At 42.4% G+C, this 72,089-nt stretch overlaps 3 protein-coding genes and 1 long non-coding RNA gene across 5 annotated transcripts in view; all 4 read left to right on the top strand.

Annotated features, from left to right (window-relative positions):
• LOC306925519 (uncharacterized protein) overlaps window positions 1-6,335 on the top strand; it is a 14,479-nt gene extending 8,144 nt beyond the window's left edge. Inside the window, exons 2-3 of the mRNA XM_079504389.1 lie at window positions 3,426-3,608; window positions 4,178-6,335. Coding sequence (XP_079360515.1) covers window positions 3,426-3,608; window positions 4,178-5,262 — 1,268 coding nt within the window. The 3' untranslated portion in view covers window positions 5,263-6,335. The remainder of the gene's footprint in view (window positions 1-3,425; window positions 3,609-4,177) is intronic.
• Window positions 6,336-7,190: 855 nt separating this feature from the next.
• Window positions 7,191-20,073, top strand: LOC306924288 (uncharacterized protein). Its single transcript, XM_079502744.1, has 4 exons — window positions 7,191-7,483; window positions 13,422-13,520; window positions 14,730-14,909; window positions 18,518-20,073. The coding sequence occupies exons 1-4, from the start codon at window positions 7,246-7,248 to the stop codon at window positions 18,994-18,996; spliced, it is 996 nt and encodes a 331-aa protein (XP_079358870.1). The 5' UTR covers window positions 7,191-7,245; the 3' UTR covers window positions 18,997-20,073.
• An 18,319-nt stretch (window positions 20,074-38,392) lies between these two features.
• LOC306924585 lies at window positions 38,393-48,479 on the top strand. 2 transcript variants are annotated; one of them, XR_013790184.1, is made up of 4 exons: window positions 38,393-38,981; window positions 41,727-41,825; window positions 44,190-44,363; window positions 47,285-48,479. It is a non-coding gene; the product is annotated as an uncharacterized lncRNA (long non-coding RNA). The 2 variants fall into 2 exon arrangements; XR_013790185.1 differs by lacking the exon at window positions 47,285-48,479 and having other exon boundaries at window positions 44,190-45,748.
• A 5,329-nt stretch (window positions 48,480-53,808) lies between these two features.
• On the top strand, window positions 53,809-66,609 carry LOC306924632 (uncharacterized protein). The gene is made up of 3 exons (XM_079503213.1): window positions 53,809-54,109; window positions 61,573-61,671; window positions 64,948-66,609. The coding sequence occupies exons 1-3, from the start codon at window positions 53,872-53,874 to the stop codon at window positions 66,324-66,326; spliced, it is 1,716 nt and encodes a 571-aa protein (XP_079359339.1). The 5' UTR covers window positions 53,809-53,871; the 3' UTR covers window positions 66,327-66,609.
• Window positions 66,610-72,089: the final 5,480 nt, after the last annotated feature.

Genomic DNA, 72,089 nt, shown 5'->3' with positions numbered 1-72,089 from the left:
CTGTTGCAGAGGTCATCGACTCATTTGCCTTGTTTAAAGACCTTGATGCAGCAGATGATCTTAGGGAGCCACCAGAGAAAACAAAGTTTCCCTGTAGAGCAGCCGATTGTTTAAAGGATTATGTGTTTGCCAAGACACGGTCAAGGCATGAGATAGAGAAGCATGGCCTAAGATATGATGATAGCACCATGATAGAGCGATTCAGAGTCGGACCATGTGAAGGAACACTCCGAAGCCAGGCTCAGGTTTGGGTTATTCTTGGCTGACATGCAGGATGCTGTAAAAGAGGGAGATGGAGAAGGCTCATGCACCTGTACAGGATGGCTTTGTTGTACTACAAGTTCTATGGACACAAACAGTACGCTTACAGCACACTGCTTCTCACTGTACAGCTCAAAGCCACTTTGTCTCCAAGGACGGCACATTCTGTGACATGGAACAGATTCTTCAATGGGAGGGGAGGAACATTCCTTTAGATCTTCACCTAGAGCAGGCCAATTATCTGAGGCCAATCATTTTTTGAAATCATTCTTAAAAGGTGTAGGTCCGAACTTGACTGACAGCTCTGCCTTAATGATCAGTAAGTCCCTTGCCGTTCTTAGAGATCTAATGGATAATGTTGACCAGGAGATGGGGTTCACGAGTCCATCTGGATATCACAAGAATAGCAGAGAAGATGAGGACATTTTAGCTCGTGTTGAACTATCCATGGAGATGAGGCTTTTCAAGAATTGTCCAGGTAGAGAGCAGGTTTTAACAAATATCTCTTCTCCAAGCTCAATTACACTGATTTGTGGCAATGGATGAAGAGCAAGCTGATTGAATTTAGTATGGTACACATCTGATCTAATGTTTCATCATTTTAGTTTTGTGTCTCAGAAATGCAACATTTTTGTTTTGTTTTTCTTCAAAAATGCAATACTTTGTAACACAGCATCATGCAAAGAGTCCCCTACAAGCTCACCGTGCTGCATAGTGATGTTACTTTTTTTTTTAGCATTTCCAAAATGGGGCCATCGGGTTGAACATGTTTAGGACTGTGACACAATAATTCATGTCAATGTCAAGGACCCCCATAATTATCTATTTGGCTGCAGACCCCATCTCAAAATGTGTTTTTCCAGGGTCCTCTCAGAAGAAAATATTTGAGTTAAAAACGTTCACACAATGCTCACACAATTTTTCAACAATAACGGATCTACAAGCTCGTATTGTGGCACTGTGCCACGCTATGAGCTTGTAGATCTGATCTTTTTCAACAGCTAAAGTTTAAAATAATGGTTAAAGTGGTTAAGTCCTCAGGTCTAAATGGGTTAATCAGGAATGTCCATAATGTAACGTATCAAATGTAACGTATCAAATATGCACTAACATTTTTCTACAAATCAAGTTCTCTGATTTGTCAAAATGAACATACTGTTCAGTGTGATAAAAAATGCTGCATTGTGCATTCAACAGATCATGGATAGAGCCTGCAGAATTTACAATTTAGGCATTTCGCAGACGCTCTTAATCCAGTGCGATTTACAGTAAGCAAGAACAAAAAAACAGTAATTCATCAAAACATAAACACTATAGGTACAAAATACTTCATTTTCTGACATTTCGATCTACCAGTAGTTGATTTTCATTAGGTGAACCTGATGAAGATCAACTAGATCGAAACGTCAGGAAATGAAGTATTTTGTACCAAATGGTGTGTGGGCTCCATCCATGAACTACTGAAGTCTCTTTACCCCAACGCCCATCCTGTTGTCGATGTGCGTATTCTACGTCCTCTCCTGTATGTGCATTCAAACCATTTCTGCCTGCCCTGCCTATTTGTCGTCCCCAAATAATGAACGGCTGTGTACAAAAAGAAACAAAGGTGTGTTGTGTTCCACAAAGCCTAGGTATGTTTGTTAGTCCAAAAACAACGTACAGTACAATGTGATGATGATGCTTTACATGTAATGACTTGAGCTTGGATGAATTATTTCAAAAATAAACGGCCATATCAACAGTACATTTCTTCAGTACCCATTTCTTCAATTCCATGTGTACATTCAGGTCTTAATTTTAAGCATTGGTGGAAAATATGGAATTTTAAATAACCAAACCTGCATACAGTTGATGTCACTGATAGGCAGTAGCCTATATCTATTCAAGTACTTGTTGAACTTTTACTCCAATATAAATTAGAACTTGAATTGCTACGGTAGTTACTCTGTATATCTTTGTATAAAAAGTACATTAACCACTTATAAGCCCTTTTTAAACTATTTGAAAAAATAGATCTATAAACTCAAGACATAGCAATGTGACGAATTGAGCTTGTAGATGGGCCTTTTTCAATATATGTGGGAAAATCTGTATTCATTACCAACACTTTACTTTAACTCAAGTACATTTTTAATACCAGAATTATACATTTGTGGCATTTCTAGTAGTTATACCAGAGTGAGTACTTCAAATACAGGAGCACGAGACGAAGCCAAGGTAAAAGGTTGAACAAAAAGGTGTATTTATTAAATTAGGCCTTAAGACCATGAACTAAAGAATAAAATGGCGGACAACATAACTGAAAGGATCCTATAGGGTGTGGAGTCAGTAATCAGTGGTGTAAGTGTGGATGTGTGAAACATAGTGTGGTGTGTGTGTGGATGGAAAGAATAAATCAAACAAACAAATCAAGCATCAGTCAGAGTCAGTTGTCACAAAACACCTCAGAAAAATCATCAGCAACATCAAAGTAACCCATGAAATCTAGATCAGGCTCCAAATATCTCTCTTCCTGGAAGCTGAACTGATCTATGACAATATCATCAAAGACATCAGCAATGATTTCAAGTATTGCTTTGGCATGTAGTTTGAAAACAGGAATGTTATCCATAATGTAACAGATATCAAATATGTACTGACAGTTTACTACAACAGCCTCAATCAATTCAGTACTGAAACCTGAGCATGCTGACCTGTCGGTGTACAAACGTGTTTTTTGCCAGTGTTGACCTGAAATCCTCCAACAAGTCCCTGATCAAGTTTCTCTGAGATAGCTCTACCTCTCTAACCTGACTCCGCCAGATGGGGCAGCAGAGAGTACACTAGGTTCCCCCCCTTCTGCTCCCATCTGGGAACTCTCAGGCAGACTCGACTGATTTGTCAACATGGACATACTGTTTAGTAGTGTGATATATGACTGCATGTGAATTCAAACCATTCTTGCCTGCTCTGCCTATTTGTTGGACAAGGTCTTCTGCATCCTCTTGGGCGCCAAACATCACAACATTTTTAATGTTTGGAAAGTTCAAACCCATCCCCAAAGACATTGTGGCACTCCTTCTTTAAAAAAAACCCCACTTCTTTACACCCACCCCTTTGTTTGACTCAACCTTCATCACCAACCCATGTTACATCAATGTACTTATCCTATTCCTTCATTCCAGACCAGTGTGTGGAGTCCAGCCTGCAGGTGAAGATGAGTTCTCCAGAAACATCCAGGACCGTCTCTGTTAAACCCGAAGACCTTCCGGACACCAGGACTGATCCTGTTAAAGAGGAACTTGAAGACTTCCTGGACACCAGGACCTCTCCTGTTAAACAGGAACTTGAAGACCTCCCGGACACAAGTATGTTTATGTGCTCTCTGTGTTTCAGTTACTGTTATACAAAACCCTGTTCCCACTCACTTAAACTGCCTTCACCCGTATATTTAATTTCGGCATCCTGTGGGAAAGTATAAGGTATATTTGTTACCTTCAATATCACATAGGCCTACATGTATTTATTTGAAAATTATCTCCATTAGTTGATGACATGGAAATCAAATCACACCCAGTGCAATGTGAGCGCTGCCTTTGATGGAACAATGTTAAATCCCTGCTCAACAGCACCGCCCGGTGGCAGCAGCTGTTGTTGCTGTGCTACATCATTTTGGACAAACAAACATTACATGATAGTAAACTAGAGATGTCAACACACATGGTCAAGGATTGAAGCATCATGCACCGCTAAAAATAACAACATACAACGATGAACCTTCCTGTAATGTTCCGTTCAACTCCTGACCTATTTACAACTTTCCTAGTTAAATAAATAGATAAATAGTTTGTTTTGTCATCTGATTTCCTCAAGACTTTATGATTTCCTCTGTAATAGGCATCTAGAGATAACCATTTTCACTCATTTCTCCTCTCAGCATATACAGTGAACCCTGGTATTGCCGGCGCCTCCACGATGCCTGCCGTTCAGGCAAACCCAGCCTCCGATCCCTCCACGCAACTCATAATGTCTGCCTCTTCCGCTGCCGATCCCTCCAGGCAACTCATAATGTCTGCCTCTTCCGCTGCCGATCCCTCCACGCAACTCAGAATGTCTGCCTATAACTCTACTGACCCCTTCACGCAACTCAGAATGTCTGCCTATAACTCTACTGACCCCTTCACGCAACTCAGAATGTCTGCCTCTGCCGCGGCTGACCCCTACAGACTGCTCATAATGCCTCCCACTGCTGATCCGGCCACACTCTCCTGGTCTCAACCACCACCACCACCGCGCTGCGTGCTACTGCCACAGCCTATAAGAAATACCCCTGCCACCATCATCACCACCAGACCTGTGCCCATCCTCCCGGCAGCTTCAGTGAAGCCCGCTATTGACGGCCCCTCCTCGCGGCTCATAATGCCCTCCCCCGCTACTGCTGGACCCTCCACACGGCTCATAATGGCTGCCCCTGTCACTGTCGGCCCCTCCACACGCTCGTGGCCTCAACCACCACTACTGCCTGGTGCGCTACTGCCACTGCCTGTCGTTGGGCCCTCCACACGGCCCATAATCCCTGCCAGTCGGGCAACTCCAGGCATTGTCCACCCTTCCTCAACACAACCCATAATGCCTGTCAGTCAGGCAACCCCTGGCACTTCTGACCTTTCCTCCACACAACCCATAATGCCTGCCAGTCGGGCAACCCCAGGCATTGCTGGCCCACCTACATCAGCCCCTCCACCTGTGCCCACAACACCCGGTGCTCAAACTGGTGTGGGCAGTCATCTGTCCTGGGGGAAGTCAACTTACCGAAAGCGTAAGAAGATGGAACTGACAGAATTGTCACGGTGTTACTCGAGACTGCCCCTCTGTAAACTCTGTGGCCGACCGGCTCAGAGACATAGAAAATACAAGAAGAAAACATATTGCCCTGTAACAATGAAGTCAAGCTCAGCACGTCTGAACAACCGAGTGTTCGGTAGCTATGAAAACTTCACCTCTGCTGTTGACAACATGTAGATATTTGTGAAATGCATACAGATGTACATAGTATATTGCACATATTGCCATTTTACCCTGTACATGTTTCTTGTGTGAACAATTGCTTCTTATTTGGCAAATTGTAAATAGTGAAGAATCATGAACAAACACTCATGAAGAAAAATCCTAATCTCTGCTCTTGCTGAGCAGCATCAGTTTGAAATTTGAATCAATTTGACATTATGTCAATTCGAATAAAACTGGTGCTGCTGAGCATGAGTAGAGTCCAGGATGTTTGTTCCTGAATGTTTGTTCATGATTGCTTCATTTGTTGTCAACAAAGTTGATGTGCGAATATTTTCTTAGCAAAAATGTATGTCCATGTTTTGATGTGTTCATTATTTCGGTGTTACTGTATTATGTATTACTGTATTATTCCTTCTTAGGCATGTCCAATGCAGTGGCGTATCTACAATAAGGCGAGGCGTCCGCCTGTCCAAATCATTTCCATTTCTGCCTGGCCAAAATCCATACAATGAGAAAAAAGAGAGGACAAAAACAAGACCTGAGAACTATTAGTGGACAGCTGATTGGCTGTAGCGGTAGAGCAACGGCCAATCACCCATTGGAATGTAAATGCATGCCTTTCAGCCTTTATATCCAACAGGTCTTTGAAAACCTTTAGTGCTACGATTGTGTGCGGGGGACGACAATTAACACATCTTGCCTGCCCAAAATGTAACTCCTGGAAACTGGAAACGCCACTTTTCCAATGACAATTTGTTTTATAAGTTGTAGTGCTGTGTTTCTTTTTCTGTAAGTTTAGTGTCATTGCATTCAGTAAAGTGGTCTGTGCTACAGTAACAGGGGTTGTGGATGGTCAATGAACACTTGGGGTTTAATCATGTTATCTTTACTGTCCTCTAAATATGTTTTGCAGGGGAGGACAACATCAACAACATCAACACACAAAAATAAATGTTTTTCTATCCTTTTTTTTCTCCTGTCTTTTAAATGTGTTTCTGAAAATCAGGACACACATTATATACATTATATTACTTGCATGTAAAGTGGTTTACAGAGTCTCTTATAAATTATTATAATCTACGCAGAAAGCGCCGAGCGACGGAGGGGGAGAGACTTTTCTCGCGTTCAGTCCGTGCCTTATGACGTTCCATTCGTTTGGGAACTATCCTTATCTATAAGTGTTTCTTCCTATAAAGCTAAGATAATTGACAAATATATAGAATCGCTTTAATATATATTCATACGCAGTATGTTTTCCCATTGTTTTGTTTGTTATAATTGATATTTAAGAAGCACAGCATTGTAGACAACCAGTTTTCCTTTTGCTTCTGTTCATTCTTCATTTCTGTTCTTTTTGTTTCCCGTATCTTTACGGGATAATTATTTGTAACCCTCATTCTGTATGTTCAACTGCATTGTTTGAACATGACTGAGATAAATAAACTAACTAACTATCCTGACGGACATCGGCAGCGGTCCCTGGTGCAGACGGACACAGACAGAGTACTAGGCCTACTAGTACTAGTTCTAGTATTGAAGTAGCATTTTATATATATTTTTTTGTTCAACTTTTTTTTCTTCTAGTAGGCCTATTGAAGTAGCGTAGGCCTATAGATTAACTTGAGCTGTTCATTTTTATACTCAAATAAATGGTTACATTCCTGTTGTTGTTACGTCCCCCACAAATGGGGCTAATGACCCCCCTTGGGCCCCCTCCACTATAAACACTCTACCTCCCCCTCTCTCTCTAGCCCCCAAAAGTACAGGTAAAAATATCGAACATACAACGGTTTTACCGGGCGACTTGTCCGGACTTTTTGGGGCGACTTCGCCGGAGATTTTAGGGCGACTTCTCCGGGCTTCAATATTACTTTCTTCCACCAGGTGGCGATCGGTAATAAGGAACTATGTTGACCCGGAAGTTAAAGCGTCTCTTGTTTATCAGTTGCGATTTGGTACCACGGGTGAGCAGAGCAACAAAGAGCGTGCGGAAAAATGTCTCAAAAACGAGTGAAGGTGTTTCAAATAGAGTCTCTACGGTTGTCGATAAATGAACACATGGCGTCGGTGAGAGAGGACATATCGTGTGTTGTCAACGAGCGCCTCAGTTTGGTGGAACAGTTCATGTGCAGCCTCTTTCAGAGAGAGATAGAGACACTAGCAACTCTACTGGAGAGACAAGACAAACTGCTGGACGTGATTTTACAGCCACATGTCAAACTACACGGAGCAGGTTTGTTATTTAAGTTGCATTTCAAACACGTTGCCTCGTGCCACACATTGTGGCAGCGGTGGCCGAACGGTTTGCGGAGCGGTCTTGATACCGGAAGGTTGCCAGTTCGTATCCCCGGACCGGCACGTTAAAATTACCACCGCTGAAGTGCCCTTGAGCAAGGCATTGAACCACTACCATGAAATGTTCTATGAGCAGGGCCTGGCTGTAAACAAGTATCTGATGCTTAGTCCAGTTACCCTGGGTAAATATAGTAACTTTACTTTACTTTACGTACGTTTGAGGCAGCTGCGACTTTAGCTAAGCTACACGACAAGCTTAAATGGTCAATATTTTACAGTCGACCTTTAGCTCCAACCTAGCTGCAATTTGCAACTCTAGATTTATTTTAATAATGGGATGAATCTAGCCCCTCTCGGGACCCTACGTTAAAGTTTTCTGACATTTGGATGACTTTACGTAGGGTCCCTCTCCAGTCCGTAAGCCCACAATAGGACGCAGCTGTACATAACCTCCGTTGTGGCCGTGCTGCACTTTTTTGATTGGGGTTTGTTTCAAAAGAAGCATATAGGAGCTATAGGAGACAACGAAAACCTCAGAGAATTTTCCTTTGGTGCAGAAGCCGTTAAGTATTTGTAATCTTTGTTTGACCGTTTTGGCAGCTCTGAAATTCTCTCTTCCTTCCTTCCTTGACTTCCTTATTGACATCCCATTGTACCGCCTCCCGCACCGACAGTGGCTAGCTGCCGTCTCTACGTTCCTGCCTCTGATCTGCTCTGTCGCAGCTAGCCACTGTCCGTGCGGGAGGCGGTACAATGGGATGTCAATAAGGAAGTCAAGGAAGGAAGGAAGAGAGAATTTCAGAGCTGCCAAAACGGTCAAACAAAAGATTCATATCATAATACTCAATCATATTGTGGGCTTACGAACTGGACAGGGACCCTACGTGTAAAGTCATCCAAATGTCAGAAAACTTTAACGTAGGGTTCCGAGAGGGGCTAGGATGAATCTAGAGTTGCAATACCCTCCATCGACTCATCCAAATTGCGTTTGCGATCTGCATTGCAGCTCTAGGCCAAGCTTGAATTATCCTCTTTCAATCTGCCGACCTTTTTGTTTCATACAAATCCACCGTAGACATGTTATGAGCTACTTTCTGTCAAAAAAATCTTTGCAGGTGATTCTAAGTGCTGGAGTTTGGAAGCACTCGTCGTAAGTCACTGACCGGCCCTCCGTACCACCTGTTTCGAATTTGCACATAATGCAGGAGGCAGCAGCGCAGTGCTTCCAAACGGCAACACTGCACAGAATCACATACACAGAATTTCTTGACAGAAAATAGTACAGTACATAAGTAACAAACAAAAGCTCGGCAGATTGAAAGAGGATAATTCAAGCTTGGCCTAGAGCTGCAATGTTGGTGAGGTCGTTTAATACAAGCAGATCGCAAACCCAATTTGGATGAGTCGGGAGTCAATGGAGGGTATTGCAACTCTAGATTCATCCCATTATAAAAAAATCTAGTTGCAAATTGCGGCTAGCTCCAACCTTAGGTCTATTTTTGAGGGGCACTAGCCCCTCCCGTGCCCCACCCTGGGCAAGACCTACCCTGAAAAGACTATCAGCGGAAGTGGCGGAAGTGTTGCGTGTAAGATAACTACGTCACGCGGTGCGGCTGTGTTTACTAGTCCCCACCCAATGATCATTTCAGCGGGAATACATTTTCGGGAACACAACGCTGCGATTGGTCAAAAAACGTAAACTTCCGGGGGGGGGGGGGGGGGGGGGGGGGTTACACGGCGGAAGTCCCGCATTTCGATAGCTTTTCTGCCTTAGGTTGTGACCAGGCTCTTCTTTTTCGCAGTTAAGTGAGCCTGGGACCGAGGCTACCCGTGCCCAGCTTTGTGCGTCTGTGTACCCTATACAGCGATGATTTGATTGGCTGAGGGCTTAAAAAGTGAGGACGACAAAAGTGATTGGCCGGAATGTCATGATGTAGGATGATAACAGCGCCCCTCACTTCACACAAGTGTGATTTTTACATCTACGAGTGTCTTAATTAGGTGCCTAGGCTAGTAGGCCTATGCAATTTGCAACACTAGATTTTTTTTTTAAATAATGGGATGAATCTAGAGTTGCAATACCATCCGTTGACATTGATCCAAATTGCATTTCCGATCTGCTTGCATTAAACAATGTTAAACTCACCAACATTGCAGCTGTAGGGAAAGCTTGAATTGTCCATTTTCAAACTGCAGAGCGTTTATTTAATACAAATCCACCGTAGACATGATATGAGCTACTTTCTGTCAAGAAATTCCGTGCTGTGATATTTTTGTTGGAGTTTGGAAGCACTCATTTTCATATTTAGCCCTCGGTAACCGAAAAGCTAACCGAGGCTCGGTTAGATTTTCTGAAGTTTGGACGTCGCTGCCCTAGGGTCCCTGATCCTGACCCTGGTTATTAAGCCCTCCATGGGATGCAGATGTGCATACCCTCCGTCCACGGAGGTGTTGGTGAGATGTTTCAAAGATGCATAACACGGCTATAGGAGACAACGGAAACGTGTATCAAATCGCATTAACCGCCGATGCCGTTAAGTCTTTTTAATCTTTTTTTAAAGTTTTGGCTTCTCTGAAATTCTCTCTTCCTCACTTCCCATGTCCCGCCTCCCACGACACAACAACATTATTCATCCTGCATGCACGCGGTCGGCCAATCAGAGACAGTAACTAGGATGTGCAGCTAGCCAGTTGCCGCTCGGGAGGCGGTACAATGGGAAGTCAATAAGGAAGTCATGGAAATGAGGAAGAGAGAATTTCAGAGAAGCCAAAACTTAAAAAAAAGTTACTTAGCGGCATCGGCGGTTAATGCGATTTGGTACACGTTTCCGTTGTCTCCTATCTTTGAAACATCTCACCAACACTCAAGCGGCGTGCCGCTCTCCGTGGACGGAGGGTATGTACATCTGCATCCCATGGAGGGCTTAATAACCGATCAGGGACCCTAGGGCAGCGAAGTACAAACTTCAGAAAAGCTAACCGAGGGTCCCGAAAGGGCTAGACCGTTCAGTGACTTCGACAAGCGCTTCCAATCTCCAGCTACAATTCCCATAATGCTTTGGTGCACTGCTCCTCCTTGTGGATAGGGGGAGGGCTGTCTTACTGAGACAACATGTAGTCCAGGAATTAAGTGAGCCCAGTGTCGGGCTCACTGCTAAAATCAAAAATATCTAAAACAGCATATCAGGTTATAATGTGGTTATATTCATGTAGAAAACGGAGAATAAATTATTATTGATTGATTGATTGAAATATTTATTAACAGTTTGCAGAATTACAGTACATTTCAAGCACAACTCAATACAAAGACTGTTAACTGTGGACGACCCAATTAACACTTTGATTGCTACAGAATCTCCCCAGGCCTATTTTGATGTTGCTACCGTTTAACATTGCACGAAGGCCTTGTTCGGGGGCCCACAGCAAAATGTTCTCTTATAGCGAGAATCACACGCAATACATCAAAAGAAAGCTGAACTTGTCCACTTCAATTTAAAAAATACATTTTGATTTTACCGTTTACTTACAGTTTACAGACCAAACTGTAAATAAAAGGTTTACATGACTTTCTGCCTCAGTCCGTATATAGCGAGCTGTAGTGAATAAGTAGAGAACAGAGTTGCACCGCTCACTTCACAGGGGTGTGATTTTTATTATTACAGTAGAAGTTTACAGACCAAACTGTAAATAAAAGGTTTACATGACTTTCTGTCTCAGTCCGTATATAGCGAGCTGTAGTGAATAAGTAGAGAAGTAGAGTTGCACCGCTCACTTCACAGGGTTGTAATTTTGATTTTGATTTATTGTGTTTATTTTTATATCTGCCTGTCAATGTCTGACTATAAACCTTCATAACTCTGCTTTCTTAGATGATGATCGCCTCGCCTCGCCTAATCTATCTCACAGTCACAGATCTGCTTTCATTGTCTTGATCGCAGTAACATGGGGGGGGGTCCATGGGCACATTGGGCAGCAAAAGTCTTGATCCGTACGGCTATAAAAAGTCCCATTCCACCGTTCGGTTCAGAACTATAGTATAACGGTGAGACGCATTGTCATTAGCTGATTTTGTTTTGCAAGCTAGTATAGGGGGACATGCCTGGGCATGCAGCTTTTGGAGCGATGGAAAAAGCTTCACCTCGTCCAGAGAGGTGCTAAGCCCGGCTGTGATGTCGACGACAAGGAAAAAATGACTTCCACAGATCACAACACCACGATTTAGGACGCGGAAAAGTTCGTTATACATTACACCCGGGTCGATTACGTCCCCGACGCGTTCATTGCGGTCTTATCACTACAATTATAATGAATAAAAAAGCGTTACAATCACACGTCCGAGCGATCTCCGATTATGACGGCTCTGCATGGCGATACGTGATCCACCAACGGAAGACTGTCTGTTGTCATGGCGGCCCCTCGAGTCGATACTGTGGTTCGTTTGTTAGTTCGTAGTATGAAGAAGGAAACATGCATCTGTCCATGTGTGTTGCAGACGTTATGCAATGCCGATCCGGTGCAGATCATGTGTTTAGGCAGCGTTCCGTTCATCATGTTCTTTTCCGAGAGACAGAGCCCCCATCTCGCAAGGCCCTCCTCCTCAGGAGAAACAGGAGGGGAGGGGGGAATCGAGTATTATAGTGTTGGGTGAAATGTCCGAGGTGGAGGAAAGCCTGGTGAGGCGAGGTTAGGTGAAATTTGATTCTTCTATTCACACACCGACTAGATCATGGCATGGGCGCGTCCATTTTACCCTGGCTTCTACACGTAAAGCGGCCCGCCCTCCTGTTTTCAGGAGGGGAGTTTTTTTTCTTCTTTTTCTGATCACGTGAGCGGGACTAAGCAGCAATGACAGGGGGATGGTTCTTCATTGTCCGGGTGGGTAAAAAGATGAATGAAACTATGCAATAAAAAAGTGATTAAAACGTATGGATACGTGATTCGCACCCGACGTTTGATTAATTAATAACGTACGGATACGTGGTTAGCGTTCGCTGTGTTAAGCATTACACTTGTTTACAAGAGGGTCCACCTTGTTCAAATCATCAAAACATTTAGAGACGTACAAATAGACACTTCTATAAAGCCTACTTCTAGGTAGGCTGTGCACACTGCACACATCATCATTAGAAGATGACTTGGGTTTAGGTTTAGAAAATACTAATGGGGTTGCTAATATTTTCTGTTGTCCTGAAGTTGGCTTTGGCACTTTTTGGGGGTGCATTTTAATGTCTGTGGTGGCACCGGTCCAACATACAACGGTGTCGGCGTTTGTTACACAATGTGTTTCCCATTCAATCGGGTCTACTCTGCTTGTCTTGCTCAAAAATGTTCCCCGTCTTTCTGTCGGAGGCAGCGCCGTTTAGATGAGAGTTGCGACAACTCCATTTACTGTTTATTCGTGGAGCTGCATGAGTCACTGAACAGTATGTTGTCGTCTCTCTCTCTCTAAACGGTTCTGGTCTCCAGGCTGCGCTCCGCTCACCGCTCGTCTCTGAGCAAGATGGCGGCGCCCGCCAGTGTATTATTTACAAACTAGTGGTTTTACAACGATTGCTACATGGATTTTATTGTTTATAATGTAGGATGAGGTCGGATGTGGCCATGAGAAATGATCGTGTCCATGGATTATTGTTTTACCGCATTTCTTTTTCGCGATATATTTTTTCACGTGGATTATTTTTAGGCTACTGTACATGCTGAGTACAGTAGTGCATCCCGTGGACGCAGAGGTTGATGGTGTATTGCAGCCCATAACTATAAACTGCGTTTTGCGATGCAAAACGCAATAAATTTTAATCTGTGTATGTATACATACATACATACATACATACAAGGACGCCATACATCAACGTCCTTATTCTATTCCTTCATTCCAGACCAGTGTGTGGAGACCAGCCTGCATGTGAAGATGAGTTCTCCTCAACCATCCCGGACTGTTTCTGTTAAACTGGAACCTGAAGACCACCTGGACACCAGTAAGTTTCATGCTCTCGTCAGTCTTTTTTTTAATAATTTTTATCCAACGATTTTGTAACCCATTTTTCACCCCTGTGTCAATTATCTAATGTGATCCTGGGCTCTACACACCCTCCGCCAACCTAGTCCCCATAATGGGGGACATGGGGAGAGCAACGGACTTGAACTCATGCTTCCTTCATGCCTGAGTGTCCAAGTTGCTCCTTTACACCTGCCAGGGGGGAGTTTCCCTGGTTGGACGTAGCGTTTGGAAGGAACACGTTATTCCAACCAGTTCCTTTCCCCTCCATCAGGCGCCCCGGTTGGCCAGGGGGAGGCAGTTTAGAGACCAGGATTACTGCATGTTTTTGTGAGGGTACCTACCCTAGGGGACACGGGGAGAACATGCAAACTCCACACAGAAAGGCCCTTTCGCCAACCCCGCCTCGGGTATGGGCACTGATGACGCGGAGGAGGAAACACGCCGCCAGCACCCACAGCGTCCCGAGCGGGAATTGAACCCAGGACCTTCTAGCTGTGAGGCGACAGCACTACCAACTGTGCCACCGTGCCCCCCAGTTTCTTTCTTTAATTATCTTCTGTTGTAGGACTACCTAGTGTTGCCAACTCCCAGAGTTTAAAATAAGGGACACCTCCGTGTAAAAAAATTAAAGGAAAATCGGGTCAAACCGTCCCAATTTCGGGTCGAAATGTTGTGTCAAAACCCCCCAAAACGTGCGGTTACAGTTAGGGGTCGGACTAATGAGCGGTCAGACGAATGCCACGCTACCCTAAGAAAACCGAAATGCATAGAACACGAGATACAGCGAGGTCTTTTGTGCGTCGTGACGTGGCTTATGAGGAGATATAGACGCCATCGAAAAGCATACTTCGGATGAATTCACAGAATGCTTAAAAGCGTTAATTTCATTAAGCCAAAAATGTATGTATGTATGTATGTATGTATGTATGTATGTATGTATGTATGTATGTATGTATGTATTTATGTATGAAAATAGCAGATATACAAGCTCACAGCAACACATTGTGAGCTGGCAGAGGGTTTATTTCCACTATGTTTGCACACGATTGTTGTGTGTGCGTGTGCATACAGGTGCATCCTTGTATGTGTGTACAGCTGTCTGATCAATGGGACAATCAAAGGTAGATTTTCTTTAAAGTTAAAACATTCATTGTTTTTTTTTCTTCTCATTGTATCTTTTGCCTAGACTTCCTGCACCTCCCTGTGTATATAGAGGAGGTTTCACCTGAACAGCAGGAGAGGAGCTCCGGTCTGGTCCAGGAGGAACCAGAACCTCCACACATTAAGGAGGAACAGGATGAGCTACTTCAAAGACCAGAGGAGGCTGATGGTTCAGCGTTGACATTACTATCAGTGAAAAGTGAAGGTGATGATGAAAACATAGATACAGAGCCTGTAGCCAGCACCTCAACTGAACACATGAAAACACAAGCTGATGTAGAGGACTGTGGAACATCACAGCCAACATGTAATGACCAGCTTCTCTCTTCACACCATTCTGAATCTGACATTACTGAAGACAGTGATGAGTGGGAGGAGGAGACCAGGGTGGTCAATCAGTCAGCTTTAAAAACACTTAAGTCACATGTGACACACAACTTTAAAGGAGACAGAAACAAGTTGTCCAAAGATGTGAAATCCTGTAAACAAACTCACCCCATGAGAAGATACACAGGGAAGAAAGGTTTATTTTGTACAGATTGTGGCAAAATGTTTAGTAATAAGATACATTTGAAGAAGCACATGATGACTCATGCAGGGGGAAAACCCTTTACTTGTACAGTGTGTGTGGCAAAGGCTTTTCTCAAAAGACTAATCTAAAAATGCACGTGAGGACACATACAGGGGAAAAACCCTTTAAGTGTACAGTTTGTGGCAAAGGCCATGTTAACACGAGTAATCTAAAAACACACATGATGACTCATACGGTGGAAAAACCTCATACAGGGGGAAAACCCTTTACTTGTACAGTTTGTTGCAAAGGCCATGTTAACATGAGTAATCTAAAAACGCACATGATGACTCATACAGGGGAATGGCCCTGTACATGTACAGTTTGTGGCAAAGGCTTTTCTCAAATGACTAAACTAAAAATACACATGAGGATACACACAGGGGAAAAACCCTTTACGGTTTGTGGCGACAACTAGTCAAAGTGTCTCATATGTGACTGTCAGGAGTCGTGCAAGGAAGAAATACACAGATTGTGAATCTAGATTCAGTCAAAACTATCTTTTGCAGATGCACATGAGGACTGATAGAAATGTGTTGCTGGATGCCAATGGCAAGTTATTATGATAGTTCTTACGGGCATTATATTTCAATCCATACATTTACCATGATTGGCTTAGTTCTTGTGTTGCTTTACTCTTTTTTGATATTGCCAACATTATGTGACCAACCATACTCGTTGTCTTCACGCATAATCTCCTTTTTCAGCAGAAGAGAAAAATCTTAATGTAAAATGTTAAAGCCACAGTAGCAATCCGCCAATACCACTTAAACATCAGAGCTTAAATCGTTATGTAAACTCTACTAAACTGACCTAAATGCTATGTGTGTCACATGCAGTGTTGTTCAAGTTACTTTTAAAAAGTAAAGAGTTATAGTTATAGTTACTTATCTAAAAAAGTAACTAGTTACTTTACTAGTTATTCAATTATAAAAGTAACTTTTCAAGTTACTTTACTTTACTTTAAAAAATAATAATATAAAAAACGATTTAAAAGAAGGTTTTTTATTCTGTCGCACAGTAAGAGAAAAGACAACTCCCTCCTAACATTATGAAATTTAGTGGAACAATAAAACATGTTCAGAAATGTTGACAGGCATCTTTATTGTAGCCTCAACTTGCCTTCAAAACAAATGGTGCTGTGCAATATGAAGAAAATAAATAATCAAATACAAAATGAGTACACTCTTCTTACACCGTAAAGTTAACAATACTATTTTGGCAGTATTCAAGTAAATCAACTATACTCCTTTGCCAGACTGACATTACAGATAAATAAGTGTTTGCAGTCCATATATCTGCAGTGGTAGAGAGATATTCTAATTTGTCAAATGTATTTTTGAGCTCATCTTCCATTTTAGTATATTCACTGTTCAGGTATTTTGAAAATGTATTTCTGCACATTGGCCCTGCTTTCACTGGTATTTTGCTGACCAGTGCTCTGAAAGGAACCGTTGAGAGGGGAAGCATTTCCTCAACAACATACCTGGCAATCATTTTGTCAAGTTGACTCTTCTCGTCAAAATGTTTTCTGCGCGGTAGATCAAAGGCATGCAAGGCGCATTTGCGCACCAAGAGCTGCGACAGTTATATGTAGAGAATCTGACAGGTATTCAAAAGGAACTCAAATATGATAAGTAGACTTAGAAATAAAACTAGTGTTGACTAATCTTTACACGTGACTCTTATTTTGAAGAGGAAGTCAGAGCACAAGAAGTCTGTTTCAGTTGTAAACAAGCTACTATGACACTTTCCCAAAGATTACGGTGCTCCTGTCATAGTGCTAGTCGCTAAACCACGCGACCATATTTACAATGTGAAAACCAGGCATCCGTTGAACAACACTGGAATTACTTTATTTAAACATGGAACCTGCAGCAGTAGGTGAGTAATTAATTTTATCTGTGTAGGACGTCTCAGTGCTGCTAACAAACCTATGCGTTACAAGGGTTTGTGTGTCTGTGACTAAGGGCGCGTTCGGAAATACCACACCGCAGCGCACTCGCCTATTAGTTTGCATTGCACAGTGGGCTCAGTGCGCTATTTCCGAACGCGCCCTAAGGCTCTGCCACAAAGAGTAAGACCCGCCCTACTCTGTCAGACTGTCTCTGATTGGCTTACCCTGAAATCTGGCCCTACGTTAGCCAATCAATGACCTCTTCTGCGACATTCTTTGTTCATGTTAGAGTGTGAAGCCATGTGGGCTCAGAGGCTAGTATGAGAGCACCATAGCACAAACTGTCAACACAGTACAACACAGAGCGGTGCGCTCTCTCAGCAGCAGTCAGCACAGATCCTGTATGACAGATAGACTCACGGCGCTGTATGGGGAGACTTTTCACTTGGATCACATAAGTTGACATAATAACATAATAACGCCATAACGCTGGTAACGCACATACAATAACTATAAGGCCGTTATGGAATGGGGAAATGTAAAGCGTTGGGTTACAAGTTACTGCAAAAAGTAGCGCCGTTAGGTAACGTAACGTGATGTAAGGGCGTTAGTTACAACACTGGTCACATGTATGCACTAGTCTCTGTCCAGTTTTGTTTTAAGGTGTGCCCATTGGTATTTCTATGTATGCAATAAAGTTCTGACAAGCCGCACAATCTCTATAGCTGTTCACTGTGTGTTCGCTGTGTGCTGACTTGTGGTGTTTGGACGATAAAATGATGACAGCACATTATGTACAGTAGTAGGTCTCAGCAAGACATTACACACGGGCCAATTTTCGCCAGTACTAAACCCTTTGTCCCTAAATTTCTTTGCCTTTTTTACTATTTTGTAAAACATTTAGTAATCTTTCAAATAAAAAAAACAGCAGAAGTTTAGGGATTCAGCACTGATAAAAATAGGGCCCATAATGTTTTACATCTTAATAGAGGTATTTCTCGCTAGGTGGTTGCAGCTGTTGTTGCCGTGCTGATATAGACAAATGGACAAACAAACATATAAACACACATGGGCATATGTTGGAGCATCATGCACCGCTAAAAATAACAAATACACACACATGGTCATATGTTGGAGCGTCATGCACCGCTAAAAAGAACTACTAAATAACGATTAACCTTTGTGTAGTGTTCCTGTCAAATCTGACCAATTTACAACTTTCCTGAATTATAAATAGTGTTTTTTGTCTCATTTCCTCAATACCATATGATTTCCTTTGCAATAGGCATATAATATGAAATTGCTGATCACCATTTTCACAAAATTCTCCTCTCGGCATCTACAGTGAACCCTGGTATTGCCGGTGCCTCCACGATGCCTGCCGCTCAGGCAAACCCAGCTGCCGATCCCTCCATGCAACTCAGAATGTCTGCCTCTGCCACGGCTGGCCCCTACAGACTGCTCATAATGCCTCCCACTGCTGATCCCGCCACACGCTCCTGGTCTCAACCACCACCACCACCCTGCGTGCTACTGCCACAGCCTATAAGAAATACACCAGCCACCTCTACCACCACCATGACCACCAGGAGAGGACACAGGAGAGCATCTTCAGTGAAGCCCGCTATTGCCGGCCCCTCCTCGCGGCTGAAAATGCCCGCCCCCGCTACTGCTGGACCCTCCACACGCTCCTGGCCTCAGTTTGGAGAGCCTCCGTGTCACAGTCCGACCCTCTGTAAACTGTGTGGCCGACCGGCTCAGAGACATAGGAAACACAACAAGAAACATTATTGCCCTGTAGGACTGGGATACCTACTGTATTAACATCTGCACAATTATTGTAAGACTCAAACTAGGAACGCTGAGGCCAACTAGAATTTATTATTATTATTTTAATCCGAAACATTTTTGGAATACATTGAATAATACATGTAAATGTTTGTGAAATATATACTACACAAACGTACATAGTATATTGTAAATATTTTTGTTTAAATTGCTGTAAATTTTTCTGTCTGATTGCTTCTTATTTGAGTAATTGTAAATAGTGTAGAATCATTTACAAACAATCATGAAGAAAAACCCTAATCTCAGTTTTTATTGACATTATGTCAATGAATTGAAGTCCAGGATTTTTGTTCCTAAACGTTTGTTCATGATTGCTTAATTTGTTACTGTCCAACTGGGAGGCATACTTTAGTTAGACATAGCATTGCTCCGACTGGATTAAGGTTGGTGAGGGGTGCGTTAAAACGACCGCATTAAGGTTGGTGATCGAGGTGTGCTTTATGTGAGAATAATTTCATAGCAAAAATGTATGTCCATGTTACATGGTCATAACTCGCTCAAATCTTGACTGATTTACAAACGGGTTGGTTTATTACAAACGTCAACGTGGCTATGATTCAGGACGCTTATCTGCTTAATTTTATTTTTATATGAACGTTGTAAGATGGCCGCCACGTAGCAACGTCGCTCTCCATTGGCCAGAGTGCGTTACTTTCAGTAGAGGGCGCCAATACACAGGTTCATGTATTTTTTTAGTTGCATTGAGATCCCCATAGGGTGATTTTAGGTCGCTTCATATAAGAACTGTTTGAAAAATAAACCGACCACCCCGGCCTTTCTGTCAGGGGAGTGGCTGTGCGTCGTTAATGGTGTCCATTCATATTTGATACAGCCAGTTTCTGGAGAAAATGGAATTAATGTGGCCGCAAAAGCCTTGAATATGAAGGCAATGTCGCTGCTAATATACGTCACGCCCAGCTGTCAACACATTGCGTTCCTGAGATTCCTCGTTGACGTAAGCTCAGCTGGTGGTGACTCGACTCTTACTAACCACGAGACATTAAATATCAATAAAATAAAAATAAACGTAATTAACATTCAGTTTCTGTTGTGCGACGGGCAGATGCAGCCACCCGCCTATACCGCAAATGTAGTCTGGGTTGTTTCACTCGTTTCTAACGCTTTTTTTTGTTACTCTTTGGGTATATTTGTACATTTACACCTTCAGTCGATGCGTCATATCCATATGAGTGAAAAGGCCTGGGTGATCGGTTTATTTTTCAAACACAGTTCTTATATGAGGCGATCTAAAATCCCCCTATGGAGATTACAATGCAAATAAAAAGTAGACGAACCTGTGGATTGACGCCCTCTACTGACAGTGACGTCAGGACATCGGTGCTCTATAGCTTGCTTATCTATGTTCTACTTGGCTAAATGCTTCAAATATTAGGCTACTTTCTTCCACCAGGGGGCGATCGGTAATAAGGAACTGTGTTGACCCGGAAGTTAATGCGTCTGGTTTAATGTTTATCAGTTGCGATTTGGTATCACGCGGTGAGCAGAGCAACAAAGAGCGTGGTGAAAAATGTCTCAAACGAGTGAAGATGTTTCAAATAGAGTCTCTACGGCTGTCGATAAATGAACACATGGCGTCGGTGAGAGAGGACATATCGTGTGTTGTCATCGAGCGCCTCAGTTCAGTTAATGTGCAGCCTCTTCCAGAGAGAGATAGAGACACTAGAAACTCTGCTGGAGAGACGAGACAAACTGCTGGACGTGATTTTACAGCCACGCATCAAACTACATGGAGCAGGTTTGTTATTTAAGTTGCATTTCAACCACATTTTGTACACACGTTTGAGGCAGCTGCTACTTTAGCTAAGGCAAGCTTAAATGGCCAATATTTTACATTCGACCTTTAGCTCCAACCTTAGGTTAATTTTTGAGGGGCGCTAGCCTCCAATGCCCAGCTTTCTGTGTCTGTGTACCCCATGTAGTGGTGATTTGATTGGCTGAGGGTTAAAAAAGTGATTGGCCGGAATGTGATGATGTATGATGATATGAGCGCCCCTCACTTCACACAAGTGTGATTTTTATATATACTAGTGTCTTAGGTACCTAGGGCCATATCTTTTTTAAATAGTAAAAAATGGCAAATAAGTTCAGGGATAAGGGTTAAAAGGTGGCCCCTTAACCCTTATCCCTAAACTTATTTGCCATTTTTTACTTTTTGAATTGTTCAAATAGCTGATCTACAAGCTCACAATGTGTAGATGTCGGCTAAGTTGAACTATTTTAAAATGATTTTCAAAATAGTAAAAAATGGCAAATAAGTTTAGGGATAAGGGTGGCGCAGACATGATATGAGCTATTTTCCGTCAATAAATTCCGTGCGGTGGTATTTTTGTTGGAGTTTGGAAGCACTCGTTTTTATATTAGAGGGTTGTGCTGCTGCCTCCTGCATTATGTGCAAATTCAAAACAGGTGGTATGCAGGGCCGTTCTCCAGCTACAATCTCCAGCTACAATTACCATAGCCTGAGCTAACGCTAGACCTTTCTGGCCTAGATGGGAGGGCCGCGCCGCACCCCCACCATTGGTTCACCGATCTGTCCGTCAGCCCCGGTCTCTCCCCCCCCCCCCCCCAGTGCAGCACTGTTATTGTGTCGACCAGAAGCAGAAACCACTGGTTGCTGGAGTATACCATTCTAACGGACTGTCAAAGTTATTTCCACAGAGTCGGCACAGGTTGTTTTTTTTTCTTAGACTGTGTGGTGGGTTCTTTAGCCATTCTCCTCATTTTCCTTGCATAGCCTCGTTTGAAGTTCCACTGGTAATGATTTCCTCACGGTGTTATTTTGACGGGTGCACACCGCTCAGAGCCCTGACGTCACATCATTTGAAGCGACGCCTACGCGGAAGGGTTGACTCCCACGTTTATGCCAGTGCAGCCCATGCGTAAATCCAGGCTTTCATTTTTCGCGCAGACGAAATGAAAGCCTGGGTATCGAGGCTACAATTACCATAATGCTTTGGTGCACTGCTCCTCCTTGTGGATAGGGGGAGGGCTGTCTTACTGAGACAACATGTAGTCCAGGAATTAAGTGACATCATGGACACTGGGCTCACTGTGTAGCGTGTGACCTGGACAAATATGAACACAGATGGATTTTGGTTCATAACCAGATGAACACATTACAGGCACGGTACACCCCCCCCCCCCCCCCCCCCCCCCCCCCCCCCTTTTTCACTAACATAGCTGTGAACAAAACTAGGTTCCACGGGGGAGGGTGGAGTTTAACTTCTCCCCAGCAGACGTTTCTCTGCATGGCTAAGCAGAGGTATTTACGACATCCTCTGGGCACCTCTCAGAAAGACAGAATCTTTGAGCCTACACGATGAGACAATACAATTTGAATAAAACTGTTCACGTATTATGCCTTTGAACCACAAATATATATATTTGTATACTATGTATTGGGGTTCAACCATATATATATATATTGTGTTGAATTAATGTGATGAGTGTATTATATATTATATATAATTATATTCTGGCTTGCCTGACTTCTAATTGACATACAGCTGTACTGTTTGATATCTCCACATGTGAAAATTCATTCTGAGTCCAAATATTCAGTCAGATGTATTAATAGGAGCTCCCCAGAACCACTAGTGAAGAGTTAGTATTTCATGTGCTTTATGGTTCATGGTTTAAGGGGACAGCCCCCTACAGCTCACACACGTCCGGACTGCACCTCCTTGCAGGACAAGGAGCCAGTCCCCGCCTCTTCATATATATGATGGCTGGCCAAGCAGCCATCTCTCTCTTAAGTTTTCAACCTCTGGCAGCGACGGAGGAGAAGGGAAGGTAGACACATGTCCCTTTCCCCCCACAGCTCTCCTTCACTGACCAGGCCGGGTTGACTCCTGTCCCCACACCAGAAATTCCATTTTCTGGGTAAGACCTCAGCGCCACAGCGGCCGGTTCCCAGAAACCGTGAGGCAACCCAAAACTGACCAGACGACAGCTTCTCTCTCTACGCGCCTCTCAACGCCACAGCGAGGATAAGACATCCCAAGTCTCCTCTGCCGCTCGAATCTTCAAGAGGGTCAGCTTAAGCCAAGCGTCACCAAGCTAATCCCGACGAGGGAAACCGATGCCTGCGACGAGCTGCCTCTGACGACAACACTGCCCCTCGCCTCCCTGGCGAGCTCAACAGCACACGGCCCCAGCTACCACATGGTCACCGCTACAGACAATGGCTGCCGCCAGCCACTAGCCTCCCGGACTAGCAACACGCAGCTACACCATTCTGGGCCTGCCATCCACTGCTGACCTCTCCTCTACACACAGGCGAGCATATATCACATGATAAATGGCAACTGAGTGTAGCGTTTAGGGTAGGGTAGATCTGTTATTTTGAAGGTAGATCTGCTATTTTTGAAACCTCTCTTTTATTATTTCATGTTTCTTTTTCCTTTATTTGTTTCATGAGCTATCACTATTTACTTTTACCTGACCTTACTTTGATCAAAAGGTTTCATGTTTGTACACATTTGATTTATTTTGTTATAATAAATATATATGATGTTCATTAAGAAGTCGTTGTGTATTCTATCTCAATATTTACAGTATATATACCGATTGGAATATTTAATGCAAGTCTGTCCAAGAACTCATGTTACATTACAGTGACGTGAGCAATATAATTATTATATTGTAATATTTTAATATTTCATAATTCATAAATTATGAATATTGATATTTGAAATATTACGTCCTGACAGCTGTTACCCAGCTATATTACAACTGCTAAAATCTAAAATATCTAAAACCACATATTGCACACATAAATACCCCCAGGGAGGTGTTCTAAATATTCTAAAAGTTTCCCTTTAATTGACAATTGATATGTTTTGATAACCTTTTCGATCATTTAACCGGTTAGTTGATAAGAGGCGTTTTTGTAAAAAATCTGAGAATCTTAATTTCCCTCAATGTCTAACATAAAAAACAACATATCGTAGGATGTCATTCATCAATGTCCTTATTCAATTCCTTCATTACAGACCAGTGTGTGGAGACCAGCCTGCAGGTGAAGATGAGTTCTCCACAACCATCCAGGACTGTTTCTGTTAAACTGGAACCTGAAGACCATCTGGACACCAGTAAGTTTCATGCTCTTGTCTCTTTCTTGTTTCTTTCTTTAATTCTCTTCTGTTGTTTGCCAACTACCAGAGTTTAAAATAAGTTCCGGGTTGAAATTCCGTGTCAAAACCCCCAAAGCGTGCGGTTACAGTAAGGGGTCAGACTAATGAGCGGTCAGACTAATGCCACGTTACCCCAAGAAAACCGAAATGCATAGTAAACGAGATACAGCGAGGTATTTTGTGCGTTGTGACGTGGCTTATAAGGAGGTATAGACTTATTTAGACGCAAGCGAAAAGCATACTTCGGATGAATTCACAGAATGTGTAAAAGCATAAAAACACTCATCATTGTCATCATTGAACTTCCAGCTTGGAGTTGATGTATTGTATAGTCAGTGAGATATATACTTATTTTTTTACATTACATTATCAGAAGATCTCCCTCTTTTCTCTTAAAAATCTGAGTAATTGTTTGTTGCATTGTGCTAACTTTTTTTTAAATTGCCTTCTCCAACAAAGGTTGCCGGCATATATCATTTCCCCACTTCTTCCAGAAGTGATTTGAACCCATCAGAACTAACTACGATCACAATAATAAAAATAAAAACCTAGTCAATCAAGCCAAAAAGTGTATTTGGGAAATGTTATGCTACCTCATTATTGACACTGCTTTACATATCATACATGCTATGTCTTACTGGTTATGTATGTATGTCTACACATACATAACCAGTAAGATGCCCTGAGGGCGCACACACACACACACACACACACACACCCCCCTACCTTCTGAATTCCAAGCAGCCACTATACCTTCTGAGACACGCCCACCCCAGAGTAATAAGTGTTAATAACAGATAATCTTATTAGATAAACTACAGTATTAATAATCATTCCATGTTTTGGGCATGTCATCGAAGTTATAATATAAGGTTTCCAAAAAATCATACATAGTGAAAATAGCAGATATACAAGCTCACAGTAACACATTGTGAGCTGGCAGAGGGTCTATTTCCACTAATAGTTGTTTGTGCGTGTGCATGCAGGTGCATCCTTGTATGTGTGTACAGCTGCCTGATCAATGGGACAATCAAAGGTAGAAGTTAAAACATTCATTGTTTTTTTTCTCATTGTATCTTTTGCCTAGACTTCCTGCACCTCCCTGTGTATAAAGAGGATGTTTCACCTGAACAGCAGGAGAGGAGCCCCAGTCTGGTCCAGGAGGAACCAGAACCTCCGCACATTAATGAGGAACAGGAGGAGCTACTTCAAAGACCAGAGGAGGCTGATGGGTCAGCGTTGACATCACTATCGGTGAAAAGGGAAGGTGATGATGTAAACAGAGATACAGAGCCTGTAGCCAGCACCTCGACTGAACACATGAAAACACAAGCTGATGTAGAGGACTGTGGCACATCACAGCCAACATGTAATGACCAGCTTCTCTCTTCACACCATTCTGAATCTGAAATTACTGAAGACAGTGATGAGTGGGAGGAGGAGACCAGGGTGGTCAATCAGTCTGCTTTAAAAACACTTAAGTCACATGTGACACAAACTTTTAAAGGACACAGAAACAAGTTGTCCAAAGTGAAATCCTCTAAACAAACTCACTCCATGAGGAGAGACACAGGGAAGAAAGGTTTAATTTGTACAGATTGTGGCAAAATGTTTAGTAATAAGATACATTTGAAGAAGCACATGATGACTCATGCAGGGGGGAAACCCTTTACTTGTACAGTGTGTGGCAAAGGCTGTACTCAGAGGAGTAATCTAAAATCACACATGTTGACTCATTCAGGGGAAAAACCCTTTACTTGTTCAGTTTGTGGCAAAGGCCATGTTAACACAAGTAATCTAAAAAGACACATGATGACTCATACAGTGGAACAACCTCATAAAAGGGGAAAACCTTTTACTTGTACAGTTTGTGGAAAAAGCTGTACTCAGATGAGTAATCTAAAATCACACATGTTTACTCATTCAGGGGAAAAACCCTTTACTTGTACAGTTTGTGGCAAAGGCCATGTTAACCTGTGTAATCTAAAATCACACATGATGACTCATACAGGGGAATGGCCCTTTACATGTACAGTTTGTGGCAATGGCTTTTCTCAAATGGCTAAACTAAAAATACACATGAGGATACACACAGGGGAAAAACCCTTTACGTGTACAGTTTGTGGCAAAGGCTTTGCACAAAAGAATAATCTAAAAACACACATGAAGATTCATGCAGGGGAAAAGCCCTTTACATAACAGTTTGTGGCGACAACTAGTCAAAGTGTCTCATATGTGACTGTGTCAGGAGTCGTGCAAGAAAGAAATACATAGATTGTGATCTAGATTCAGTCAAAACTATTTCCTGCAGATGCACATGAGGACAGATACGAATTTGTTGCTGGATGCCAATAATGAATTGCATTTTTTTTGACAAGTTATAATGATAGGCTACTTCTTACAGGCAATATATTTGAATTCAAACATTCACCTTGATTTACTTAGTTCTTGTGTTGCTGTTGTATTGCTTTTCTCTTTTTTTGGTATTGCCAACATTTGATTTGTGACCAGCCATACTCGTTGAGTCTTCACACAGAATCTCCTTTTTCAGCAGAAGAGAAAAATGTTAATCTAAATGTTAAAGCCACAGTAGCAATCCGCCAATACCATTTAGTTTGGCAGTGAAAAGCTGCCAAATCCTCCTACTACAATCTCATCACCATTAACAGCCATAAACACAAAGTTATTTTTTATATTTTCAACGCCCTCACTAAACCCCGCGATGCCCCTCCAATTGTCCCATCCCTTGCCCTCTGCACTAATTTTCATTTTTTATTGCCAAAATCTCTGACCTTAGGGCAACCCATTCACTTTTGACCCATGACACCCCATCCAGTTGCCACTTTCTCCCAGTTTGAACCCATAACTCTCTCTGCTCTCACAGACGTGGTCATGCGACTACGCCCATCAAATTGCCCGTCTGACAGCATTACACCCAGGCTTCTTAAAGAGGTCTTTGGTGCTGTTGGCCCCAGCGTCCTCCTCCTGATTAACTCCTCCCTCACTTCCGGATCGGTCCCTCGCACCTTTAAACATGCTGTCGTACACCCATTACTGAAAAAGACCAATCTTGATGCTTCCATCCTGTGAAATTTCAGACCCATTTCCCAGCTCCCCTTTCTTTCTAAAGTCTTGGAGAAAGTCGTATATTCTCATTTTTATTGTCCCACGGTCTGCATGAGAAATTTCAATCTGGCTTCAAACCTGGCCATAGCACAGAGTCGGCCCTTCTCAGAGTTTTCAACGATCTCATTTTAACAGCCGACTCTGGTACCCTTGCCGCCTTAGTGCTCCTCGATCTCTCAGCGGCTTTTGACACAGTTGACCACAAAATTCTGCTATCACGCTTAGAACACCAGGTTGGCATTTCAGGCACCGCCCTCACATGGTACCAGTCCTATTTGTCAGACAGAACCTTCTCTGTCCACCTAGGGGAATTTGCCCCCCTTTCTTGTGGAGTGCCCCAAGGCTCTATACTGGGTCCCATTTTATTCCTCCTTATGTGCTTCCCTTAGGACCAATACTGGCAAAACAGCATGGCCTTTCACTGCTACGCTGACAATGTTCAAATTTATTTCCCACTCAAAACCAACTCCAATAACCCATTCCAGTCTTTCCTCAACTGCCTTCACGACGTCAAGTCTTGGATGGACGTGCACTTTCTCACCCTATAAGAAAAGAAAACTGAAATCATCATTTTTGACAACCATTCCACCATATCCTCTAGCCCCCTGGGTGCGCTAAATTCTAACATGCACCCCTTTTCCAGAAATCTCGGTTTATTTTTGATAAAGATTTTAAATTCAATAAACAAATCACCTCAGTCGTTAAATCCATTTTTTTCCAACTCCGAGTCATTGCCAAGATCAAATCCAACCTCCCCCCTAAACAGCTGGAGATGGTTATCCATGCTTTTATAACTTCGAGACTTGACTACTGCAACTCCCTGTATAATGGCGACCAGGCTTCACTCAGGCGCCTACAACTAGTGCAGAACGCAGCTGCCCGCCTTCTCACTGGCACTAAAAAACGGGACCACATCACTCCAGTTCTCGCCTCCCAACCACTGGCTCCCGGTTAAGTTTAGAATTGATTTTAAGGTTCTTTTATTTGTTTTTAAAACACGACATGACCTCTCACCCACCTACCTCTCTGACTTAATTGTGCCCTACGTCCCACTCGGAGCTCTACGGTCTGCGGGCCAGCTGCTGCTGGTCGAGCCTACGACCAGCAAGAGAAGTAGTGGTGACCGTGCCTTTGCGGCTGCGGGCCCCAGGCTCTGGAACGTACTGCAATTCACCATCAGATCTGCATAGTCGATCGGTGTTTTTAAATCCCTACTCAAAACCCATCTGTTTTCCCTTGCTTTTAATTGCTCTTGAGTTCCCTTGTCTATTTTTATTAGAGCTGGGACTCGATTCAAATTTTTTATCTAATTAATCAGAGGCTTTGTAGTTAATTCATCTCGATTAATCGCATTTTAGTCGCATATCTATTTGACCCGAGAACAGTGAGAAAGCTATTTTTTCAAATGGATTTTGGTATACTAGTGAATCAATGAATAGTGAATACATAAGTTTAAGCAATAAAACATTGTTTTTGTAGTAATAATAACATCTCAAATTTAATAATTTATATAGAGCTTTTCTGAGTACCCAAAAATGCTTTACAAGGGGGACATGATAAATCAAAAACAACTTTATTAGGGGAAAAACACTAAGGAATTAAATAGCTGGGGAAAGCAATATTGAAGGTTTGGATGGTGGGGGCATGTCTCTGAGAGTTTGGAGAATGTATTCCACAGGGTTGGGGGGGGGGCTTGGTGCAGCAAATATGTGACATGACCATAAGAAAGCACCTCTGTGTTTCTTCCGTGGACATACAGTAGCCTAACAGCCATAACATATTTTACATTTTATTTGGCCATAACCGTTTAGTTAGAAACCATGTCATCTGGTCGGGTCCTTGAACTGCTACTGGTAGTTGGAATAACGTTAGCGCTGATCCATAGTGTTAGAAGGAGGAAAGTAGGCTTTCACATCTTTTTTTGTGCTAAAAACGAGGGGCTGCACAGCCTGCACTTCCGTGGGTGTGAGGGGAAAGGATCAAATGAAGTACCATAGAACTCCTCCTGACTCCTAACTACGCTATGGACCAGAGCTATTGTTGTTGACGTTAGCTTCCAGGCTAGGCTCGGTGCAACATGTTTCGCATCGAGCCGATACTGGAGGCTTGACGAGGTGCGGCGATATGCAAATTCTTTATTGAATAATTGCACACAACTGTGCTGTAATCGACGCTATCATCGGATAGCCTTTTAAATCCTATTTCCAATCCACGGGGACAAGCAAAGTGATCTCAGCGGCTTCCCCCAGTCTGTGGTGAACTGTCTGGTGGTCGGACACTTCACTCAGTGCACTGGGTTTTCCGTCTGAAAACTGTCCAGTGACAATTCGTTCCGCGGTGAAAAAAAATAGTGCGATTAAAATGCGTTAATTTTTTTAACGCGTTAATTTTTCTGTAGTTAATTAATCTCAATTAACGCGTTAAAGTCCCGGCCCTAATTTGTATTGTTGCTCTTTGTCAACGTATGTTATTGTTTTTATTTTCTTGCCTTCAATGTCATGTTGTATTTTTTTTCTTCTTGTTCAGAACTTTGGTCGGCCTTTGGCTGTTGGAAATGTGCTATATAAATAAAGTTTGATTGATTGATTGACTTAAACATCAGAGTTTAAATCGGTATGTAAACTGACATAAATGCTATAATGTGATGTGTCACATATATGCACTAGTCTGTCCAGTTTTGTTTTAAGAAGGTGTGTCCATTGTTATTTCTATGTATGCAATAAAGTTCTGATAAGCCGCACAATCTCTGTAGCTGTTCACTGTTTGCTGACTTGTGTTGTATGGACGATCAAATGATGACATCACATTATGTAGTAGGTCTCAGCAAGACATTTCACACAGGGCCCTATTTTTGCCAGTGATAAACCCTTTATCCCTAAATGTCTTCAAATAGCTGATCTACAAGCTCACAACGTATTGATGTAGATTGGCTAGTTGAACAAATCGTATGTATTTGTATTTAGTTCATAATGAACTAGATAATTAAACTGGGCAGGGCAGGTCAGGTTGTGGCCTCCTGGTGGCACTATAATAGGCCAATGTGAAAAGGGTGCCATTTATTCTTATGCCTTGTGTTGTGTAAACCTTATGCTATTAAGTTCACATGTAATAATGAGGCGGAGAGCGTGTGGAGTTAACTGTTTACTTTAGGTTTGGCGGAAGCAGAGTAAGTGTGTTACATACATAACGGTCCGTCTAGCAACACTAACATGTCACTCAATCCCTTACAGGACACCTTCCCCTTTTAGTAAGAAACATCACTCTTAACAACAAACCAGTATTAAACCAAAAAGGCAAACAAATGCAATTCACATCACCCTTTTCCCTTCCCTCTGCATCCTTTTTTTTTTTTTACTGTCAGAAAAAACATTCACATTCTCAAATCTCAATTCACATAATCAGAACATCACTTTTTTTACATTCAGACATTTACCCTTCCCCCAGTCTCTCACATATCCAGTCTAACTGGAGGGCGCGACACTCTACCAGAGGAGGTCACATAACTCTCAGGCCAACCTGTTTGACAGTACCTGATGAGCTTTGCACAGACAGGGTCAATGCTCTGCTTTTCCTGAATGCTCCTCAGCCTGGCTTCCGAGGCTGGGATGCTTTGTACAACTGCATCCACGAACACTTTAACTTCTGTCTCTCTGTCCAACTCTTGTGTGAAAGTGTGTTCGACAGGAGCTCTTGACAATGTGTCTGCCGTTATCAGACGCTTACCGGGCACATGCACAACATCGTATGTGAATCTCATCAGTCTCAGCCGAAACTTCAGGACTCTGGGTGGGAGCTCATCCAGTGCTTTGTTACTCAGCAACGGCACAAGCGGTTTATGATCAGTCTCTAGTCTGAACTTGAGTCCCAGAAGGTAGGATGACAACCGCTCACATGTCCATGTGGCTGCCAACGCCTCCTTCTCTATTTGTGCGTAATTCTTCTCCGCGCTTGACAGGCTCCTAGAGATGAACACGACCGGCTTCCATGCTCCATCTTCCTGTTGCTGTGTCAGAACGCCACCGATACCGTAGGATGAGGCATCGGCAGATACGCAGGTCTCTGCTGTAGGTGAGTACGGGGCTAACACCCGAGGAGAAATCAGCTCTGCCAGTCTATGAAAAGCTTCTTTCTGTGGAGCTTCCCAGACCCATTCATTATTTCCGCACAGCAGGTCTTTGATCGGACGAGTGTACGTGGCCAGGTGAGGCAAGAACTTCCCTATTGGGCCATTCCCATAAGTCTTTTCACTCCCTCGACGTCAGTAGGCTCAGGCATCTCCAAGATCGCTCTGACCTTAGCTGGATCCAGGGCCACTCCGTCTGCTGTTATGCGGTTCCCTAAGAACACGATGCTGTTTTTTGCACATTTTTCCTTGTTCAGTGTCAGGCCTTCTGCTTGCAGTGTTTTCAGGACCTTGTGCAGTCTCACATTATGCTCCTGTATGTCCTTTCCATACACCAGTATGTCATCAGCATGACACTGGACACCTGTACATCCTTCCAACATCTGTGACATACGGCGTTGAAAATGCTCTGGTGCCGATGAAATCCCGAACGGGAGGCGGTTGAATGCATACCGCCCGAACGGGGTGATGAAGGTCGTGAGCAGAAGCCAGCAGTAGCATCCAACTTTGTGAATATCTTCGCCCCTTCAAGCATGGAAAGTGTCTCATCTACCGGCGGAATAATGTGTCTCTCTCGTCATGTCCACGCACAGCCGTATTTTCCTTTTTGGCTTGGGAACCACGACTATGCCTGCACACCATGGTGTGGGGCGTGTCACTTTAGTAACCACCCCCATCTTATCCATCCGTTCCAGTTCCGCTCTCACTGTTTCTCGTAAGGGCAAGGGCACGCGACGTGGAGTCGACAGGGCGTGTGGGACAGCATCGGGCTCCAACTCGATCTTGTAGGGCTCCTTTAACTTCCCTAAGCCCGAGAACACTGTGGGGTATTGAACTCTGACATCCTCTTGCTGGACTGCAACCGTGTGCAGCCGGTTGATGAGTCCAAGCGCCTCTATTGCAGGAAGGCCTAGGAGGGGCCTGGTTAGCTCTTCAACAACATAAATTAATTGTGCTGTTGTTTTCTTTCTAATGGTCAGCTCACCCCCGAAGCAGCCTATTGTGTTCAACTTGTATCTTCCAGGTCCGTACAGTACTTTGTGTGGTGGCTGCAGATTTCCATGTTTTTCAACTGAATGCATGCTGCTCGGAACTGCTGTGTATCCAGTTTGAATATAGCCTCCTGTCCATTCAGCTCCAGCAGTTCCAGCCATTCATCTTCTGATTCCTCTAGGTTCACTACATTCAGGAATGCAAAGGCCTCCTCTTCGTCTTGAGAAGACTCTGTGTGTGCCAGTGTGATATCATGGACTCCTTTTCCTGACCTGCATGACTTTGTGAAATGTCCTTTTTTATGACACACTCTACACTCAGCATCGAGCAGGGCATTCCTTCCACATATGTTTTCTCATATTTCCACATCTGCCACATCCTGGAGACTGTGTGTCAGATTTGTATTGTGCTTTCTGCCACTTGTGTTTTTGTATGCAGAGTCAGTCACTCATATATGATAGTCTGTTTCTAGCGAAAATGTACAACTAATTCAGTAGCAGTAACAATAGCGTTTTCTCACAGTCAGTAACAATAGCGTTTTCTCACAGACAGTAATATGATTCTTCATATCCATATGCGTGAAGCGGCCTGGATGATGTGTTTATTTTTCAAACACAGTTCTTATATGATGGGGATTACAATGCAAATAAAAAGTAGGCTACATGAACCCGTGGATTTGCGCCCTCTACCGATATTGACGACAGACTTCGGTGCTCTATAGAGATTGTGTGTAACAATTTGCGGGATTTTTGGACATAATCTGGAGGAGTAATATCAAAAAATGTGTTTTTCAAAACTCGGCCTCCTGGTGGCGCTATAACAGGCCGTTCTGGAAAATTTGGGGCAGAGGTTCATCGTTGGCATCCAGGGAGTGTGTGTGCAAAATTTGGCATCGATCACGTTAACGGTGCCAGAAATTAGCTGGTAACAGACGGACGGACTCACACACACACACACACACACACACACACACACACACACACACACACACACACACACACACACACACGGATGGAGTGCAAAACATACTCTCTCCCCATGCCTTCGGCCTGGTGGAGACAAAAGGTTACTTTTCAGAATTCCAATTCAAAAATCACACCTGTGTGAAAAGCACACCTGTGTGAAGTGAGGGGCGCTAATATAAAAGTCTAACTCATGTTATTAGGTGATGTAATGGTGATGTAAAACAAATGGTGCCAACACAAACATTAAACACCATTAACAATTAATAATAATGAATTGCATTTTTATAGCACTTTTCCAAGTGCTCAAAGCGCTTTACAATGGTTCATGCATTCATACATTGGGAGGTGAAGCGGCGAACAGTCGATGCCAGCGTCCTCACTTCCCACACCAATGGTGGCAAGCTTACACCGACCAACTCATTGAGGCAATGTAGGGTACAGTGTCTTGCCCAAGGACACTTCGACATGTGGACAGGAGGAGCCGGGATTCGAAACGGCTGACCCGGAGATCATTGGACGACCTGCTCTACCTCCTGAGCCACAGCCGCCCATAATAATACCCAGGGGGCAAAGGGGGTTGACCTGCATTTGTCATAACATACAAAGTTGTCCACCAGAAATAATATCTATGACCCCATAGGATCACAACCTATATGGATTTTTGGGCGAAAGTCCAATATGGCCGCCCCAATATTAGCCCCTATTAGTTACAATGGGGGGTGAATAGGGCAACATTTTAAACTGAGAGATATTTCTACGAATCTTCTCAGGTTGATCAATATGAATACGAACATTTTTTGTATTGCAAGTTTCCATGAAATCCAATATGGCCACCACAATATGGCCACCACAATATTAGCACCAAGAAAATAGGTTTTGGCTCTAACTTCTGAACTAGATGAGCTAGAAATGCAAACTTGGTGTGTATTTCATGGTTTCTGACCATTATTGGGTGTGTCTAGACCCTTATTGTGCCTATTTACAAGATGGTGGCTACCCAAAATAGTGCTTTACCATGATTGTTGACTGTTTTGGCAAACACAATCAATATTAATCCATTGGCTAAGATTCGTGGCACAGAAGGAACATATATTCTTGAGCTTGCATATTGTCAAAATGGCTGCAAACATGAAAAAGAAAAGAGACATTACATTTCCTGTCAGTTCCTATTACCCAGGTGGGCAAACCACCTGGGTAAGGGATATTTCCACGAAACTTCACAGGTTGATCAATGATATGAATACCATAATTTTTTGTATTGGAAGTTTCCATGATATCCAATATGGCCACCACAATACTAGCACCCAGAAAATTGGTTTGGCTCTAAATTCTGAACCAGATGAGCTAGAAATACAAACTCATGGTTTCTAACCATGATTTTGGTTAGAAACCAAACTGTATTTTGGTTTTGTTCTACTGTTTCTGTTGGCATTTCCTCTGTTTATGTTGACAATCATCCCAGGCAGGGACGTGCATCGCCAAGCCGGACATCCCTTCCTTCACTGAGTATGGATGGTCTCTCAGTGACGGGAATGCAGTCCCCTGTCCATCTACAGAGCCAGCCTGGCCTATGTCAATGAACAAGACAATATCATAGCTTAGGCCCTTAAAACTAGGCTCCAGACTTCCCAAAACAAACAGGTCAGGCTCCTACTTGACCTCGCCCCCCGAACCCACCTCACCCCTGCCCACTTCGACAGGCTGAAATGGCTTAGGGTCGACGACAGAGTACAGCATCTTGCAATGGGTCTGGTCCACAAGATTCGATACACCACCAAGATACCCATGTACCTGTCTAGATACTTCCTTAATGTTAACGAAGTCCACTCCCACAACACCAGAGGGAGTGCAACGAACCATGTACAACCCAGATTCTGCACAAACAAGGGACTAAATTATTTTCGCTCCTATGCCACCAAAATGTGGAACGCCCTACCAACAGTCATTAAGACATGCAAATCCCTTGACTCCTTCAAAACCGCTCTCAAAGGGCACCTACGGACGGCTGCAATTCGAAACTGGCCTCCGTAAAATCTGAATCCCCCCCCCCCTTTTCCCCTCACTGTATATGTTTCTTTTCCCTTTTTACCTCCATTATGAGGAATTCCTGTTCTTTGTCTATATAGAAGTGTCTATTTGTACGTCTCTAAATGTTTTTGATGAATTGAACATGGTGGACCCTATTGGAAACAAGTGTAATGCTTAATTGGGTCGTCCACTCACAGTTTACAGCCTTTGTATTGAGTTTGTGCTTGAAATGTACTGTAATTCTGCAAACTGTTAATAAATATTTCAATCAATCAATCAAAAGCTGTATCAAAGGCTGCCAGACATGTGCCAGGGACTGGAGACAAGATGCAGCAGGAGCTTCATTCCATTCCTGACTGGGAATGGCTCAGATGCATCACCATTCTCTTGGACTCTGGCTGGCATCCTGTCATGAAAGGACGCGATGAGAGAGATCAATGTCCCTGGACAGCCAAACTTGCCAGGGATCTGCCATAGGCCCTCATGAGTCACGATTGACTGTGTGAAAGGCCTTGGCGGTGAGGTCGACAAACACCATATAGAGACCCTTCTGCTCTCTGCACTTTTCTTGCAGCTGGCAAATGGAAAAGATCATGTCACAGGTACCTCTGCCTCCGTGGAAACCACATTGGGATCCAGGGACAACATTCTCAGCATGGCTGATTAGCCGGTTGAGGATGATTCTTGCTAATCTCTTTCCTGTGGTGTTCAGGAGGGCTATACCGTGATGGTTATCGCAGTATGCCCTGTCCCCTTTCCTCTAAACATGCACTATGGATGCGTCCTTGAAGTCTTGAGGGACTTCCCCCTTTTCCAGATTACCTGGTACAGGTGCCAAGCCTCCATTCTTGTAGATGTCTGCGGGCAACCCATCACCTCCTGGTGCCTTTCCAGAAGTGTTTTGTTGGAGTGCTTTTACTGTCTCTGCACTGGTGGGGGTCAGCCAGATCAGCTTTGATTGGCAGCTGGAGTATCTTCGGAAATTGAGGACTCTCTGTTTAAGACCTCACTGAAGTGCTCTTCCCAGCGTGCTAGGATGTCACTCTTGTCAGTGAGCACTGAGCAGGACACTTGTCAAAGGAGCGGACTGGAGTTGAGCCAGTGGTTTTGGGCCCATAAAGAGCACACAGAATGATGATGCATCTGAGCCATTCCCGGTCAGGAATGGAATGAAGCTCCTGCTGCATCTTGTCTCCAGTCCCTGGCACATGAACAGATTTTCTGGCAGCCTTTGATACAGCTACATGATATTGTCTTGTTCATTGACATAGGCCAGGCTGGCTCTGTAGATGTACAGGGGACTGCATTCCCGTCACTGAGAGACCACCCAGACTCAGTGAAGGAAGGGATGTCCGGCTTGGCGATGCACATCCCTACCAGGGATGATTGATGATTTCAGATGATTTCGTGGTTAGAAACCATGAGTTTGTATTTCTAGCTGGTTCAGAAGTTAGAGCCAAAACCTATTTTCTTGGTGCTAATATTGTGGCGGCCATATTGGATTTAATGGAAACTTGCAATACATAAAATGTTCGTATTCATATCATTGATCAACCTGAAAAGTTTCGTGGAAATATCTCTCAGTTTAAAATGTTGACCTATTCACCCCCCATTGTAACTAATAGGGGCTAATATTGGGGCGGCCATATTGGACTTTATAGGTTGTGATCCTACGGGGTCATAGATATTATTTCTGGTGGACAACTTTGTATGTTTGTATGTTGTATCTACAAATGCAGGTTTCCTAAACAAGGGTGGTATAAGAGACAATATGACGCAATGAGGTACATTATGACATAACTTTTCCCTTCATTGTCAATAGCGTTTACTAAACAAACATTTAACTGAAAGACAAACATTAAACCTGTGTATACATTGACACGAAGGTAGACAGGAACGCCCACTATATTGCCCAGCTATATTGACGCAAGCTAGGGGGCGGCGGGCCCCCATGACGATTATAAAAACATTTCGTCTCTGGTGCACTCTGTGTACATCGAAAAGATTAGAAAACAACCTGTGACAAAGGTCTCAATTGTTCAGAAATAATGTTTGTTATGAGCTGGTCCAGCCGGCTCCATTCACTCCCATGTATTCTCAAAGCTTCCTTGGCCCTAACCTAAGAGGTCTGTCTAGCGCAAGGGGCCAGTGAGGCTATTCAACGTTGAAGCCCCGGGCCCTAGTGGTAGGAGGAGGGACTACAGGCGGACCCGTAGATTCATGACCGGGAAACCCCGTGCAGCTGGGCTTTAACATTGAGCGCTCGGTGGAAGTAGACGTTCTGAGACGGTACTTCCGGCAGTCTTCCGGGTGCTTCAAAACGCCACTGAGCAACTTCCACTGACATGAATAGCTGGGGGGGCGGAGCTTCGCGCCAGTTCAGTCTATTGATTGATTGATTGAAGAATTTATTAACAGTTTGCAGAATTACAGTACATTTCAAGCACAAACTCAATACAAAGGCTGTTAACTGTGAGTGGACGACCCAATTAAGCATTACACTTGTTTCCAATAGGGTCCACCATGTTCAAATCATCAAAACATTTAGAGACGTACAAATAGACACTTCTATAGACAGAACAGGAATTCATCATAAAGGAGGTAAAAAGGGAAAATAAATATATACAGTGAGGGGAAAAAGGGGGGGGCGGTGGGGGGGATTCAGATTTTACGGGGGCCAGTTTCGAATTGCAGCCATCTGTAGGTGCCCTTTGAGAGCGGTTTTGAAGGAGTCAAGGGATTCGCATGTCTTAATGACAGTTGGTAGGGTGTTCCACATTTTGGTGGCATAGGAGCGAAAAGAATTTAGTCCCTTGTTTGTGCCGAATCTGGGTTGTACATGGTTCGTTGCATGGTTCCTTTTATATACTCTATGGTCTAGCGTCTACTTGGCTAAATGCTTCAAATATTACTTTATTCCACCAGGGGGCGATCCGTAATAAGGAACTGTGTTGACCCGGAAGTTAATGCGTCTTGTTGTTTAATGCTTGTTTGTGTCCGAGCCAGAGTAATGTAGTAAGAGAGTGGTGACACGCTTTGATCTCGCCGCAAAGCGGGTGCCTATGGGCGATAGTTCCAAACATTGCTCCTATGGCTGGAACTATTCCATTGAGATAGAATGAGCACTTCCGCATTCCATTGTTACAATGAGAGTCAACGGGAGTGTCATTAGTCTCTTTTATACTACTCTGGTCCGAGCATAGGCATGGTAACGCCCCGCCTGCCTGTGATTGGCCTACAGACACTGCCCGTCTTGAAAGTCCTCCGAGATATGCTGGATGCCATGCTAGTATCAGTTGCGGTGAGCAGAGCAACAAAGAGCGTGGTGAAAAATGTCTAAAAAACGAGTGAAGATGTTTCAAATAGAGTCTCTACGGCTGTCGATAAATGAACACATGGCGTCGGTGAGAGAGGACATATCGTGTGTTGTCAACGAGCGCCTCAGTTCGGTGGAACAGTTCATGTGCAGCCTCTTTCAGAGAGAGATAGAGACACTAGCAACTCTACTGGAGAGACAAGACAAACTGCTGGACGTGATTTTACAGCCACACGTCAAACTACACGGAGCAGGTTTGTTATTTAAATTGCATTTCAACCACATTTTGTACACGTTTGACGGTTTGAGACAGCTGCTACGTTAGCTACGGCAAGCTTAAATGGTCAATATTTTACATTCGACCGTTAGCTCCAACCTTAGGTTAATTTTTGAGGGGCCTCCAATTCCCAGCTTGGTAACGGGTACGCTCGCCCCTTTTCCAACTCGCCCCCGCGAAAAGTGAAGAACGGTCGCTCCAAAGCCGTGGATAGCTCGCCCCCAAAGCGTGGATATCTCGCCCCATGTTTATTTATTTACATTTAGAACCTGCACTCCATGTTTATTTTACCTTATTTCTCATATTAAAACATTTAGAATCAGTTTGTTGTTGTTGGTCAAATGATGCATGGATAATGAATGGCTCACCCCCCTCCATTGTTCTGGAAATTCCATTCTGGATAGCCAATTACCCTATGCATTACCATGCATCACCCGATGCATGTTGTACCATTTACATATAGCCATGCATCACCCTCCATTCCTCCATTGTTACTGAAATGACTTAATGCATGTTGTTGTTGTTCTGTTCTGCTATGTCTGTCTAAAAGTACAGTACTTGTTAGAGTTAAAGAATTAGCTGGGGACCATCATGGAACCCTTTTCACATTGGCCTGTTACAGCGCCACCAACAGGTGTATTTTTGAAAATGACTCAAATCATGAACGCAGCGTGCAATTTGCGTGAAATCTTTCACAGACTTTCCTACTAGGCTGAGGAATATATCCCACCCTTTTCACATTGGCCTGTTATAGTGCCACCAACAGGTGGATTTTTACAAAACAGATTTTTTGAACAAAATGACTCAAATCATGAACGCAGCTTGCAATTTACGTGAAATCTTATCAGAGCCCAAGAAACGCGCCCAGGGGGTCGGGCCGATTCCGGCGAGCCGCCCCATGTCCGAAACCGTTGAGAAATGACAGTTAGCGTGTGCCCCCTCTACTGTACTGTCACTGTACTGTACAGGCACACCCGGAATCATCATATATACAGTTAATATGTGCGTGTGTGTTTGTGTGTGTGTTAGGTTGCGCACAGGTGGTGAAAAACATGCTATTCGTGCTCCTACCCAGCCAGGCACCCAGGCAGCCAGCCACACACATAGCTCCGTAAGGGAGTCGCTGCACCACTCAAAAATCTCAAAGTACAGGGGAAAAATCTCTCTCTCTCTCTCTCTCTGTTTAAAAGTAGGCCTACAGGAAAAATCTCAAAGTACAGGTAAAAATATAGTACAGGTAAAAATCTCTCTCTCTCTGTTTAATAGTACATGTAAAAAATCTCTCTCTCTGTTTAAAAGCACAGGTAAAAATCTCTGTCTCTGCTGTTACCTCGAAAATACAACAGTTTTACGGGGCGACTTGTCCGGACTTTTGTGGGCGAGTTGGAATTGGGGCGAACAGTTTTGTTTTCCCCAGCTTTCTTTGTCTGTGTACCCTATACAGCGGTGATTTGATTGGCTGAGGGCTTAAAAAGTGATTGGCTGGAATGTGATGATGTATGATGATATATAAAAATCACTGATTTTTATATCTACGAGTGTCTTACCGTAGGTACCTAGGGCCATATCTTGCGCCACCCCTTAACCCTTATCCCTAAACTTATTTGCCATTTTTTACTATTTAACAAAAACCTTTCTTAATATTTCAAATAGCTGATCTACAAGCTCACAATGGGTAGAAGTAGATCAGCTAGTTGAACTATTTTAAAATGATTTTCAAAATAGTAAAAAATGGCAAATAAGTTTAGGGATAAGGGTGGCGCAAGATGGAGCCCCGCCTAGTACCTACGTGTATCTAGTTTGCGTCCTAGAGAGAAACGCAGTACCTACCTAGCTGCAATTTGCAACACAGTAACACTAGATTTAAAAAAAAAATGGAATGAATCTAGAGTTGCAATACCATCCGTTGACATCGCATTAATCCAAATTGCATTTCCCATCTGCTTGTATTAAACAACGTTAAACTCAACAACATTGCAGCTGTAGAGAAAGCTTGAATTGTCCTCTTTCAAACTGCAGAGCGTTTATTCCATAAAAATCCACCCTAGACATATGAGCTACTTTATGCCAAGAAATTCCGTGCTGTGATATTTTTGTTGGAGTTTGGAAGCACTCGTTTTTTATATTAGCGGGTTGTGCTGCTGCCTCCTGCATTATGTGCAAATTCAAAACAGGTGGTACGCAGGGCCGCTCAGTGACTTCGACAAGCGCTTCCAATCTCCAGCTACAATCTCCAGACTCCAGCTACAATTCCCATAATGTGTCCATGACATCATGGACACTGGGCTCACTGCTAAAATCTAAAATATCTAAAACCACATATTACAAACATAAATACCCCCAGGGAGGTGTTCTAAATATTCTAAAAGTTTCCATTTAATTGCTAATTGATACGTTTTGATAACCGTGTCGATCGATTCACCGGTTAGTTGATAAGCAGTGTTTTTGTAAAAAAAAATACCATTTTTACTATTTAAAAAAACCTTTCTTAATAGTTCAAATATCTGATCTACAAGCTCACAATGTGTAGATGTAGATCGGCTAGTTGAACTATTTTTAAATGATTTTCAAAATAGTAAAAAATGGCAAATAAGTTTAGGGATAAGGGATATATGGGTGGCGCAATATGTACATTTATAAGACATTTCATAGGACGTCATACATCAACGTCCTTATTCTATTCGTCACACATCAACGTCCTTATTCAATTCCTTCATTCCAGACCAGTGTGTGGAGACCAGCCTGCAGGTGAAGATGAGTTGTCCACAACCATCCAGGACTGTTTCTGTTAAACTGGAACCTGAAGATCACCTGGACACCAGTAAGTTTCATGCTCTTGTCTCTTTCTTGTTTCTTTCTTTAATTCTCTTCTGTTGTTTGCCAACTCCCCCCCCCCCCCCGTGTCTCAAAACATTCTTTAACCACATCAGCTTCTGCATCTCCCTCTTTTCTCTTGAGTTATTGTGCTAACTTTTTTTAATTGCCTTCTCCAACAAATGTTGCCGGCATATATAATTTCTCCACTTCTTCCAGAAGTGATTTGAACCCATCAGAACTACTGATCACAATATTTATAATAATTTAAAAAAAAAACCTAGTCAATCAAGCCAAAAAGTTATCTGGGAAATGTTATGCTACCTCTTTATGTATGTATGTATGTATGTATGTATGTATGTATGTATGTATGTATGTATTTGGTTAAAATGGGTAAGGTTTTAAAAAAAGGCAAAAGCATGCTCTGTTGCACTGGCCTAAAAGTGGGTCCTCTAAAACTGCTTCAACTTCTGAGAATGTGTGTTTGGTTCATTAGCCACCAGATGGCATACCTTATATGTATGTATGTATGTCTGTATGTATGTATGTATGTATTTAAAAGGGGGGCTTTTTTGTAAAATCCCAGCCTACAATACCTTCATAAATTTAAAATCCAAAGTAAGGTTACCAGTGAAGGGCAACCTGCCTATTCACTGGGGACTATGCAAGGCAGAGGCGTCCACCCCCCTGAGTCCAAGTTAGACTAGACCGCATACCTAAACCATGGTCCGAACCCATCCTCTAAAACACAATGGTAAAATGGATATACTTGGTAAAAAATGGACATTAATAAAACAACCTAAAAGAGTAAAAGTTCACAGCAAGGCCTGGATACAATTTATTTAATTGAACAGAAAGATTAACATAAAAATGAATGAGGTGTGAGTGTACTATGTAGGTGTTTGATAGTCAGCTTCTTTCATTTAGACCAGTGGGTGTTACTGTTTGCAATTTATTAATCCATCTATGCTCCATTAGTTTCCGCTGTCCACTGGTCCATCGGACTCCACATTCCAGACCTGAAACGATGAGGTTAGCGATGGGATGGGATTGAAAGTGTGTGTACAGGGTTGTGTGTAGGTCTGCTCGTTTGATGTGATATAGGTGTTGTTTGAGGCGTGTTTCTAGTGTGTGACTGGTTTAACCTATGTAATGTTTATGACATTGTGTGCAGGTGATGATATAAACTATATTGGGGGTGGTCAGAGACAGGGGATCCTGAATGGGGGAGGAAGTGTGACTATGGGGGTTGTTGATGAATTTGCGGGGCTTAAAATGGAGTGTATGTGGCTGTGGGGGCTTGGGAGGTAAAGTGGAGAATCTGGAATGCACAAGGAGGTCTCCCAGGTTCCTGTTCCTTCTGAGTGCAGAGATGACCTGATGTGTTTGTAATGGGGGGTAGGATTGTTGTGTAGTGGCGAAGTTCTGTTTGAATTTATGGTGTAGTGGTTGGAGAGTATGTGAAAATGTAGTTATTAATGGGACTAGTGTTGTAGTGGTAGAGGAGCCGGTGGACTGTATAGAGTGAGAAGAAGAGTTGGAGAAGGGAGGACATAGAGGAGAGGGTAATGCATGGGCCCCGTCCAGGTCCGCCCCTGTCCCCGCGCCAGAGAGAGGCCTCTGCTCCTGCTGCATGCTCTGATGTTGCTGGGGAGGAAAGCTAGGACTGAGGTTAGGGTTAGAATTAGGGGTGGGAGGGTTAGGGGTGGGCGGCAGAGTGTCCGAGAGTATGTTGGTGGAAAGTGACCAGGTGGGGGAGAGAGAGGCCAGGGCATTGCTCTTGATTGTCCGCAAGAACCTCTTGCTATAACCTCTCCTACGGAGGACTGTGAAAAGTGTGTGTGTGGCCTGATTAAAATGTTCCCTATTTGATATGTATGTATGTATGTCTACATACATAACCAGTAAGACGCCCTGAGGGCGGGCGGGCAGGTGCACGTGCACGCACCCCCACACACACACACACACACACACACACACACACACACACACACACACCCCTACCATCTGATTTCCAAGAAGCCACTATACCTTCTGAGAGACGCCCACCCCAGAGTAATAAGTATTAACAGATCATCTTATTAGATAAACTACAGTATTAATAATCATTCCCTGTTTTGGGCATGTTATCGAAGTTATAATATAAGGTTTCCAAAAAATCATACATAGTGAAAATAGCAGATATACAAGCTCACAGCAACACATTGTGAGCTGGCAGAGGGTCTATTTCCACTATGTTTGCACACAATTGTTGTTTGTGCGTGTGCATGCAGGTGCATCCTTGTATGTGTGTACAGCTGTCTGATCAATGGGACAATCAAAGGTAGAAGTTAAAACATTCATTGTTTTTCTCATTGTATCTTTTGCCTAGACTTCCTGCACCTCCCTGTGTATAAAGAGGAGGTTTCACCTGAACAGCAGGAGAGGAGCCCCAGTCTGGTCCAGGAGGAACCAGAACCTCCACACATTAAAGAGGAACAGGAGGAGCTACTTCAAAGACCAGAAGAGGCTGATGGGTCAGCGTTGACATCAGTAAAAAGTGAAGGTGATGATGTAAACAGAGACACAGAGCCTGTAGCCAGCACCTCGACTGAACACATGAAAACACAAGCTGATGTAGAGGACTGTGGAACATCACAGCCAACATGTAATGACCAGCTTCTCTCTTCACAACATTCTGAATCTGACATTACTGAAGACAGTGATGAGTGGGAGGAGGAGACCAGGGTGGTCAATCAGTCTGCTTTAAAAACACTTAAGTCACATGTGACACAAACCTTTAAAGGAGTTGGAAACAAGTTGTCCAAAGATGTTAAATCATCTAAACAAACTCACTCCATGAGGAGAGACACAGGGAAGAAAGGTTTAATTTGTACAGATTGTGGCAAAATGTTTAGTAATAAGATACATTTGAAGAAGCACATGATGACTCATGCAGGGGGAAAACCCTTTACTTGTACAGTGTGTGGCAAATGCTGTATTTACAGGAGTAACCTAAAATCACACATGTTGACTCATTCAGGGGAAAGACCCTTTACTTGTACAGTTTGTGGCAATGGCCATATTAACACGAGTAATCTAAAATCACACATGTTGACTCATTCAGGGGAAAAACCCTTTACTTGTACAGTTTGTGGCAAAGGCCATGTTAACACGTTTAATCTAAAAACACACATGATGATTCATACAGGGGAATGGCCCTTTACATGTACAGTTTGTGGCAAAGGCTTTCTTCAAATGAGTCATCTAAAAATACACATGAGGATACACACAGGGGAAAAACCCTTTACGTGTACAGTTTGTGGCAAAGGCTTTGCACAAAAGAATAATCTAAAAACACACATGAAGATGCATGCAGGGGCAAAGCCCTTTACAGTTTGTGGCGACAACTAGTCAAAGTGTCTCATATGTGACTGTCAGGAGTCGTGCAAGACAAATATACATAGATTTTGATCTAGATTCAGTCAAAAATATTTTCTGCAGATGCACATGAGGACTGATACAAATTTGTTGCTGGATGCCAAATTAATTGCATTTTTTTATTTTTTTTACAAGTTATAATGATACTTCTTACGGGCAATATATTTGAATGCAAACATTCACCTTGATTGACTTAGTTCTTGTGTTGCTATTGTATTGCTTTTCTCTTTTTTTGGTATTGCCAACATTTGATTTGTGACCAGCCATACTCGTTGAGTCTTCACACAGAATCTCCTTTTTCAGCAGAAAAGTAAAATCGTAATCTAAATGTTAAAGCCACAGTAGCAATCCGCCAATACCACTTAAACATCAGAGCTTAAATCGGTATGTAAACTGACATAAATGATATAATGTGATGTGTCACATATATGCACTAGTCTCTGTCCAGTTTAGTTTTAAGAAGGTGTGTCCATTGTTATTTCTATGTATGCAATAAAGTTCTGACAAGCCGCACAATCTCTGTAGCTGTTCACTGTGTGTTTCACTGTGTGTTTCACTGTGTGTTTCACTGTGTGGTTCACTGTGTGGTCACTGTGTGGTTCACTGTGTGTTCACTGGGTTTCACACTGTGTTCACTGTGTGTTTCACTGTGTGCTGACTTGTGTCTTTTGGACGATCAAATGATGACAGCACATTATGTAGTAGGTCTCAGCAAGACATTACACACAGGGCCCTATTTTCGCCAGTGCTAAACCCTTTATCCCTAAATGTCTTTGCCTTTTTTTACTATTTTGTAAAACATTCTCTTCTTTTTGCCAACTCCCAGAGGTTAAAATAAGGGACACCTCAGTGCAAAAAAATAAAATTGGGTCAAACCATCCCAATTTCGTGCGGTTACAGTAAGGGGTTGGACTAATGAGCGGTCAGACTAATGCCACGCTACCCCAAGAAAACCGAAATGCATAGAAAACGAGATACAGCGAGATATTTTGTGCGTCGTGACGTGGCTTATAAGGAGATATAGACTTAATTTTTAGACGGAAGCGAAAAGCATACTTCGGATGAATTGACAATGCGTAAAAGCGTAAAAACACTCGATAAATCGATCAAATCATAACATTTTTAAATAGTTAAAAGTTCTGTGTAATCATTGAACTTCCAGCTTGGAGTTGATGTATTGTATAGACAGTGATATATATACTTTTTTTAGACGCTATCAAGTGAAAGGGACACTTTGGATAATTAGACAAACTTGTGCTGAAAAGGAACGTCCCCTCCTTGCAGGGTCTCTAGTACCCTGCCCCCCCATGTCTCAAAGCATTCTTTAACCACATTATCAGCTTCTGCATCTCCCTCTTTTCTCTTAAAAATCTGAGTAATTGTTTATTGCATTGTGCTTCCTTTTTGTTAATGCCTTCTCCAACAAAGGTTGCCGGCATATATAATTTCCCCAAATCAGAAGTAATATCGGAACTAACTATGATCACAATATTTATTTTCAAATGAATACCTAGTCAATCAAGCCAAAAAGTATTTGGCAACTTATCTGGGAAATGTTATGCTACCTCCTTATTTACACTGTGCTTTACATATACATAACCAGTAAGATGCACTGAGGGCACACACGCGCACACACACACCCCTACTTTCGGATTCCCAACCGTATACCTTCTGACACTCCCACCCCAGAGTAATACGTGTTAATAACAGATAATCTTATTAGATAAACTACGGTATTAATAATCAATACCTGTTTTGGGCATGTCATCGAAGTTATACGGTTTCCAAAAAATCATAAATGGTGAAAATAGCAGATATACAAGCTCACAGCAGCAACATATTGTGATCTGGCAGATCTCGCAGGCAGATCTGGCATTTCCAGTTTTCCACTATGTTTGCACACGATTATTGTTTGTGCGTGTGCATGCAGGTGCATCCTTGTATGTGTGTACAGCTGTCTGATAAATGGGACAATCAAAGGTAGATTTTCCTTTTTTTTAAGTTAAAACATTCATTGTTTTTTTTCTCATTGTATCTTTTTCCTAGACTTTCTGCACCCCCCTGTGTATATAGAGGAGGTTTCACCTGAACAGCAGGAGAGGAGCCCCAGTCTGGTTCAGGAGGAACCAGAAGCTCCACACATTAAAGATGAACAGGAGCAGATACTTCAAAGACCACAGGAGGCTGATGGGTCAACGATGACATTACTAGCAGTGAAAAGTGAAGGTTATGATGAAAACATAGATACAGAGCATGTAGCCAGCACCTCAACTAAACACATGAAAACACAAGCTGTTGTAGTTGACTGTGGAACATCACAGACAACATGTAATGACCAGCTCCTCTCTTCACGCTGTTCTGAATCTGACATTACTGAAGACAGTGATGAGTGGGAGGAGGAGACCAGGGTGGTCAATCAGTCAGCTTTAAAAACACTTAAGTCACATGTGACACAACATTTTAAAGGAGACAGAAACAAGTTGTCCAAAGATCTGAAATCATCTAAGCAAACTCGCTCCATGAGGAGAGACACAGGGAAGAAAGGTTTAATTTGTACAGATTGTGGCAAATGTTTTAGTAATACGATACATTTGAAGAAGCACATGATGACTCATGCAGTGGGAAAACCCTTTGCTTGTACAGTGTGTGGCAAAGGCTGTGTTTACAGGAGTACACTAAAAATACACATGATTACTCATACAGGGGAAAGACCCTTTACTTGTACAGTTTGTGGTAAAGGCTGTGTTAACATGAGGAATCTAAAAGCACACATGATGACTCATACAGGGGAATTCTCCATTACATGCACAGTTTGTGGCAAAGGCTTTTCTCAAATGAGTAATCTAAAAATGCACATGTGGACACATACAGCGCAAAAACCCTTTACGTGTACAGTTTGTAGCAAAGGCTATGCTCAAAGGAAGAATTTTAAACAACACATGATGACTCATACGGTGGAAAAACCCTTTACTTGTACAGTTTGTGGCAAAGGCTGTTTTGATCTAAAGTCACACATGATGACTCATACAGGGGAATGGCCCTTTACATGTACAGTTTGTGGCAAAGGCTTAGCTCAAATTAATAAACTAAAAATACACATGAGGATACACACAGGGGAAAAACCCTTTACGTGTACAGTTTGTGGCAAAGGCTTTGCACAAAATAATAATCTTAAAACACACATGAGGAGGATGCATGCAGGGGAAAAGCCATTTACAGTTTGTGGCGACAACTAGTCAGAGTCTCATATGTGACTGTCAGGAGTCGTGCAAGAAAGAAATACACAAATTGCAATCTAGATTCAGTCAAAACTATTTTCTGCAGATGCACATGAGGACTGAAACAAATTTGTTGCTAGATCCCAATGACAAGTTATGATACTTCTTATGGGCAATTGCCAACATTTAATATGTGACCAGCCATACTCGTTGAGTCTTCACACATAATCTCCTTTTTCAGCAGAAGAGAAAAATGTTAATCTAAATATTAAAGCCACAGCAGCAATCCGCCAACACCACTTAAATTTGTATGTAAATATGACATAAATGCTATAATGTGATGTGTCACATATATGCACTAGTCTCTGTGCAGTTTTGTTTTAAGGTGTGTCCATTGCTATTGCTATGTATGCGATAAAGTTCTGATAAGCCGCACAATCTCTGTAGCTGTTCACTGTGTGTTCACTGTTTGCTGACTTGTGTTGATCAAATGATGACAGCACATTATGTAGTAGGTCTCAGCAAGACATTACACACCCTATTTTTACCAGTGCTAAACCCTTTATCCCTAACTTTCTTTGCCTTTTTTTTACTATTTTGAAAAACATGTTTTAATCTTTCAAATAGCCGATCTACAAGCTCACAACGTGTTGATGAAGATTGGCTAGTTGAACAACTTTAATATGTTTTTCAAAAAGGTAAAAGAAAAAAAGAAAGCTGACGTTTAGGGATAAGGGGTTTAGCAGTGCACTGATGAAAATAGGGCCCATAATGTTTTGCATCAAGATTTCTTCTGTTACCTTTTTAAGATTCGTTCAAACCTGAAGATATATATTTGTTTCCAGTCACTTCAATTGCTTCACTTGGTCACACAGGTCAGCGTTGGTATAAAAAAATCACACCCGTGTGAAGTGAGTGGTGCAACTCCGGGTGGGGAGCGGGGGGGGGAAGTTCCAGACCCACAGGAACGCACCCAGGGTGCCGGCCCGATTCCTGGCGAGCCGCCCTGCGTCCGAAACGGTTGAGAAATGACAGAGTTACCGTGTGGGGCGATTGGCTTGTAGACACTAGTAATTTAACTTTGGGAGTGTAAGTGTAACCAAATGGATCCGCTCGTTCACCCAAGACGGTTCTACATATTTAACATAATTCCTGCTACTATATATCATTTATGAGCTGCAAAATTAGTTCCTATGTATTTGCAAACGGTTAGTAGGTCAGTTCAGTTAGAAGTGGATGAATACAATCGAACAGCCAAAACATCTCGGGGGGGGGGGGTTCTGGACAACATCAACGCTGATTGGCTGTCAGCACGCGATGTGTGGAGTCGGGTGGATGCGATGGTCGCTTCAGTTGGATTTTTCAAGCAGGGCGAAGATACTAGGCGGCCGTTCGCACCCTGTTGGCGCAACTTGTCTTATTTGCATTGACTTGGTATGTAATCGCAGCGCTCTAACTATCCAAGTCTGAACGCACCTTCAGTCAAATCACTTCAGAATGAATTAGGGCATGGGCAACTGGCAGCCCGGGGGCAACATTCGGCCTACTAGTGCGCAAGCAGAGCGTGCAAGTACTGTCGACCGCTACAAACTGTCAAATCTCAATCTCATAAGTAGTATTATGAAGTATATCGTAATAAAGATGTGGATTAAAGGACCCAATGCCTTCGATGGTGACGTATATCTCGATCAGTGTCGGGTGGATTAAAGGAAATGCCTCTATGTATATGTATATGTAATGTGTAAGTTGATTAGCGGTATACTGTGGTTACTTTTGATGCGTATGTACCGTCCCAGCATATGACGTCAGGGTATATCATTATAGCTCTCAATGATGACTAGCTCTCAATGATGACGTAATAAAGATGTGGATTAAAGGACCCAATGCCTTCGATGGTGACGTATATCTCGATCAATGTCGGGTGGATTACAGGAATGCCTCTATGTATATGTAATTTGTAAGTTGATTAGTGCTATACTGTGGTTACTTTTGATGCATATGCCCCGTCCCAGCATATGATGTCAGGGTATAACTGCCGTCATATGCTAGCTCTCAATGATGACGTAATAAAGATGTGGATTAAAGGTCCCAATGCCAGAGTGTAATTGGTTTTCGATGGTGACGTAATGACGATATGTTTTAGTGTCGAGAGGATTAGAGGTAATGCTCCTATGTATACATGTATGTAGTCTGGCACCACTGCCGTATCAGGCACAAGTAGTCATTACGTAATTTGCTGGGACGGTGCATACGCATCGTCCTGGGCGAACCTAGTACTTGCGCGCTCTGCTTTCGCAAGTAACTAGAACTGCACTCTGCCGAGTGCCTACTTGCTTGTTGCACACAAGTAGGCCATACATGGCCTACTAGTGCGCAAGCAGAGCGTGCAAGTAATCCCAGCCTCTCTGTGAAAGAACGTTTTCAATATTGAATTATTAGGTTTAGCTATTTGCTATGTATCTTGCTTTTGGAGGAAAAAAAGTAGTATTTTGAAGTATGGTAATGATTACTTATGCCTGTTATGGCAGTGGTGTCAGATTACATACATGTATACATAGGGGCATTACCTTTAGTCCACCCGACACTGAAACATGTCATCGTTACGTCACCATCGATAACCAATTATACCCTGGCATTGGTACATATATTCACCACGTCATGCTCATATGTATGTAATTTCTGAGTTGATTAGTGGTAGTATAATGTGGTTACTCGGGTGGTTTGGGGCCACAGTTTGGGGAGACTGTGGCTCAAGAGGTAGAGCAGGTCGTCCAATGATCCATGGGTCGGCGGTTCGAATCCCGGCTCCTCCTGGCTACATGTCGAAGTGTCCTTGGGCAAGACACTGAACCCCAAATTGCTCCCGATGTGCTGGTTGGTACCTTGCATGGCTTCCGCCGCAATCGGTGTATGAATGTGTGTGTGAATGGGTGAATGTAATGCACAATCTATGTAAAGCGCCTTGGATAAAGGCGCTTTATAGATGCACCATTTACCATTTACATTTGATGTCCCTTTAATCCACCCGACACTGAAACATATTATTACGTCACCATCGTAAACCAATTATACCCTGGCATTGGTACATATCTTCATCACGTCATGGGACATACGCTTCGTAGCATGACGGAAAACATACCTGCACGGTCTGCTTCCGTATGTCCCGTGCCAGCATATGACGTCATATCATATGCTGCTAAGGGACATTGGTACATATCTTCATCACGTCATGGGACATACGCTTCGTAGCATGACGTAAAACATACCTGCACGGTCAGCTTCGTGCCAGCATATGATGTCATATCATATGCTGCTAAGGGACATACGCATCGTAGCACCTGACTGCTTGGCTCAAAACGTGTCGCAGTGCGACACGTTTTGAACCCACCACTGCATTAGGGGATATTGATAATCAGAACAGGTGCAAATAATGTTCCTAATCAGTAGCTGTTCCTTCACAGAAAGTACACTCCATTACAAATTACAATATAGGCCTACTTACTTATCCAAAACCAGGCCTGGACTGACCACTTGACACACCGGGCTGACCAATGAATGGCTGGCCACCCAATTGAAATCTCCCGTGACCCACCCGTGGGTCCCGACCTTAGGTCCCGACCCAGTCTTTGGGAAACAATGCTCTATAGCAGACCTGGGCATTGTACGGCCCGCAGGCCAAATACGGCCCACCGGCTGACTCTGACCGGCCCGCGAAAGATTACTTGATAATCAGAAAATTACCTTATGGGTGGACTAAAACCGCATCTCTTTTATTTTGAAGCCCATGTATTCTCACAGTGCACTGTGAATTGCGTGTGATTGAGAACCTGTCTTCCTTCCTTCACCCCCCTCATATGCGAAAATGTCGGCTTTTTGGATTTATTGTTGACAACAACGTCGGTGAATGCAAATAGCCATGAAGCATGCAGCTCCACAACACAGTAGGCGCAGGCGCATGCTTTGATTACCAAACTTCCTCGCAGGAGGACAAGTTAAATCCCATTATGCTTCATTGCTTTATTTAACCCGCTCTAACCCGCCTCGCCAATAAAGTTAAGATGTTTTAAGATGCTGCCGTGTGGTGTTGCGCCCCGAATGTGGCATGCTTCTGAAGTTCAGAACGCTTGGGCGATGCGCCGTGAGCTTGTGGATCGTCTGTTTTCGGCACACGAGTCGACACCGTTGTACCACAAAGTAAATCTGGCAGAACGAACGTGCACACATCAACATACAGCGCCTTATAATTGTTTTCAGAACGTCGTTTAATGGTTGTGACTCAACACTCATCTCTCGCTGAGTCGCTAGTAAGCAGCGCGCCATGGGTTGTGAAAGAGAGCTACCTCTAATGTTCTCATTGTTAAAAGAAAATGCTAGTATTTACTTTACAGGACTTGTAACTTAAACAAAAACATAGTTTTCAAATGGGAAAGGAAACGTCTCAAGCCTGCAAGTAGAAAGTAAAAAAATCACACCCGTGTGAACTGAGTGGTGCAAGGTCTTATATAGTCTGATCAGCTATGTCAGTGACGTCACACACTAACCATAGCAACCATGCTCGTTTTTTTGGTACGAACAAACACAGGTACACGGGTACACAGGTACAAAGCCAGTTGTTGGAGTGGTTTGCAACACTCAAAAATCACACCCATGTGAAGTGAGGGGCGCTCTTATTGTACATCATCATGATGTAAAATAGTCACTCTGCCTATAATTTGAGTCAAATGTTTCACATTTTGTTTACCATTGCTTAGCAAAACAATGCCAATTACTGCTTTTTATATAGAAATAAAATTGATATTAAGTTCAGCCTTTTGGCCCGGCCCTCCAAAATATTTTCTGTTTCTCATGTGGCCCCTTGGGAAAAATAATTGCCCACCCCTGCTCTATAGCCTACCACCAAGATGGCCACCAGGGGAAAGGAAAAGGGCCGGGGGGTGGGGGTGCCCTTAGGTCGCCCAAAGGGCAAGTTTCTGATAGCAATTTGTCCCCATTATGTGTGTTTAGAGATGTTATTAATAATTTGAAATTCAAAATTAAGATTTCCTACATTTTTTGGTGAGCGGGAAATTTTTTTTAGAGGTAAATGGGGAACATAGAATATTTTTTAGTTGAGTGGGGAACATAGACCCCTGGGAACATAGAACCTTGTTTGCGGGGGTAAGCGGGGAACATAGATCCTGGGGGACTTATGCATTGAAGGAAGCATGAGGTCAGTCTGTTGCTCTCCCCCTAGCCTAGGAGGTCTGTCTAGCGTCTACTTGGCTAAATTCTTCAAATATTACTTTATTCCACCAGGGGGCGATCGGTAATAAGGAACTGTGTTGACTCGGAAGTTAATGCGTCTTGTTGTTTAATGTTTATCAGTTGCGATTTGGTGTCACACGGTGAGCAGAGCAACAAAGAGCGTGGTGAAAAATGTCTCAAAAACGAGTGAAGTTGTTTCAAATGGAGTCTCTACGGCTGTCGATGAATGAACGCATGGCGTCGGTGAGAGAGGACATATCGTGTGTTGTCAACGAGCGCCTCAGTTCGGTGGAACAGTTCATGTTCAGCCTCTTTCAGAGAGAGATAGAGACACTAGAAACTCTGCTGGAGAGACAAGACAAACTGCTGGACGTGATTTTACAGCCACATGTCAAACTACACAGAGCAGGTTTGTTATTTTATTTGTATTTCAAACACATGCTGTAGGCTACACACGTTTGAGGCCGCTGCTACTTTAATTAGCTAAACCAAGCTTAAATGGTCAAAATTTTACATTCGACCTTTAGCTCCAACCTCAGATTAATTGTTGAGGGGCGCTAGCCCCTCCCATGCCCAGCTTTGTGTGTCTGTGTACCTTAGAGTATACTCTGTGTGTGCCCTATATAGCGGTGATTTGATTGGCTGAGGGCTTAGAAAGTGATTGGCCGGAATGTGATGATGATAAGAGCGCCCCTTACTTCACACAAGTGTGATTTTTATCTACGAGTGTCTTAGGTATCTAGTACCTACGCGTATAGTTTGCTTCCGAGCATAGACATGGTAACGCCACACGTGCCTCTCATTGGCCTATCGACACTGCCCATATTGGTACTGTAATAAATGTGAGTTCTATCGTCCTACAACTTGTAGGGATAAATATCAACCCTGGAAGCACCACAGACAACAATGTACAAATGTACATGAGCTTTATTATAATGCTTGACAGTTACATAAAATAGTATGCAGAATAAGTATGAATTACAGTACATTAACATTAACACCAATAGTAAAACCAGGTATAAACTGCAGGCCTATATAAATACAATGTCTCTTAAATAATCAGTGCATCCATGCTAGACCTAGAATGCCTGTGATCATTGAATTAACTTCGTAAATTTTCATATATCATAGGCATAGAACGGTCGCTACTGTCCCTGGTTGAATTAAATTGTGTGCGGCCTGAATGTGATAAATGCTCCGTTTGTACTCACCCATTAAATAATTCCAAAAACGTGGAATGAAATATGGTCCTCTAGTTTTATATCCATGTGAAAGTTCTGGCACAAAACGTGTATTTAGTAAATTATCTCCACTTTTTCAAGAGATGCACACGGACGTCTTTCTCTCCGGGCGAGGGGGGACTGGAATGATCGATGAACTGATTTTAGACATCATCACCAATTGACAAGGGAAACACAAAAGTTTGGGTCACACAATTGGCAGGTGGTGTGATTAATTACCCAGCACCTATCGCAAGGCACCTGCCAATTGTGTGACCCAAACTTTTGTGTTTCCCTTGTCAATTGGTGATGACGTCTAAAATCAGTTCATCGATCATTCCAGTCCCCCCCCCTATGCCTATGATACATGAAAATTTACGAAGTTAATTAAATGATCACAGGCATTCTAGGTCTACATCCATGCAGGCAATACACAATACAATGTCTCCTCATATGGGTACTTAACTCGCCGTGGTGGCGGATCCTCCCCTGGGGTCTTTGCTTGTGACGCCGTCCAACTCCCCGGGGAGCTGCGTGTCGGACGACGTGACGTGCGGACAAGTTAACGTTCAGTCCTTCTCAGATCGCAGGTCTGCGGAGGAGCAACGTGAGCACACACTCTCTAAAGCCCCCTCTATCTAACTACAGGAGACCGCAGGTGTAGTCTCCCCGCCTGCTGATTTATGGCAACTAGCTCCCCCTCACTACCTGTCTTCACCGTCGGCAAGACTAACACCTGCGAACGGCCACCTCCCGCACCCAGAGTGCCGCTTCACAAGACATGGGCTCCAATGACGCACAAACGTCTAAGTGTCACTTTTATACTGGCGTCCTATAGTCACCACATTGCTCACATTGCTAGGGCCCATGCCCCACCTATATGCGGAGCATTTTGACAGCATAGGCTGGCTCAGGGTGGAAGACGAAGTCAAGCAATTGAAGATGAGCCTGACATTCAAAATTGTAAATGCAACTTTGCCCTCTGTACCCACTTACTTGACTAATTACTTTAAAAAAGTGACCCACAGCCATAATACTAGAGGGAGCGTGAACAACGATCTGGTGCCACCCATTTATAAAACAAATATGGGCAAATTCACCTTCCAAAGCACTGCTACCCAGGTGTGGAATGCCCTCCCCCATCCCTCAAAACAAACAAATCTCTGGCTTCCTTCAAGACAGGCCTAAAAATTCCCCTATCAGCAGGTCAAAGAGAGAGGAGGCCCCAGCCTCTTTATACTAATAATCCCCTTCCGATTAACTTCGCCCCCAACCTGTGCATACTGTATATTTCATGTTTAGAGGAAATTTATATGCTGTTATATCAACTGTTGTTACTGTGTTAAATTATTATTCATGTCATGTGTGAGTGGATGGGACCCGAATGGAAGGCCGCAAGGTCTTTCTTCGGTGAAATCCTTTTTCGGACAAAACAAATGCCTGACTGTACATTGTGCTGTTTGCATTTATATGTTGCCTAATAAAATATTCAACAAAAAAAAACAAACAGCTGAATTCAATGCATGCAATCACTGTCCCCGTTCGTTTACCACGCCTGCCTGTGTGGCGTCATTGATGAGTGCGTGTTCACACGCACGCAAATCACAGTACTCTTGGGCCTTCACTGCATGTCCTCCGAGACGCGTACGCTGTTGTGAGGAATAATACAAGAGAATGACACGCGCGACAGAATGCAGCCTTCTTCTAACTTGTACGTTCTTTCTAGAATAGGCAAACTAATATTGTTTGCTTTGATTGATTAATCGATTGAACACGTACGATTTGATTTGGGTGTGTTGTGTGTTGTCTAAATAAAGTGTGATTATCGTGTATTAATCTAATTATAGTAAACTAATACTATTATACTAAAAAGGATAAAGATGAAGGGAAAATAGAGCTTTTTACAGTACAATAATGTTTCAAGTTTACACGTACAAATGTATTACACAATAATCAACACAAACACTTTATTTAGAACACACCCAAATCAAATCATTTTACGTCGTACATGTTCAATCAATTATTCCATCAAAGCAAACGGCATGTTAGTTTGCCTCTCTACAAAAATAAAGGTTACAAGTTACACAGGGCTTAAAGCCAAAAAAAATCCCAAGACTGAAAAAGATTTTTTGCAAATCTGCACTGATCTCATTAAATGAACCCTATGAAATCCTCAGGACTGAAATCAGTCCCCAGGACTGAGAACTTTAAGCCCTGAGTTACAGTTCTCTTTTATCATGCCGTACTTTTATTATTTCAAACCACGGAGTAACCTCGCATCTGACTATCCAGCATAGCTATATCCACCTCGGAGGACAGTCAAGACGGGCAGTGTTGGTAGGCCAATCAGAGGCAGACGGTGTCGGTGCGTTACCATGTCTATGCTTGAACGCAAACTAGATATACGCAATACCTACCTAGCCACAATTTGCAACACTAGATTTTTTTTAAATAATGGGATGAATCTAGAGTTGCAATTCCATCCGTTGACATCCAATTGATCCAAATTGCATTACCGATCTGCTTGTACAACGTTAAACTCACCAGCTGTAGGGAAAGCTTGAATTTCCTCTTTCAAACTGCAGAGTGTTTATTTCATTAACGTCCACCGTAGACATTGCTTTGAGCTACTTTCTGTCAATAAATTCCGTGCTGTGATATTTTGTTGGAGTTTGGAAGCACTCAAGTGACTTCGACGCTTCCAATCTCCAGCTACAATTCCCATAATGCTTTGGTGCACTACTCCTCCTTGTGGATAGGGAGAGGGCTGTCTTAGTCTTACTGAGACAACATATAGTCCAGGAATGAAGTGAGCCCAGTGTCCATGACATCATGGACACTGGGCTCACTACTAAAATCTAAAATATCTAAAACCACATATTACACACATTGATAAGTTTTGATATCCTTATCGATCGATTGACTGGTTAGTTGATAAGCAGCGTTTTTGTAAAACATCTGAGAAAACACGAAGCCTGCCAGAAACGAGGAACACGAGAAACTCCTTTTGTCTCGTGGCACACCAAACCCGAGAAAGCCGTGAACTAGCTTTTACATTAATTATAGCTTAATTAAACTCTTGCACATCTTCTGTGTTAATCCCAGACTCTCGGTCACATACCGACCTACGGTGAACTATAGAACTAATTTCGGTCACACACTGCAGTAGGGTCGAAGTATAGTTCTGTTTCAAAGGAGCATTGGCATGAGAAAACACCCCAGCCAGCTTAGCAGCTCACATAGCATGTGATCCGCACGCACGCACACACACCACCACACACACACACACCCCACACACACACACTCCACCCCTAGAGAAAAGAGAAAAGAAACGACACTCACAGCTGCGATCCGCACACACGAGAAAGAGAGAGAGCAAGCTTGGGTGTCAGGTTTCCACAGATGCGCGCACGCACGGACACACACACACACGCCCCTCGGCTCCGAGAGAACGGAGAGAGAGAGAGCAAGCATGGGTGTCAGGTTTCCACAGACACACACCCCGCCCCGCCCCTCGGCTCCGAGAGAACGGGGAGAGAGAGAGCAAGCATGGCTTGTTGGGGTACACCAACACCCCCGATAAGAGAACTAAACGTTCCTACTTCAAACAGATCCACAAAGCACCCGTGCATGTAAAAGTAGAAATAATATGCGTGTAAAACATCCATCACTGATCTCCTCCTTCCGTGTGTCTATTTGCTGGTAAAATGTATTTGTTTTCTCCAACACACTACCCCTGGCCACAATAAATGTATAAAAGTAAAAGTATGCTGGATCCGTGGCCATTAGGCTACTGATCAGAACATATCCACGGCGTGTCATCTCCGAGTGTCTGTCCATTGCTTTCACCGGTAAAATGTATGTGTCTCCTGAATAAACCTGTGTGTGTACGCACGCACACATGTGGTATGCTTATAGCTGGCAGCTCATACAAAGATATGTGACTTTTTTTTCATTTCTTTTTTCATGTCCTGTCATGAAAGCAGGGAGTCATAGCTTCAAATTGACATATGTTCAGTTTGACCCACCAGTTTTGGAGATATGGCAAATCTGGTCACATATATGCATTTCTTTGAAAGAAACAGCTTTTTATTTTTCTTCTACTCGGGCTACATATCCTTGCCATATATAAAATGAAACCTTAGGATGTCAAGTGTAATTTGAAAAAATAAAAAGGTTTCTAGCATGTACCATTGTGAAAATATTAGGCTCTGAAAGCAGCATTGTCTTTGGGGATTTGTGACAACAATCTGGTTTGACCGCTTATACTTTCACAATGGTACATGATAGAAACGTTTGATATAGCCTATGGCATGGGTATGTAGCCATAATAGAACCTAGCCTATAGGTTCATGTTTTAGGTTGTTATTAGAGAAAGTAAAAGATGACTGTTAATTTATTTTTTAATTTGCTGCTGCCTACTACACCCCGATAAATTACATCTGGCCACAAAAGATCACAGGATCTATTGAATGTGAAGGTAGCCTACTGGGGGGAAGCCACACTGTGTGTCATAGGCCCAATATGTCAGTTCGACACATTCAATAGATTCTGATCACTCTTATTGTCATTTGTTAAATAAGTGGGCAAATCTGTGGATGTATTTTTATTCCCTATTACCTGATTTAGGATTTTCCAAGTACCTTTAAGATTATTTTTGTTTTCTTCTAACCTTTTGTTATAGTATTCTTTCTTTGCTTGTCTCATTATGATTACCAATTCATTTTTATACACCTGTCCTGTATTTCATAAAATCTCTATAAAGTTTGTTTTTCTTTTTGCATGCATTAACTTATTTATTGATTCCTCCGTTCTTACCCTAACATATCTGTGACAATTTTCCTCTTTCTTACTCTTTATTTGACTGTTGAATGTTACAAATACAGGCAAATGATCGCTTATGTCATTTATTATTAACCCACTCTTGATATCGTTCTCTAATACATTGATAAAAATGTTGTCAATCAATGTTGCGCTAGTTGTCGTAATTCGACTGGGCTTGGTAATTAAGGGGTAAAACCCTTTACTATAGTTGGTTTATCAAACACAGGATAAGATGTAAATTCGTATATATATATATATATAATGTGTCCAGAAAATGTATCTCCACAAATTTCTTGTCTTATTTTCATTTAATCCATTCATTAGTTCTTCCAATTTGTCTTTGAACATTTCTACATTAGTCAAATATTTATTTGACCATTGACGATACAGGGCCAGGCAGTGACATCTTTGTATGTGCGTTCCTTGGCCAAACGCAGACAGCATTACATTCACAGAAAACCACTCAGTGATAGAACCACAGACTTTTTGATTTATTATGATAATTAACTGTCAAGTTTAATAGGACTAATTTCTTCACGGTGATTAACAATTAAATAGTAACGTCCTTAATTCCAAATCTATCTTATATAAATGCTAGATATGCACAATGTACATTTATAAGCCATGTCATACATACATACATACATCTCAAAACCGCTCTCAAAGGGCACCTACGGATGGCTGCAATTCGAAACTGGCCCCGTAAAATCTGAATCCCCCCCCACCGCCCCCCCCTTTTTCCCCTCACTGTATATGTTTCTTTTCCCTTTTTACCTCCATTATGATGAATTCCTGTACTGTTCTTTGTCTATATAGAAGTGTCTATTTGTACGTCTCTAAATGTTTTGATGAATTGAACATGGTGGACCCTGTTGTAAACAAGTGTAATGCTTAATTGGGTCGTTCACTCACAGTTAACAGCCTTTGTATTGAGTTTGTGCTTGAAATGTACTGTAATTCTGCAAACTGTTAATACAATTTTCAATCAATCAATCAAAACACAAGGATGTCATACAATTAACTTATCATTTCGGTCGGCCTCATGGTGGCGCTATAACAACCCACTTTACGCTTTGGCTTATAACTCTTGAACCGTATGTCGTAAAATCAAAAAGTTTTTCCCCTAGATTCCTGCTCCTCCTACAGATTTTGTCCAAATCTCACAGAAATTTGTTGATATTGTGTTTAGGATCCAAGATGGCCGCAGCACCAGGAGGGGTGGGGCAGAGGTGAGCGGGCGGGGTCGACATATGACCTTACTGGGCTGCATTCAAGACACTTGCCTTGTGTCTGACACCTGACTTGTGTCTGAACACAGCTTTGATGAGTTCTGCCCCCCCTCCCTCCCATCAAACAAAATGTTTGGTCAAACCATATGGGCTTCCATTGGAAATGCATTGGAGTGGCCATTAAACACAGACACAAGACAAACGCAAGACGGGTGTCTTGAATTTGTGAACGCAGCCCAGTAAGGGCATATGTCGACCCCACCCGCTCACTACCGCCCCACCCCCTCCTGGTCCTGTGGCCATCTTGGATCCTAAAACACAATATAAACAAAGGGAGAGAGGTGGGGCCGAGAAAGGCCCTTATTCCATTTTCATCCATAGGGGGCGCCACAGATGCGGAAAAAATATTTTTGGGAGAATAAATCCCCTCCGAATTACTTACGCATGATCACAGGGGTGACGTGACATTGTAATTGCCTGGCAAAATTATTGTGAGGGGCCTATATAAGCGATTGCGGCAACCACACATTTTTCCAAAATTGTGACTTCTAGTTCTATTCGTCATAAATCAACGTCCTTATTCTATTCCTTCATTCCAGACCAGTGTGTGGAGACCAGCCTGCAGGTGAAGATGAGTTCTCCTCAACCATCCTGGACTGTTTCTGTTAAACTGGAACCTGAAGACCACCTGGACACCAGTAAGTTTCATGCTCTTGTCTCTTTCTTGTTTCTTTCTTTAATTCTCTTCTGTTGTAGGACTACCTAGGTTTGCCAACTTCCAGAGTTTAAAATAAGGGACACCTCCATGCAGCAAAAAGTGCGGTTACAGTTAAGGGTCAGACTAATGAGCGGTCAGACTAATGCCACGCTACCCCAAGAAAACCGAAATGCATAGAAAACGAGATACAGCGAGGTATTTTAGCGACGTGCGTCGTGATGACACTTATTTCATTATGCCATAAATCGATCAAATCTTAACATTTTGAAATAGTTCAAATATCTGTGTAATCATTGAACTCCCAGCTTTCAGTTGATGTATAGACAGTGAGATATAGACTTATTTTGTAGATGCTATCAAGCGAAAAGGACACTTTGGATTAATCAAACAGAATTGCGCTGAAAAGTCGCCTGGGACTTATACATCGCAACGTAAGTCGAGATGTATAAGCCGCACATCACGACCTATAGCTATACGTCGAGACGTATAAGCGGTACATCGATACGCGCGTTGTACGTCTATAAAGGATCTCGACCCCTCCTGGAGAAAACTCACATTTCAGGTCTCTAGTACCCTGCCTCCTGCCCCGTGTCTCAAAACATTCTTTAACCCCATTAACAGCTTCTGCATCTTAGCTAGGCGGGAAATTGCTGTTTTCAATACATGATAGTTCAGTTGGTGATAAAAGCATGAAATTCGGCACAGATGACCTTCATATGACCCTAATCGATAATCAACCTCGGGCCACGCAGAATTTCAAATTTTTCAAGGTGGCCCGCGAGTTTCAAAAATGGCTGCAACTGGACATACGTTTTGGACTATATCACTTCACTGGGACTGTAAATATTTTTATTTCCCCTCATTTTGATGTAAGAGAATATGTTCTGGAGGTATTTCTACCAAGTACGATATAAGAAGTAACATGAGGTTCCAATATGGCGGCATGTTTTCCAATATGGCTGCCAATAAACTGCATAAATGTACATCTGCTCATGGTTAATGCACAGTTGGTGATACAAACATGATATTTGGCACAGATCACCTTTATGACACCCTAATTCATTATCAACCTTGGGCCACGCAGAATTCCTAAATTTGTCAAGATGGCCGCCAGTTTTCAAAATCCCTGCAACTGGACCTACGTTTTGGACAATATCACTTTGCTGGAGCTGAATCTTTGATTTCCCCCTAATTTTGATATAAGAGAATATGTTCTGGAGGTGTTTCTACCAAAAATAACATTAAGTTCCAATATGGTGGCATGTTTTCCAATATGGCTGCCGATAAATTGCATAACTGTACTACTCATGGTTCATGGCTCATGGTTAATCCACAGTTGGTGATACAAGCATGACATTTGGCACAGATCACCTTTATACCACCCTGATTGGTAATCAACCTCGGGCCGTGCATAATTCCTCAATTTGTCAAGATGGCCAACAGGTTTCGCCAGTTGAAATGGCTTCAACAGGGCCTACGTTTTGGACTATATCCTTTTGCTGAGACTGTCATTTTATTTTATTTCCCCCTCATTTTGATATAAGACAATATGTTCTGGAGGTATTTCTACGAAGTAAGTTCAGAAATAACATTAGGTTCCAATATGGTGGCATGTTTTCCAATATGGCTGCCGATAAATTGCATGAATGTACTTCTGCTCATGGATAATACACAGTTGGTGATACAAGCATGAAATATGGCACAGATCACCTTTATACCACCCTAATTGGTAATCAACCTTGTATCATGCAGAATTCCACAATTTGTGAAGATGGCTGACAGGTTTAAAAAATCCCAAAAGCCCAATTGACAAGTTTTTATTGTGTTATTGCAGTACCAGGGCACACTGGTTGACACTATAGCTGTGATACTCAGCATGGGGTTCAATGCTAATACATTTTCTAGTTTCCTAAATGCTGTTTAAAATTAAATTAAAGTTAAACAGCCGCACCTGTATTGACAAGATGTGCCAGCGCGGGAGAGCCAAGCCAAGGAAGACAGGGCTTTAGTCTTTCGGAAGGTGTACATGTGATCTTACTTGGTAGAAATACCTCCAGAACATGTTATCTTATATCAAAATTAGGGGAAAATCAAAGATTCAGCCTCAGCAAAGTGCTATAGTATCAAAAAATGAGGGGGTAATTAAAAAATACAGCCCCTATTTCAACTGGCGAAAACTGCGGCCATCTTGAAAAATGGAGGAATTCTGCGTGGCCCGAGGTTGATTATCAATTAGGGTGGTATAAAGGTGATCTGTGCCAAATGCCATGCTTGTATCACCAACTGTGGATTAACCATGAGCAGATGTACACTTATGCAATTTATCAGCAGCCATATTGGAAAACATGCCACCATATTGGAACTTAATGTTATTTTTGGTAGAAATACCTCCAGAACATATTCTCTTATATCAAAATTAGGGGAAAATCAAAGATTCAGCCTCAGCAAAGTGCTATAGTCCAAAACGTAGGTCCAGTTGCAGCCATTTTGAAAACTGGCGGCCATCTTGACAAATTTAGGAATTCTGCGTGGCCCACGGTTGATATGCAGTTTATTGGCAGCCATATTGGAAAACATGCCGCCATATTGAAACCTAAAGTTATTTTGATCTTATTTGGTAGAAATACCTCCAGAACATATTCTCCTATATCAAAATGATGGTGAAATCAAAGATTTACAGTCCTAGCAAAGTGATATAGTCCAAAACGTATAGGTCCAATTGCAAACTGGCAGCCATCTTGAAAAATGGTGGAATTCTGTGTGGCCCGAGGTTGATTATCAATTAGGGTTATATGAAGGTCATCTGTGCCAAATGTCATGCTTTTATCACCAACTGAACTGTCCTGCCTAGCTATCCTCTTTTCTCTTAAACATCTGAATAATTGTTTGTTGCATTGTGCTTCATTTTTTTAAAATTGCCTTCTCCAACAAAGGTTGCCGGTGTATATAATTTCCCTTCAAGTGATGTTTTTCTTCCAGAAGTGATTTGAACCCATCAGAACTATGATCACAATATTTATTTCTTAAAAAAAAACAAAAAACAGAAACCTAGTTAATCACGCCAAAAAGTGTATTTACCAAATGATCTGGGAAATGTGTGCTGCCTCCTATGTTTGCACACGATTGTTGTTTGTGCATGCAGGTTGTATGTGTGTATAGCTGTCTGATCAATGGGACAATCAAATGTAGATTAGTCTTTTTTTTGTTAAGTTAAAACATTAATTGTTCTTTTTTTCTCATTGTATCTTTTGCCTAGATTTCCTGCACCTGTCTGTCTATAAAGAGGAGGTTTCACCCGAACAGCAGGAGAGGAGCCCCAGTCTGGTCCAGGAGGAACCAGAAGCTCCACACATTAAAGAGGAACAGGAAGATCTACTTCAAAGACCAGAAGAGGCTGATGGGTCAACGTTGACATTACTAGCTGTGAAAAGTGAAGGTGATGATGAAAACATAGATACAGAGCCTGTAGCCAGCACCTCGACTGAATACATGAAAACAGCTGATGTAGAGGACTGTGGAACATCACAACAAACATGTAATGACCTCTCTTCACACCATTCTGAATCTGACATCACCGAAGACAGTGATGAGTGGGAGGAGGAGACCAGAGTGGTCAATCAGACGGCTTTAAAAACACTTAAGTCGCATGTGACACAACATGTTAAAGGAGACAGAAACACAGATGATGATGATGATTCCAAAGATGTGGAATCGTCTAAACAACCTCACTCCATTAGGAGAGACACAGGGAAGAAAGGCAAAATGTTTAGTAAAAAGATACATTTGAAGAAGCACATGATGACTCATGCAGGGGAAAAACCCTTTACTTGTACAGTTTGTGGTAAAGGCTGTGTTTACAGGTGTCAACTAAAAATACACATGATGACTCATACAGGGGAAAGGCCCTTCACTTGTACAGTTTGTGGTAAAGGCTGTGTTCTCAGGAGTAACCTAAAAATACACATGATGACTCATACAGGGGAAAAGCCCTTTACTTGTACAATTTGTGGTAAAGGCTGTGTTAACACAAGTAATCTAAAATCACACATGAAGACTCATACAGGGGAATTGCCCTTTACATGTACAGTTTGTGGCAAAGGCTTTTCTCAAATGACTAATTTAAAAATGCACATGATTCGAACGAATAATCTTAAACAACACATGATGACTCATATGGTGGAAAAACCTCATACAGAAAAACCCTTTTGTACAGTTTGCGGGAAAGGCTGTTTTAATCTAAAATCACACATGATGACTCATACAGGGGAATGGGCCTTTAATTGTACAGTTTGTGGCAAAGGCTTTTCTCAAATTAATAATCTAAAAATACACATGAGGATACACACAGGGGAAAAACCATTTATGTGTACAGTTTGTGGCAAAGGCTTTGCTCAAACTAATAATCTAAAAATACACATGAGGATACACACAGGGGAAAAACCATTTATGTGTACAGTTTGTGGCAAAGGCTTTGCTCAAAAGAATAATCTAAAAACACACATGAGGTTACATGTAGGGGAAAAACCATTTATGTGTACAGTTTGTGGCAAAGGCTTTTCACAAAAGAATAATCTAAAAACACACATGAGGATACATGCAGGGGAAAAGCCCTTTACAGTTTGTGGCGACAACTAGTCAAAGTGTCTCATGTGACTGTCAGGACTCGTGCAAGAAAGAAATACACAGATTGTGCTCTAGATTCAGTCAAAACTATTTTCTGCAGATGCACTTGAGGACTGATACAAATTTGTTGCTGGATGCCAATGACAAGTTACAATATATTTGAATGCATACATTCACCTTGATTGACTCAGTTCTTGTGTTCCTGTTGTATTGCTTTTCTCTTTTTTGGTATTTCCAACATTTCATGTGACCAGCCATATTTCTATGTATGCAATAAAGTTCTGACCGCACAATCTCTAGCTGTTCACTGTGTGTTCACTGTTTTTTTTTTTGGACGCTTCCTTTTGCTTTAATTAAGGAACCAAGAAGTCACAAAGTGACTTGGGTCACTTATTGTTTTTGTGTTTTTTCTTCTTCTTCTCCTTCCGACAAAAATACCTGTTCTGGCTGAACTGTGCAGTCGGTTTTCGCGAAACGCGGTAATCTGGTAAAGGGCCATGCCAAACGGTGACTATGCGAAGCCCGTGGCGATTGGCCAAATGGTGGCGCTATAGCACTCAATTGAAATTGCAAACTTTGAACATGCAAATCTCATGAACCGTTTGACCGTTGGCAATGACACTTTGATACACATATATGTCTCCTCATGACGAACAACTTCCGGGTTCTGACTTTTGACCTCTGACCTTTAGATCACCCACCATTTTGAATTATATGAAAAGCAGTTAAAATGAAAGTGAAAAAATACATCCATGCAGCGTCATATGCTTATGTCACTTTACAGTATAGTAGAGGGTCATGCCAAATGGCACTGAAAGCAGTCTTACTCCAATTGGCCAAAGGGGGGCGCTATAGCAATATTTTGAAAATTAAACCTTTGAACAGTCATAACTCATGCTTTGTTAGGCCAAAATTCATGGCACTTCTTTCCACATGTTCCTTGACTCATGGGGAACACATCTGTCACTTTGACAAGTAAGCTCCACCCTCAGATATCCTGCCATTTTGAGCAGTTGCTTATTACGTGATTTTCTGCCTGGATCTTTGAGAGATTTGCGTGAAACGTTCTACACACAATTTATGGACCAGTACTTAAATCCCAGTTGAAGAGAAGTTTGTACGTGAAAACATGAACAGCTAACACACTGTAGTAATGGATAGTGACATGACCAAAACAAGGACACACATAATTGTCATCAAAAACAATTTACAATGGAGTAACTGATTGTCTCCGTGTTGCTCAGTCAGTAGAGCTCTTGCCCTTTGACCACAAGGTTGTTGGTTCAAATCCGGGTACCAACAACTCAGCCCGTGAGTCTTATTTGTGCATATTGTTCTTATTGCGTATTGTCTTCTTTCTTGGTCCCGCCTTATCGCTGCTTGCAGCTATATTATTTCCTTTGTCTTTTCTCGTTCGGAAAGAATAAATACATGAAATGAATGAAAACTGTTCACGGTGTGTTCACTGTGTGCTGACTTTTGTTGTTTGGACGATCAAATGATGACAGCACATTATGTAGTAGGTCTAGGCAAGACATACACACAGGGCCCAATTTTCGCCAGTGCTAAACCCTTTATCCCTAAATTTCTTTGCCTTTTTTACTATTTTGAAGAAGAAAAAAATTCAAATAGCCGATCTACAAGCTCACAACGTGTTGATGTAGATCGGCTAGTTGAACAACTTTAACGATTAATTACGTCAACGTCAAGGGCAATAATGGGGTCACTTTGACTGCCTCCTGTCATTCAGTCTAATGTCCCTCACTGCCAGCCATAGAATAGGGGTCTTTTACTTTCAAGAACCCCAAATTCACTTCCCAAATAACAGGAAGCAAAATCGCCTATAACTAATGTGACGATCGTTACTTTAAAAGTCATAAGAAACTCTGCTACAACTAAGATAACTAACTGTACATGCAGCTCAGTTGGTTGTGCACTCTCCTTTGCCCACCAAGATTCAGGTTTCATTTCTGGGCACCACTCGGCATATTCAGCGTAGGCTATAAGTAGCATGTCACAAGTACTGTGAGCTGATGGTAGATGTCATTGTAAGTACTTTGAACTGATGGTAGGTGTCATTGTAAGTGCTGGGAGCTGATGGTAGATTGTCATTGTAAGTGCTGGGAGCTGATGGAAGGTGCCATTCTTGTACTGGGAGCTGATGGTAGGTGCCATTGGTACTGGGGGCTGATGGTAGGTGTTATTGGTACTGGGAGCTGATGGTAGGTGTCATTAGTACTGGGAGCTGATGGTTGCTTTTGTCTAGTAGTGCATTGAGAAGGAGATGGACACCAATGTTTTTCTCGCCTTTTTCTGGAGATAGGCCTAAGTGACTTTGACCTACAATAGTTCTGTATAACAAAGACCATGATAGGTGGATTATGAGACTATAGTTTGGGGTGGTAATCAATCCTGTCGTCCATTTGTCAGTCTCAGCTGCCTCTATTCTCAACCAACTCACTCACTTCACTAATATCCTCACTGTATTGCATACTGCTATTATTTTAATGTTTTATTCCTTGATTTTCTTTTTTTACTCCATTGCTCTGTAAAGCACTTTGAGCTGCATTTCATGTCACGAAAGGTGCTATACAAATACAGTTGTATTATTATTATTATTATTATTATTATTAGAGCTCCCCATTAAACAGGAATTTTGCTGCCTTCAGACAGGTAGATGAAAAGATTCTAGTCAGGCAGATGAAAAGATTCTAGTCTACCATTAATTGTCAATGGAAGCCAGTGATGTGTAGCTAAAGCAAATCCAACTTGTTAGCTGCCTCAAAAGATACCCTGATGAAGATACCCTATATGATAAAACAATGTTTTATCATATAAGAAAACTATTGGTGGAGAGGTTTGTCTAACCCATGTTATGCTTAGCTGTGATTGGACCATAGCAGTTTGGGGAGGGGCCGAGGGCTTAGCTATAGGTCAATAGGCCTATCTCACAGCATTTCCCCGCCCCCTTTCCACGCCCCCTTTTGGAGCTAGTGGTGTTATTTTGTTTGCGGTCCATAGGCTTCCATGTTAAAAGAGGTATTTTCACAAGCCACAAACTACCGTTTTGTAAAGGTATGGTTTATTCTACTTATTTGAGTTGTTATATATGTTGTATGTTATATATATATATATATATATATACATATATACATATACATATATATGTTATATGTTATATGTTATGTATTTATATGTTATATATACATATATATGTTATGTATATTGTTACATATGTTGTTATATATGTTTTCTTCATATTATTATCGGTCTTTGACATTTTAACATTAGGAAATGTACTTAGATTCTCCAGAGAAAAAAAGTGTAAATGCCTAATGTTAAATGACACCACTATCTACCGGAAGTGGGCGTGGAAAGGGGGCTGTGAGATAGGCCTATTGCCTGGCACTGTCAGTAGCAGTGTCACCATGTCCGCTTAAATTATAAGTGACTGTGGGCTTGTTTTTCCTGTAAAGGTGCTTGTAAATACTGGTAATTGCGGGTTGTGTTTTTTGGGGTTGTTATTTGGGCTTGCTTCCAAATGTTTTAATTGTTATTTAAACCAGTATTTAAACACTGGTCAGTCTGTGGCTGTGGGTGATGTTGGATCAGTCTTGAACTGTTAAACTGGCAACCAGACTATTGCAATTGTAACACTTTATTATTCCACTAGAGTAACCTTTTTTTTGATACGCTACTCCTCCCACAGTTTTGGCAGCACGCACTTGAGTCATATCTCAAATTGACCGGCTTCATCGGGAATGGTGTGCTTGCATTTTGTTAAGAGAAATGTTGTATAGTTTAATTGATATTCATTTATTAGTGAATTACATTTCCCCATTGACATGAATGGGAAAATGCGAAAAATCACATTCAAGTATTCTTTCCTCTGAGACTGTAAGCACTATAGTTACAAAACTTGGAGGGTAGGTTCATAATAATTACTAAAATTAATTAACCTATAATGTTATCGGTCGGCCTCATGGTGGCGCTATAACAGCCCACTTTACGTTTTGGCTTATAACTCTTCAACCGTATGTCGTAAAATCAAATTTATTTATCCCTGGATTCCTTGAGTCATGACGCATCTCCCCAGGCCACGCCCATTATAGATTATTATTATTATGATAGATTTTCCGCCATTTAGAATTACTTACACATGATCACAGGGGTGACGCAACATTGTAATTGTCTGGCAACATTAGTGGGAGGGGCCTATGTAAGCAACTGCGGCAACCACACTTTGCAATTTTGAAAAATTGTGACCTTTCTAGTTCTCTTTTTTTTTTAGGTGAACCCACCCACGATTTTGCAAAAGCGCATTACAAATCAGTATAATTCCTTTGTTGGGGTCCTCGGCACCATAGAGTAGAATTGTGTAACAACTACAAACACTTTCAAGATTTTTACAAATGTTTAAAAAAATAGCAGATGTACAGTAGCCTATAGCCTAAGCTGAGACTTTAGAGCTGTGTGTGTGTGTGTGTGTGTGTGTGTGTGTGTGTAGGTGCTGCCACACTATCTAAAGAGCCGCGCACGTCTTTTAAAAAAAAAGAAACTCAGAAAATAAGCTGCGCACAGCTTAAGACGTGCGCGGCTGTCGACCGTTTTGCGCTTAGGTGTGGAAACAGTGTGTGTAGGCCTTTCCACACCTTAGCGCAAAACGGTCGACAGCCGCGCACTTCTTAAGCTGTGCGCAGCTGACATTTTGATTTCTTCCGGGGCTTTGGGCGGTCCCGAGAGGGGACGCACACGGAAGCCTATTTGAGGCGTGTAGTTCTCTAGTTCTTGGTTGGTGAAGTGGGAGTGGCATTGACAAGATGTTGACAAACAGGCAAATTCTGGCGTTGGTGGCGGTGAGAAGGAGAAGGAGGATGATGATGATGAGGATGAGGATGAGGAGGGCAGCGGAGGCTGAAGAGAACAGGGCCAGACCCCGGAGGAGGTTTTGGGTCCATCCGATCGGTACGCGAAAAGCAGAACAAGGGGAGTACCTGCACCTGTTGATGGAGCTATGCCAGGACGAACAACGCTTCCAAGAGTACTTCAGGCTCTCTGTGGAGCAGTTCGACTGGGTGCTGGACAAGGTGAAGGAACAGATCAGGAAGCAAGACACTTTTTACCGGAAAGCCATCAGTCCGGGCGAACTAGTCCAAAATAGTGTTTGCACTTTCAGATTTCAAATATAACCAGCTTGCCCCATGGCCAAGAATGTTACAATTGTGTACGGCCCCTCGTAAGTACCCATATGTTTTGTATTGTTCTATAAAAAGGATTCTAATCCGATCGGTAGCCATTTTCTCTGTATGCTTTCAACTACGCGACCCTATCGGTTGGGGGGTGTATTGCACTCTGATACATTATAACTCTATGAGCAAATGAACACCAATCGGATTCCAATCCTTTTTATTGAATAATATGGAATATACGGGTACATCTAAGGGGCCCTAAGGGGCCGTGTACGATTGTAACATCCGTGGCCATAGAGTTAGCCCTTTATATTGGAAATGTGTATGTTTATGCAGATGTATGGAGCAAAAACGGAGAAAGTGCAAACACTATTTTGAAGATCATCGAAGACATATAATATAACCGTCTTGTATCAAGACACTGGTGGAGAGACTGTAAATGGCAAATGCCTTAGTAATTAGCATTGTATTCACATAATTTCAACTCACCAACCCTGACTGTGAGGCATGGTGCATGTATTTAATGTTTCCACACTGTCATTCGGCTCTTTAGTCTTTACCTTATTTTGGTTCAGATTCTTTACTT

The sequence above is a fragment of the Electrona antarctica genome, assembly GCF_951216825.1.
Source record: "Electrona antarctica genome assembly, chromosome: 6".
Lineage (NCBI taxonomy): Eukaryota > Metazoa > Chordata > Actinopteri > Myctophiformes > Myctophidae > Electrona > Electrona antarctica.
The sequence above is the reverse complement of the archived record's forward strand: the minus strand, read 5'-3'. Positions and strand labels throughout refer to the sequence as shown.

Bases quoted from the DNA above. Each gene is read 5' to 3' on its own strand.
- LOC306924288 (XM_079502744.1), top strand. From the start codon at position 7,246: ATGTCTCAAAAACGAGTGAAGGTGTTTCAAATAGAGTCTCTACGGTTG. The intron at 7,484-13,421 runs GTTTGTTATTTA...CCTTCATTCCAG, and splicing joins TGTCAAACTACACGGAGCAG to ACCAGTGTGTGGAGACCAGC. The intron at 14,910-18,517 runs GTGATGATGAAA...CGGCATCTACAG, and splicing joins ACTATCAGTGAAAAGTGAAG to TGAACCCTGGTATTGCCGGT.
- LOC306924632 (XM_079503213.1), top strand. From the start codon at position 53,872: ATGTCTCAAAAACGAGTGAAGTTGTTTCAAATGGAGTCTCTACGGCTG. The intron at 54,110-61,572 runs GTTTGTTATTTT...CCTTCATTCCAG, and splicing joins TGTCAAACTACACAGAGCAG to ACCAGTGTGTGGAGACCAGC. The intron at 61,672-64,947 runs GTAAGTTTCATG...TCTTTTGCCTAG, and splicing joins TGAAGACCACCTGGACACCA to ATTTCCTGCACCTGTCTGTC.